The sequence below is a fragment of the Trichosurus vulpecula genome, chromosome 9 (genome assembly GCF_011100635.1).
Source record: "Trichosurus vulpecula isolate mTriVul1 chromosome 9, mTriVul1.pri, whole genome shotgun sequence".
NCBI classification, from domain to species: domain Eukaryota; kingdom Metazoa; phylum Chordata; class Mammalia; order Diprotodontia; family Phalangeridae; genus Trichosurus; species Trichosurus vulpecula.
In genome coordinates, this window is record NC_050581.1 from 125,286,829 (window position 1) to 125,358,917 (window position 72,089).

A 72,089-nucleotide genomic window follows, 5' to 3' on the forward strand; every position below is an offset into this window, starting at 1 on the left:
AGTAAAGCCTTCAGTGAAAAACACCACAAAGTAGGGCTTAATTCTGAAACACTGTGTAGGGTGCTCTTCCCAAACATCCTAGTTAATGACTCATTGAGTCATGGAGGTGTTTTTGGAGTCAATTTCTGAATGCTTGAACGCAGAGCCCAAGGTCATTTAGATTGTATTAAGATGATGGAAAGGCTTTGAGTACTGACTGTTGGGTGACAGACTATCTTTTTCCCAAGATCTAGTTTATTTAAATGCACAGGGGCTAATCACTATGGGATTGGCTACCACACACACACACACACACACACACACACGTGTGTGTATATATATATATATATATATATATATATATATATATATATATATATATATATATATATATATATATATAACTAATGCATGTGTAAGGGGTAGTATGTTCTGTGTTGCCCATGAATAATTATCATGGGTCAGTCTAGATGTGGCTTACAGGGAGGTATGAATAGATATCGTTAGAATTTGTTGTAGCCACTCATCTCCAAGGGAGACTTTGATACCTGCCAAGAAGGGAAGCAGGAGTTTGACACCAGAGGTTGGCCACTCTGCTTTCCTCAGAGAAAGGGGGCCTGCCTAGAATTGCATCTCCCCTCCTCCCTAAATAGTTAGTCTATGGGAATAATTTTCAAATTCAAGCTGAGTTCCTGATCATTATCTCTTAATGGGGAATGGAGTACCCAGAGCTACATAGCCAAGGCTTGACTCCCTTCTGTTTCAACAATTTGGCTAGCAGCTGCTGTGGGGGCAAAAGACCAACCCAAACCCAACAACAAGAATGCTGCCAGCACAGGTTCTTTTGATCTGCTTTACTAAGGGAAGCAGTGTCAGGGGGTTAACAATCTTACTTTAATCCAATACATACATATGTCATCCACTTAGTTCAGGGAAAAAAGCCAGCACCCTGAACTTCAGAGCAAATAGAAACAAATTACAAAGATACATTATAAACAGACTTAATACAATTCATAGTTACCAAGAAAACATCTGGGTTGACGAGCTGGAGGACTCTTAACCACAGCTGCCCAGAGTCTCTGCATCAACACTCCTCCATGAGTGAGCCCCAGCAAATAGCTCTGTTCTCTCTTTTTATATACTCTTTTGCCATCATCAAATGTCATCTGAGCAACCAGAACTTAGGCTCCTACTGTTGGCTCTGGTCTTAGCAACTGCCCTTAGAACCCTGAAGGCTTCTTGCCCACATAGGCTTAGCACCTAGTAGATAGGCGTTTGGGCCTGGGGCTTTGCACCTAGTAAGGCTCAAAGACAATTAATTAATTTATCATTCTAAAACAGTAAAAAAAGTCCCAACTTAATTGATATTATAGCTTCCTATCAAATGTGAGTTTATACAATGAACACCCATAAGCAAACAGCAAATAAATTCATTTATCCAAGCTGCTAACAAATGAATTTAGAGAATATTGGTTGCTGACCTTTGTTCTCAGAGGACCAAAATGGCATCACTATGTTGGGGTCAGGGTGTTAGATTGTGGTTGATCAGACCAATGTGAGCTTGGAAGACTCTGCCACAAGTTGGGCACAAATAGTCCAGCTGAACATCAGGAGTAGAGATATCTCTAAATTTATACATCCCATGTTTCTTTTGAGCTATTGTGATTCTATTCTGTTCATACAGCACAGTGCTTTCTTTGACGCAGGCATGCCACACTGAACAGTCCTATGCCAGTGTCTCCCATATCTTACAATTGATTCCGAAGTTCTTTAGAGAGACCTTCAGAGTGTCCTTAAATCACTTCTTCTGACCACCATATGAGCGCTTGCCTTGTGTGAATTCTCTGTGAAATAGTCTTTGGCATTTGAACAACATGGCCAGCCATCAGAGTTGCACTCTCTGTAATAGAGTTTGAATGCTTGGCAGTTCAGCAGATGAGAATGTACCAGATAATACGCGGAGTGAGTGAGTTCTCCCATTGGGAGTAAGATATTTTAGCTTACCCTAGAGAGAGAGACCCCAGCTGCACTGAAGGGGAAAGTAAGCTGGGGGACAGGGATATGATTGAGGTACTGGCTTTTCTACATGTTGACTTATCCCCAGAGACTTTCTTTCACTTCAGGGACTTGAAGAAAGTTTGGGAACCAGCATCTTCTTTCTTAAAGCTAGAAGCCAGAAGACCAGGATCTCTCTTTTCCCAAGGTCTTGCCCAATGTACCCTTGTCATAGCCATCAAACATTGAGTAATAAATCAATCTTCACCGATGAAAAGACATCTTATGCAAATGGACCTGGATCTGGTGGGTTATACATGAAATGGATAAAAGTACAAAATAACCCTTAACAGAATCATATCTAGGATTTCCTACATAGGCATCTGTTCCAGGGGCCCCCAATTTAGAGGTGCTGACAGCACCTAAACTCTTTCAACAGTGGAAAAAAAACTAAGCTTAGCACCCAATTGGCAAGAAATAAATAGAAATGTACCAGATAGCACCCTCCCTACTTTCCCTGGTTATACCACAGGTAAGTTCCTCTATCTATCTCCACCCTGATTTCCCCTATCCCTATGATGGGTTTCCCAGAAGTGGCTTCATGTCTCTGTAGTTTTTGTCCTCCCATCTCCCACACTATGGGCGGGAGTGAAAAGGGTCTGTCCCCTCCCTCCCACCTACTGAATTTGTTTTGTAAGGCCAATTTGAGGACATATCTCATGCTGGTTTTTTTCCCCAGGTGCATTTTTTGAAGCTTGACCTTAGCTTCTAAAATTATTGATTATAGCTTTGGTCCTTAGTAAAGTCTACCTCCTTGCCACTTTCATATTGGCAGTGGCAGAAAAGGGGGTGGTGGATACAAATAATCATGTATTTATTGGACTATCTATGAACGTTAATTTGAATGTGGATACTAATGATAGATAATCTTTGTCGCATGACAAACAAACGAAAAGCTGTCTTTTTTTGTTTGTATCCCCAGCATTTAACACAGGGCTTGATGCTTAGTGTTTAATAAATTCTTCTTCATCCCTCCCTTTGTAAAATGGAGATAATACTTTTAGGTTCTTTCTCACAAGGTTTGTTATAAAGAAAGCACCTTGTATACCTTAAAATGCCATATAAATATGAGTTGTTATTATTAGTGATTACATAAATTAGAAGTGGCAGGCTGAGTAGCTGATGTGATAGGAGGATGAATGTATTAGGAATGGGGCTTAGACTGTGTATAATGGTCCATGTTCATGAGTTTATGGACAGTGCCATTTGATTTCCTTTTCAAATGCCTCTATAGCAATGGTGTCATATAGAAACGGATCCTTGCAGCCACATATTGACTTAGAAAACTACAAGTGAACATCATCTTTGTTTTATTGTAGTTTTATTTATTTTAGTGTGGTTCAGGCAGCATTTACTTGGGAGTTTTGTGGCCACATGCATTCAGGGATTTTGACACCTCTGCTCTACAGGATTTCTCATAATACAGATAAAAAGTGGGCATCCAATAACAACTTCTTGGCTGTAGATATTAGGAAGTGGACGATCCAGTCCCACTCTCTCCTTTTTCCAGAAGAGGGAGTTGAAATCCTTAAATGAGAAGAGTCTTGCTGAAAGCCACATGGTCAAAAAGTGAAAGAGCTAGGAATAGAAGACAAATTCTGACTCTAAATAGTAGCCTTTTGCCTTCCTAGCGACTAGCATTTATATAGCACTTTTAGATTTAGAGCTGGAAAGGACTTGAGGCCATCGAATCTCATACACGTATTGAAACAATTTATTTTTGAATCCATTTATAATCTGCCCCTCTCACTACCCACCCCTACCTCCACTGAACAAAATAATAATTGAAAGATGAAGTTCCTCTCCAGATGTTCACTAGGTCTATGTCTAGTAAAACAAATGAGTTTTATTTTATTTGAGGCCTGTTTCTAACACACAATGTTTCCCAGCATAAAATCTTATTTGCAAAATTAGACATAAGTTCCCCATGTGGGTTTCCCAGAACCTTGATGATCCCAACAGCTAAGAACAAGAAACCCCAGGAAGGAGGGGGCTTGCCATTAAGGGACTTAGCCTAGCTCAGCTCAGTTTTTCTCCACACACTGGTTTTCAAGGGTGTTTGTATCTAGGGAACTGTTGTCATTTTGGGGGAGATACTTAGAATACCCATCTTTCATGCTATTTCTTCTCACTGCAGATCTATGCTATTAACAGTGTGCTCTGATGCCTCAGGGTACCTTGACTCACATTTACATAGTATGCTAGGCTACAGAAGCATGTCTAAGACAAAAGGGGAGATGCTTTCCAACAGTAACCCTAGGAAGTCTTGGCCATTACGGTCCTAAACAGACCATGTTGAATAAGTAAAATTGGTCTTCTGCCTCCCACATCTCCTTCTGACCCTTCTCCCTTGGCCCTAAGGCAAACGGTAGCCTCATGCTGTCTGCCTGTCCAAAGCATTCCCTAGCAATCATCCCATGAATACTTGCTTTCTTTATAGTTTCCTTTCCCGGCATGGTCAGTCTCCCATCAAAATGTCCATGCCTTACAAAGCTGAAGTACATGTGCACAATGTATCTTGAAGCAATCTAGATTAGGCTTAATTCTCCCAGGGGACATAAGCAAGGCAAAATTGTGGTAGCTCAAAAGAAATGCAAGATGTGCAAATTTATGCCCAAATGATCATAAGGGCTATTTGTGTCCAACGTATGGTATAGCCATCTGAACTTGTATTGGTCTGATCAGCCACAGGTGAACACAGGGTCCAATGACCCTGGCATAATGATGTCATTTTAATCCTCTTCAAGTGTGAAAGACAATAACCAATCAACCACCAACCAAGGGGATAGTCACGTCTGTTAACCTAAAAGCATATCTATCCAGTCGATGGGATGTGAGGGAGATCTCAATCTCTCAATTTGCCTTAGAATTACTCTACTTAACAGTTACCAGTGATAGTGTTTTTCTAGTATCTGTCCCCTGTGGAAGCCAAGAACCATGAAATATTAAGAATTGACTATAGCACCATATATTGTTAATAAAAAATAAAGAAAAGGTGGTATATCTCTCGCATATTTAACCTTTCTTTCCTAAATGGAAAAGTCACTTAAAACTCCCCAAAATATATGAATGTCATGTCATCTTATTGCAAAACAAAGGCAGATTAGGGTCCTTCTTTGTGTAACACAAGGTTGCATTTACCATCTCATGTATCTTGCTGATATATAATCATAGAATTATAAAGACGGAAAGTACTTTGGACGTGATCCAGTTTAAAGCCTTCATTATTAAAAGGAGGAAACTGAATATCAGACACGTGGAATTGTGTTCTGTGAAATGGCAGCCATATGAATGATACTCATTGCTCTAAGGTCGGTGTCATCTGTGTTATCCATGAGTAGGAGATAATACTTCCAAATTAGTTTGTTTTTTTCATCAGGTCACCTTTGATGTATGCCTGCCAGGGTTTACTAACATAATTAAAAAAAGAAAAAACAAAACCAAAATGGTGGCATATAAGGAGAAAGGAGACACAGAGAGATATATGTGTATAGAGAGCCAAGCTTGAAGCCACAAAATAGGGATCCTGGGTAATTACTTGGGTATGTGATCCTGGGAAAATCATTTAATTTCTCAATGCTTTAGGCAATTCTCTAGACTATAAGTTTCTGAGAAAGTGCCACCTTGCATTAGTAGAGAGAATTTCCTCGTCCGGGAGTTCCCATATTGATGAAATCATAGGTCTAATCTCCATCTCTATGTGAGGTGAAAAAATGGATAATGACTAAATCTTTGAATTCCCATAGGGCACTATACCCCACAAAGTACTTTCTCCTAATGACATTTGATCACCAGATTATACAGGCATTCAATCACCATGCCACTCAACTAGAAATGTTAAACTTCCCTGCAGTGATTTCTTAAGCAAATAGCCTGTGCTGAAATCCTGGGATTATTCCTGCCTGCTTTCATGGTCATTTAAACTATCACCATCTGCTTTTTATTTATGATACTTATGGGTGTCCTTTCTACTCTCCCAGCTAATTATTCTCATTACCCTATTTAGGGACTCATTCTCAGGGTATATACCTTCTTTTCCCCTCTTACAAATCCCCCAGTCATTCTCCTCCTCTAAGGTAAAACATGGATGTTAGTGACTGATAGCTGGTGATAAACAGGAATGGATTTATGGACATGAACAATTGTCATGAATATTGTAGAAGGTATTCTTGTCAGCATATACGGTGTCTGATACCTTCAAACCTTGAAATCCTATGAAGATCGTGGGATTTAGAAGTGGAAGGGACCTGAGGGGTCATTTTTTTCTAGCCCTCTCATCTTACAGATAAGGACACTGAGACCCAGAGACTACAAAGTTAACTTATAATAGTTAAAGATTTTTTCCAGCCTGATGATGATCCTTCAAGGGATTTAAGGAAAAGGGGAAAAAATCAACATCAGGAAAATTAATGTTCTTTTCGTTTTATTATCAAGATCACGCCATATTTTATCATTGCCAACAGGCCTGACTGCAAAGACTGATGTGGTGGAAAAGACTGGTTATGGCTTTTAGAGAACGTGAATCCTTGTGAACAACAGTAATCATTCACAGATGCTCATTTTTAGTTCCATAGATATGAAGCATGATGACAGGGAAAGAGATTCAGCGGTAGAGTTGACATTGAATTCTAGAAATGGAAGCATTGGGAAGCTTTCTTTCAAACAACATGAGGTCTTAGATAAAGAGGGTGACTGAAAGAGATATAGGGCATGATCCTTTGATGGATTTTACTGGCATTTGTACCATCTCTGTTGGCATAGATCTCAATCCAGCCATGCCTTTTGAGCAGGGCTCTTTTTTTCACATTCTCTGTTGATTTTCTGTGTGGATCAGTGAAATGCTTGGGCTGCATACCTGTTATTCCTTGCTTTCTCATTTCTGGTCTGATCTTTTATTCTAATCATATATATTCATACATGTACAAAGTCATATATGATGGCTGGGAGAATATCCCTGCTAAATTTTCCTTGCAAAACCTCTGTGAAGTGAGGTGTGTAAATATTACACCCCATTTTACAGATGAGGAAACTGAAGCACCATAAAGTGACTGAGGCTTGGAACGTTTTGGAATTCTGGTTTGGAATCAGGACTGGATTTGTGATTTCACTGATGCAGGGAACTGTGAGTAAGAAACTTCTTGCATTGCAAGACTGCACTTTCTATGCAACTTATAGCCTTAGAGAGTTGCCTAGGGTACTGTGGTTAAATGAGTTGCCCAGGGTCTGTCTTATGGTGACTATGTGTCAGAGGTAGGACATGAATCCAAGTCTTCTTGTCTCCAATGCCTACTCTTTAGTGATGGAACCATGTTCCTCAGTGTGCTAAGCACAGATAATAGAGTTCTGAGCCTTGAATCAGAAGACCTGGATTTGAATCTTGTTTCAGATACTTAATAGTTGTGTGATCCTGGGCACCTCACTTAATGTCTGCTTGCCTCAGTTTACTCAAGTATAAAATGGGGATAATAACAGCACCTACCTCCCAGGGTTGTTATGAGTACTGGATGAGATAACCTCAGTAAAGGTTTTAGCACAGAGCCTGACACATATTAGGTCCTTAATAAATACTTGTTTTCTTCCTTCCTTCCTTCTTCTCATAGCAGGACATTTACTAGTAGAGATGAGAGCCTGGAGTCCTTCTTCTCCATTAGCTCCTTGAGAGCTGGAATTGTCTTTTGCCTTTCTTTGCATCCCCAGCACTTTGTACAGTGCCTGGCACATTGCAGGTGCTCAATTAATGGTTATTGACAGATTGACAATAGCAATACAGATAGCCTTTCCTATATCAGTTCACCTTTGGGGAAGAAATTCACAGCATGGTGAGATTTAACATTCAAAGGGGCCTTGGACATTATCGAGTTCTGTTTCATCATTTTACAGATGAGGAAACTGGAGCCCTAATAGATTAAGTGACTTGCTTAAGGATACATAATAAGTAAATGCCCAAACTCTAATTCCAACCTATCTACCTAGTAATGTTTCTCAGGTGACATCTCCTTATGTTCATTGAAGTCTGGGCTTCAGACCACACTTCAGTTAGCCTATATTAGTCTGCACTGGTTGGCGATACATATTAAAGTGGGTAGGACTAACCAGCAATGCTGTAGAAAGTTAGCTTTTGAATTTTTCTTATCTTCAAATATTTTGGTGATTCCCAATGCCATATTGAAAGAGTGATCAATACTGATTCCAGTAGACAGATGATGATGGAACATGTCTACTTCCTCTTGGTAGGGAGGGTAGGGATTACAGATGTAAAATGTCACATAAATTTATATACAAGGACACCGGTTTGGTTAGCTTTGCTAACTTGATTTTCTTTTTTACAAAGGAAAGTTGAATGGATCCGGGTGGAGAATGGATTATATCAAGAAATGATTATGTGTTAAAAAAGTCATCTAAAACATTGAAAAAACTTGATTGCATAATGACCTCTTCTAGTGGTTTTAGCTTATTAATATTAAACATATGACTGCTTTGAGGATAAGAGATGAATCAGAAATGAACAAGCTTTTAAGTGTTTACCACGTGCAAAATATTGAGCCTGGAATTAGACAACAACAAAATCTCTGTTCTCAAGGAGCTCATGTTCTAACTGAGGGTAACAGCAATATAGGAGGTTTCAGTTGCTGGTCAGACGGAAAAGGCCCTTGGTCCTTAGGGTGAAATGGCAAAGCAGATGGCCATAGAGCATTTCCTTCAAATGAATAGAATTGTTTTCTGAATGTAGCCAAGCAACAATATATTAAACACGATTAAACATTCATATGGTAACTTGAGCAAATCTATTGAAATCTGGCAGCATTCTGATATCCAGTCATGTGTTTCAATATAATGACTAGAGCATAAATGCATTTTCAAAGCTATCTTATTGTGAAAAACACAAATCCCCACATCCACACCACCACTAAGCTTTAAGTTATCATAGATACAACCCTAGGATTCTTTTGGATCTGTGCAAATATAAACAGTCAGACTTCAGACTTCCCCTGCCTATATTTGTGATGGCAAACTTCTGAAACCTTTGGAACAAATGGACCTTCTCTCATCTTCTTTTCCCCTACCCCTTCCTGTGAAAGCTGCTTTTCCCCTTACAATTCTTGTATTTGAATATTTGATTTACAGTTTCAAGGCTCAAGACACAAATGTTGCAGTAGGGAATTAGAAGATATTTAGCCTTGTAAATACCAAATTGATTTTTTTGTGCTGTAACAGTGCCCAGAATTCATTCATTTGGAAACAGATTCACTGAATCTTATAAAGGAACCTTAAAAACCATCTAGCCCAATGTCCTTTGTTTACAGAAGAATTCTCCAGGGATGAAGTGATTTGCCCAAAGCAGAGCCAACACTGGAAACCCAACTTACTTCGGTTCTCCGTTAATACAATACGATATTCTCTCCGCCTCCCCCCAATGATATAAAGTCCCTACTATGCACAAAGAACTGAGCAAGGCACTTGTGATTGAAAGGGAAAACAAAACAGCTAGTGCCACCAAAGAACTGACATTCAAGGAGCTTTTCGCTGTTCAGCTGCATACAATAGTCAAAGAAAACTGGGTCTGCAATAAATCAGCTGGACTTAATCCCTAGCTCTCCCACTTCATAACCCTAGTGACCTTAGGCTGGTCATTTCTTCTCACTAATCCTCAGCTTACTCTGACTAGAACATGTTATAAAAATGTGAACTTTGAGCTGTTCTGTCAGAATTGGGGTGGGGGGGAGATTGCTGAGGATCTCCTGAGACCCCGTAGGTGGTTTTTCACATTTAGAACAACATGATATTTTACAGCTCACTTGAGCAGCTTTTGCACTAAGGTCTGGAAGTTGCTTGGTCTCTTTTAAAACTGTTAGACCTTGGGGTAGCCCCTGTATATACCTCAAAACCAAATGCTTCAAACCTAATTAGATTTCATATAAGAAAAATGATCCGGAACTTGAAGGAAGAACAAGGTTAGAACTTTTGCTCCGGTTGCTTTCCAGTTCTCGGGAATAAGATGCTGTTTGGATTTAGCTAGGTTTTAAATGAGTTGCTTTGTGGTTTTCTTTCCCTTTTTAATCAACTTGCCAACCACAGAGATGAAATCCATAAAACTGCAGATTGGTTGGCATATAAGTTAAACTATAACATGGCCAAAGGTTTCTACTGTATGCCACAAACTGTGCTAAGTATGGAAGAAGATACAGAGAAAAAAGTTTGGTCCCTGACCTAAAGGGACTTACAGTCTTGTAGAGAATGTAAGATAAAGTGTAATAATAATAATGATATTATTATTAATTAGCATTTGCCTAACGTGTTAACGTGTGAAAAACACTTTAAGAATATATCTTATTTTATTCTCACAACAACCTTGGGAAGCAGATTATTATCCCCATTTTAAGGATGAAGAAATTGAGGCAGAGTCAAATGACTTGCCCAAGGTCACATGGTTATTAAGGGAGGAGGTGGGATTTGAAGACCTCTTGGTTCACCTCTGTGTCCCATCCACTGAGATACCTACCTGCCTCTGTATACACAAATAACATAATTCAATATACCATGTTGATAAATGGATGAGAGATATAATTTTCTTTAAGATTCTTAGGAGAGAAAAGACTATTTCCAATGACAAGGATTAAGGATTTTGCTTCATAAATGACAAATCACAAAGCAGTACTACAAGTTGAGTAGAGGCTGCATTGGGGTATATGGGGTACGTGTTCAGAGAGGATTAGCACCTCTCGTGTGAGGGCTTGCAGAGCCCTTTTCAGGGCTGTTCATCCACCTTTGGTATCCACCATTAGCTGAACTCTCACCTGTGTCCCTAAAAAACTGTAGCATGCACAAAGTCCACACCCCAGTAAAACTGTCTCAGCAGATGGGATGAACTAGGTTGATGGTAACCAAGAGTCCTCCAACTCATTGATGAAGTAGCGGGATATCTACTTCAAGTATGTGAAGATTTCACGGTAGAATGGGTGTATCAATGGCCATGAAGGCAGCTAAAGTAGGTGCTCTGGAGCACTTAAGAGTTGGTTAGACATTGAAGATGCCATGGTCATCCATATCCCAGGCTATCACAAGTTGTCCTTACTTCTGCCTTGCCACTGGACTTCAATGCCTCTGGAAGAGAGGGTAAGGCTGATGATTTTGTGCAACTCTGTCTCACTTAAAACCATTTCACACGCAAGCCATCCCTCCATGATGCCATTGGTCCTCTTCACAAACAAACAACAACAATAAGGACTGTGTAGAAGAGGCAAGAATTCACTGGAATCTCAGTGCAACTCTGAGTTCAGTTCCTTCCAGAAGAACTATGCTGTTGTATATGTTTTCTGTAACTGTTTAGGGACTCCCATGAGTAATTTAATTACATGGGGTTTTTTTTTTTGCATTTATAGGCTTTTGTGAATCTTTTGCATTTCTGAATTTTCTGTGGGGCAAAATTAACATGCACATGTTAATTTTCATGTTAATCTTTTAACGTGTACTAAGTGATTATGTAGAAGTTTGGGACTGCACTAGTTAATTTTGAAGAAGTCTGGACACTTGCAAGGTTAGAGGATTATATCAGAGTGCAGTCCAGATGATAATATATAACTTTCTCTTGAGATCTGATCTAGTCCACGTGAGATAAGAATTTTAGGGGATTCTAGGCCACACCTTACATGTGACACCTTCTTAGTGACTATATTTCTATAGATTTTTCTACTACAAGATATTCTACCTTAGTCTGGCTGTGTTTGGCTAACGTTTCCCTTAACCATTTGATACTTGTATGTATATACTACTAAGTAAATCATACTTATATGGCCTAGATCACATAATACACACTTATTTATAGAAGCCCTAATGTTTTATCTTTGAGATGATCCTGGGTTGTAGAAGTCTTTGGCAGTGTTGCTCAGCACCTCTGTCATTTGAAGACCACTTTTGCTAAGTATGGAGACTCATCATCTGAGGACAGTCCACTAAGCAAAAGATTTTTTTCCCCAAATATATTTTTTTTTGCCAAAATGTTTTCCTAAGGTTTGGAAAAGTAATAATCTGTAGCATTGGTAGAAGGAGAAAATCAATAACAAAATCACTGATTGTTGTAGTAATCATATTTTAAAATCTTTGATTTTTTGAAAAAGAATCTGCTTTTTACCAGAGTTGCATCTGTAAACTCAATTTTATAATTCAAATGTTAGCCTCTTTTCTTTCCTTGCCTGACATCTGGTGGCAAAAACATTTGCTTTTCCTCCTCTAAATGCAGTGTGCAGTAGGAAGGAAGAGGATCAGCAAGGGTATGGGCAAAACATAGTTTGTTTAACCTTTTCCTGAATAATAAAGGTTTATCATGATTAGCTGAGATGTGCTAGTAAATGTTTAAATGGCTCTCTTAAAAAAACAAAAAGCACCCATGACACACTTTTATATTTAATCTGCATTATTAACATATTATCCTTCACTTTCTCAGGTCTTAACAATTAAAAAATTAATAATCAACCCCTGATTTGTAGCATTTTATGTTTTCCAAGGTGTAAATGCTAACACTGAAGTGTAACAGTTGGCTCTCAGGCATCAGTTTGAACTGGCTACAGGACACTCCTGAAATGATAGGGTACCTTAGGAGCCACGGAAAGCTTGAGTTTCTGTTCATAATACAGTTGATTGACAAGTCAAATATGAGCTCTAGTGCCCAAAGTGGCCCATTTACATCTGTCATTGAAAAGTTAAATGGCATCTGACACATAGCCAGAACAATACTGCCACCTAGTGGATAGGAACATTTAAAATAGTATAGTGAGAGTTTACAAGCAGTGTCTGACCTGTTTGGCCTGGCTGACCAGATTAATGAACTGAATTAAATTAGCTTGAGTCTAAGACCCTCAAAAAATTTATTTTTACACTGAACAAATGGAAATAAACCATCTGGAATCAAAGTTCTGCTCAGACTCCATCTGGAGAATTACGTTCAGTTCTGGACACTCCATTTGAGGAGGGGCACTGAAAAAAAGGGCAGCAGGTCCAGAGAAGGACACTTTGGGATGCTGTTATTTGACTTTCAAAAACCCTATTAGGTATTATTGTATTTTCTTAATCATTGGTATAAAAGGAAGACAGCTAATCAGAATGACTCCAGGTATACCAATGCCAATTATACAAAGTCTACTTTGAGAGACGGTATCACCAAAGATGGAGAATAAGAATATAATTATCCCAATAAATCCCAATTAAACAGCACTTTACAATTTGAAATTGCTTTCCTCACAACTTCATGAGTTTAGTCAATCAGTCAACAAAATTAATTGCCTACTATGTATTAGGCACTTGGCTAACACTCCCGATACAAAAAAGAGGTAAAAAAAACCCCAGTTTTTGTCCTCAAGGAGCTTATACTCTAATGGGTTTTTCATTCTAATTTAACTTGATAAGTGCTTACCCAGATGAGGAAACTGAGACTCAGAAAATTTAAAAGATTTGCCCAAAGTCACCCAGCTCGATGATAATGTTGGGATTCAAAGCTGGATCTTTTCACTGTAAGTATTTTTCACTACAATGTGGTAATCAGTGATGAGTATGTTTAACAACCAGCTCTCTGAAAAAATAAACGTATACAGGACACACTTTCAGATTTAATATGCATTATTTACCTTTTTTTCTCCATTACTTCCCTTACTGTGGACCATCAACAGAACAATAAATCAAGCCCTAATTTATAGCATTTGCTGATTTCTGAGGTGTAAATGTTCCCACTGCAAATTTAACAGTTTATTCTTATGCACTGCCTTAAGCTACCTACAATCCACTTCTTATTTTGAAGCAAATTTTGAACCCATTCAACTTTATGAAGCATTTGTTTTTATTTAGAAAATATTGACTATGGCCAGTTTGCAAATATGTTACAACAACTCATATCCAAAGACACCAAAGTATCCAATGATCTAGCCTTCTCCTCCCCATTGCCACTATTCTGCCTCCCTGATTTTTCTCCCAGTTCAATGTTTAGACCCAGATAAAGAACTTTAACTGGCTGCATGAATATTTTAATTTGCAGACTCTGCTTTTAATATGCACTTCTGGACTTGAATTAATTAGGTTAAATGAATATAACTCCCCATTAGGGATAGATGATGGAGAGGTCCTTCCTCCCCATCCTTCTATTTCAGAGCAAGCTCAGATATCTGGAGCTCACTTATCCCATAGCCAGGGAGTCTTGGTAAGGACATTTTATAGAAAATATTTTGGTAACTGTTTTTAATATAATTGGCTTCCTTAGTAATCCAATGTGTTTTATTTTATATATTTAAAAAATTATCCTGAGAAGCTTTACCAGAAGCCTCACCAGACAAATCCATGAACAATGGAATATTTTCTATCAGTTTAACTAATGTTAAACCTGTCCCTTTCACAGGGGATGTGTTCTGAGATATTCAAGGAGGGATCCATGGTAGACACAAGCAGGTTGTAACACATTACAAAAAGATGGATTTTTAAGGAGAAGGAGTGTAATGAACATAATTGAGGACATGTGTGCACTCCATTGGTATCCTTGTGAAGTCAAGAGAAAGTGAAGAAAGCTCTTAGGATTTTGCAATGAACCCTAGTGGTGAATTCATAGGAGGACATGGACAAGTGTGAGAGGATCAGCATTTTTCTCACCCACCTTCCCTGACTCCCTCCCCCCAACACAACTTTATGGATCCCAGCTTCCCTGACAGCAGCTTTCTGGCTTAGGGGCTTAAAAGTTCTCATCCATTTGTAGTTGGTGCCTCTCAAGCTTGATGTGTGCCTGACATCACTCAGGGTGCCATGCCCTGATGAAATACCAGACCTATTTCCAGCTGGAGATGATGGGGGCTGCATCCAGAGATGATAAGGACCACTATATCCTTGTTGTATCACCTTGCTATATTTGAACAAAGTAAGTGGAGCAGCTGGGTGGCACAGTGGATAGAGAGCTGGGCTTGAGTCAGGAAGACTCATCTTCCTGAGTTCAGAGTCTCAGACACCTATTAGCTGAGTGACCCTGGGCAAGTCATTTAACCCAGTTTGCCTCAATTTTCTCATCTGTAAAATGAGCTGGAGAAGGAAATGGCAAGCCACTCTAGTATCTCTGCCAAGAAAACCCCAAATGAGGTCACTGAGTCAGACACAACTGAACAACAACAAAACCCTCTTTATGCAATAACTCATTTTGCCTCAGTTTGTCTCAAAATCAAATGTAAACTAATTGGATGCTGGGGTTAGAGACACATCTACAATAGCAAGAGTAGCATGAGAATGGATGGATTGTGATCTGCACCATAGGAGGGAACATCCCAACCATCTTAAGTGTTTGAATATTTATTCCCAATAGAAAACATTTCTGATATTTGGCCTCTTTGTCTCTGTGCCCTACCATTTTTGGTGATCTTTCAATTCTTCTGACAGGGATGTAGTCTTAATTAGGTAATAATGTACCCTCACCAAATGCTAATCTCCCTTTTGACTCCAGAGATGGTATACCTGAGCTTCCTTGGATTAACTAGAACTGACCCAGATAGAACAGAGGTGAATCCATGTTGGGGTGCATGACAAAATTAAAATCTTTTTTTGGAAAGAGGTGGTATGAGCCATTACTTGGAATTCTTAGCTGTGGGGCAAATTCAGTTGAGTGAAGAGGGGGTGGCAAGAGTACAAAAGGAGGTCCAACTGTGGGTTCGATAATTCTGGAAAAGGGGAACCGATACCCCAGAGACTGGCCAGCACAACCATGGTGGTTGAGGAGCAAGGCAGACTCCAGGGGATGGTGATAGAACCATGTGGGTTAGTACCTCAGTGGCATACATGGTAAGGACCTCAAAGTGGGGTACAGAGGGGGCGGTCTTTGTGGGGAAGAATGAACACTGTTAGATGTTGAGGCCCTGGCAAAATATTCTAGTTGCTTTGCACTAGTTACAACTTCACTGAGACAACTGGTGATGCAATGGATAGAGTTCTGGGCCTAGGGTCAGGAAGATGTGAGTTCAAATCTGCCTTCATGTACTTTCTAGATGCTTGACCCTGGGTAAATCACTAAACCTCTGTTCATCTCAGTTTCCTTAACTGTGAAATGGGGATAATAATAGCACCTACCTCATGGGGTTATTGTGAAGATCAAATGAGAGAAGATTCATAAAAGAATTTAGCACAATGCCTTGTGCATAGTAGGCTCTCTATTAGTGCTTATCCCTTTCTCTTCATGGTAGGACATCATATTCTGAGAGAGTAATCAGGAAGCGGTGCTGAGACAAGCCCGGGGTTCCTGGGTAACAAAATACAGGGTCTAAGTAGAAGGTGGAAGAAGGAATTGTTGGCAGCAGTTAAAAGTCGGGAAAGAAAAGCACGGAAAGGAGTAGCAGCCTTAAGATCTATGCTAAGAATTATACTTGTTAGATCACTTTAAATGTTAACCGAGCCAATGCTACCTGAGATCCCTGTCCAAAGAAAGAAGTAAACCACATTAATACTGACATTATTAATATCATTGAACCCAGAAGAAATAAGGAAATTGCAAATAAAGAAACGGGCAGGTGGCTTTCAGATTTCCTCTTGGAAAAGCAAATAAAGGAGAAGGTGTTTTTTTTTTTTAACCAAAGATCCATAGCCAGCAAGAAACATTATTTAATCAGACACTTAGTGGACTCCCACTGGGTTACTCATTTTGAGTGTAAGCAAAAAGACTTCCATAACTGTGCTCCAAAGGCAGCAAAGAACTTAGCAAGGTCCTCTAAACCAAGTCCATGTATGTGATGATATTTAATACATCTGTGAAAAGAGAAGCACAAGGGAGAAAGAATAGAAGGAAACAAGCATTTATCAAGCACATACTGTATGTTAGACACTGTATTGGTCCCTTTTCAAATGTTATCTTATTTTTGATTCTCAGAACCCTGGGAGGAAGGAGGAATTATTATCCACATTTTACTGTTGAAGAAACTGAGGCAGACAGACGTTATGTGTCTTGTCCAGGGTCACAAATGCTATTTGGGGTCAGTGAGAAGATCATTATAGAATAGGAGTATCAGGGAAGGCCAGAGGAGTGACTTTAATCGTGGAACTTTCAGGCACAATAACAGTCCTATGGAGGAAGGAGGTTTTTTTTTTTTTTTTGGAAGGAGTAGGCCTTTTAACCCCCGTCTAAATACACCACATAATAAGCATATCATTGATGTGTGAAGTCAGAACTGGCAAAGTGAGCAGTTTATTTGAAATTGGTCTTTTATTAGTTTGTTTTCTTTTGGAAAGAAAATGAAATTTTCAAAGGACCTTAAGCATTACGCAATATTATTTAATCATCCTGGTGACTTGAGTAAAAGCTATCTAGACCTCGAGTCACAGTGAGAATAATAAGAAAAAAATACATGTCTTTCTTCCTACGAGGAGATATTGACTAGTCATTGATAATCAAATTAACTTATCCACAGGCATTATTAGAAGATTAAGAATACTTTAGGGCAAGAAGAGGGAGTTAAAAGACTTGGGTTTCACTCTATCCTGCCATTTGGTAGCTCCTTAAGTCTCTTCAGCTCTCTGGACTTTACAATTGTAAAATGAAGGGATTAGATGACATGCATTCTTAGGGACCCTTCCAGATCAAACATTGCATGATTTCTGGGAAGTGGTTTATTTCTAGGCCTTAAGTAGAATGTAGAGTAACAGAATGTCTGGAAAGCCATAGGATATATATCACTAGAATGGATACTAGGGATACCTATTTAAAAATAGACATAGTAGGAAAGCGGTCCTAGATGCAGGAATTCTAACTCCATCTCCTACATTTGCTGCATATTGCTCCCATAATGCTTCAGGAAGCATAAGGCACATGTAAACCCAACAATTGACAAATATTATACAACCACTATGCTCTAGACAATGTATTAGGTTCTGGGGACCCAAAGACAAAAATAAGATTGTCTTAATGTAAATTCTTACTATGTTACATATGCTTGATAGAAATGCTTAATATATGGTCATCAAGTGATGGAGAAGTTGGAGGATTCTGTTTTCTCAATCGTTCCGTGATTCAGCCACATTTATCCACTCTAATCTCTGATATACGCAACTGTCTCCCTTAATTCTGCTTCTTTTACTCAGTGTCCAGTTAAGACCTTTATCTTCCATTTAATCCATGACATTTGAAAAGCTCATCCCCACATTCCAAGTGTTATCTTAGCTTCACACAGGATACAATGCAAAAACAGCATGGATGGTCTCATCCCTTTATATCTACTGTCCCCTTCTGGCTAGATGCTAGTACTGCATATAGAGGGTGCTTGCTAAGTTACCAGTTTTCTTTACCTCGTACATATGGTGCTTGCTAGTTATCACTGTTTACTTTATCACGTATATATGTGTGAATATGAAATTATATTGAGTTATTAAATTATAAGCCATTATTACAATTATACATATATTTTAATTTTTCAAAATTCCATGGTTTCCCCTATAAAAGAACTCTGGGGTTATTTGCAACCCAGCCCCCCCCATGTCTTCAAAGACATTTTCATGAGTTGCTGAAAAAAATGAATTACTACCAACATTCTGGGGATGAGTCTCTTTATACTTAGTTGAGCAGGTTTTCTGATGATTAAGAATTCCTCACTTGGCCCGTATCCAGAGCTGTTTCTGATCGATCTTCCAGAAACTATGCTCGTCTGGTATAATCTTTGAGTATGCAGACACTATGATGACTTACTGAATACAAAATTTTTGTATTAAGCACTTATTATGTGCCAGGAAGCCCCTTGAGGGGCTTACATTTAAATAAGAGGCACCAATATATTTAAGGGAATGGTGACCAGGGAGAGGTGTATTGCAGGGATGGTGAGAGTAGTAAGAAAAAACTTGATTGGCATGACCTTTCCAGTACTGGTAGTGTTGATTTGATTACTGGTCCAAGGTTAGAGGTAGAAAGCTGAGGGAATGGTAGGAAGGGGAAGGCATAGTATGAAGTTTTTTTGGAGAGCAGCAGCATGGTGAGTCTGGATCAGGCTAGTTATGGAGAATCCTCACCAGTGGTAAGGCTTCATCAGGCAGATAAGTGGTGAAGTGGATAGAGTGTTGGGCCTGCAGTCAGGAAGATCTGAGTTCAAATGCAGCCTCAGACACTTACTAGCCTTGTGACCCTGAGATAGTTACTTAACTTCTGTCTGCCTTAGTTTCCTCAACTCTAAGATGGGGATAGTAACAGCACTTCAGGCTTATTGTGAGATGGGGTTTTTGTAAAGCACTTAGCCTAGTGCCTGGCACATAGTGTTGTTTAGTCACTTTTCAGTTGTGTCTGACTCTTCGTGACCCCTTTTGGGGTTTTCTTGGCAAAGATACTGAGTGGTTTGCCATTTCCTTCAGCTAATTTTACAGATGATTCGAACTCAGGAAGATTGGTCTTCTTGACTCTGGGCCCAGCACTCTTTCTACTGCACCACCTAGCTGGCCCAGCGCATAGTGCGTGCTATATAACTGCTTATTCCCTTTCATTCTCTTCTCCCTCAACATACTTGTTTTCAATATTTATACATTTTAGTGAAACAGATGTATCATTTTTGTACATATTTTTTGTTAGGCTTAGCTACTCTTCCAAGCATCCAGGAGAATGTAAGCTCCTTAATGACAGTGACTATTTTATTTTTGTCTTTGCATCTCCATGCCCAGCATATAATAGGTACTTAATAAATGCTTGTAGGATGAAGTATTGGTTTCTCTTATGTGTCATTGTTAGTTTCTCACATAACACTTTGGGCAGAGGGGTGGAAGAAAATGCAATATAAACTCCTTGAGGACAAGAAGTGTGGCAATTTTTAGTCTGTTCTTTGAACATAATAGGTGTGTCAGAAACAGTTGCTGAATTGAATTGAGGCAGAGATGACTGAATGATTAGGTATGAACTGTCTTTATCCTACAAATTCTCTCTCTGGGAGTCTAGGTTTAGGTTCTGTTTTTATTTTTCACTTAGCCTCTCAAACTCTTTCTGGAATATTTCTAATAAGGAAAGCCATTTCAAACTCCTAAGTCTTAAACGGTTAAGGAAGCCATAGTATATGAGCTGATGGTTTTTCAGAATCCCTTCTGACTGAAAACCACCATCAAGATAGATTTGGATGGTATTTTAATGTCAGTCACTCAATAAACATTAAGTGCCTGCTTTGTGCCCAGCACTGTGCTAAAGGCTGGGGATGCGAATAAGAAAAAAAGGTGTCTTTGTCTTCAGGCAGTTGCAATCTAATGGGGCAAGACAATATACTAAAAAGCTGAAAGTCTGGTGGTAATGGTGCTGCTGCTGCTGTATGGAGAAGGTACCTGGTTTTGGGCATAGTGGTATCTGGTTTAAGGAGTGCAGCTGGTGGGAAGTGACTTGGCTAGTTTGTGGGGCTTCTTTACATGGTGGCTTTGGGAGCAGTTCTTCACTCTGGTTTCCAACCCTCCAGTCAGGAGGACAGAGACAGAGGGTGCTGAGGGTCTTAAAGAGGTGTGAGCACCAAAACTGATGAAATCTTGCAGGATGATGAGTTTTCTGGTGAAGAGATTTCCTGGGAGCTTGATGAAGGTGGAGTCCAGTCCACCAAGTGCAGCTTTTGATACATAACCCACCTATTTTGTGGAGATATAAAATTTATAAGAGGTAATAATTGTCTAATGAGATTTTCTTCTGAATCTTCCTCATGGCATGGAGCTGACTCTAGGGTTCTTGAAGGTTATGTCAGCAGAATATAGGTTCTGATATATTCTCTCTCTCTTCCTCCCCATCTTCCTCCCCTCCCCCTCTCCCTCTCTCTTCCTTTCCCTCCCTCTCCTTTCTCTCTCTCCATATACATATTTACAAACATGTAGGCATACACACACACACACACACACATATATTATATATACATATATATATATATATATGTACAGCATATATAACATATTCCTTTACAAAGTGCTGTTTCCTCGTAACAACTGTTATAGATCAGGGGTGATTAAGTCTTCTCTGGTAGTTCAGGTTTGAGATCAAAACAAAATAAGATAGTCACAGACCATCTAAGAGTTAATTAAAGACTTACATAGCTGTAGCATGGAAAGGATGCTCAGTTAGTATACAACACTGAGGTACACTCAGCCTCCATACAAAAAGGCATCTGGTCAGCAAGCAGGGTGTGCTGATTCAGATGGCAGTGAGACATCCATCAAGTCTGAGGGGCACTGTTTCCTTCTGGTTTGCTTCTCTTCAAAAACAATTGCTGACTTGAGTTCTAAAACACTGTGATTTTTTAAAAGTCTTTGAAGCACATTGTTATTGTGTGTATTTTCTAATAGATATCTATAAAAGGGAGCCTATTTTTCATTTACTTTGAAGAAAATCAAAGGATATACATAATTTACTCTTTCATTATTAGTCTGGGTACCTCTCAACTATTCATTATTGTTGTGTTTATATAAGCTATCAATAGAATGATGTCTATGTGCTTTATAAAAATCACCTTGGTTGCCATAAGGTCTCCTGGGGTTGATCTGATGATGAGATACTCAGGCATAAGCACACAGAGAGTATTGACTGGATTAACCAACACACCAAATCATTAGGGAGCTAGCCTTTCCCCTTCCCTTAAGGGATTCCTCTAGTATGTCCCATAGACCAGGCCCAAAGCCTGTGTACACAGAAAGGAAAATTCAGAAATGATTTAGATGTTACATCTAGTTGCTTTTCAGAAACTCTGAGTGTGTCATGTTCCATGGTAGGTCTGAACCCCAGGACAAAGCTGTAGTTGTTGGGGAGATCACTCTGACTCCCAGGATTATTAGCTTTAAATATGCCTATAACATGTCATTCCAGTTGAAATTGCCTCTTAAATAATTAACCTTTCCCCTTTCCCATCTCCTCTGTTAGTCTCTCTCTCTCTCTCTCAAGGAAGACAATGAACTCTTTGATCTCAGGGATGAATCTCTAAGGGATTGGTTCTATTTTAATGAAGTATAGCAATATAATATAGCATATATAATACAATATGGTACATATTTTTAAACATTTATTATATGCAGAGCACAGTGCTGTTCCCTCAACGAGATACACAATTGAGGTAAAACCTAGTCCCCGACCTTCAGGAGATTCTAATCTAGAGTGGGCTATAACACCAACACATATAACTATGATACATAATATTACATGAGAAATGCAATGTGGGATATGAGTACTATGAATGTTGCCCATAGGTGGGAGAAGAAATGAGGTAAAACTTCCTGGAGAAAGTAGATTTTGAGTTGGGCTTTATAAGACAGGAATTTACCATTTAGGAAGAAGAAAAGAAAGAAGTATTTGTTAAGAGCCAAGTATGTGCCAGGCACTGAGCTAAATACTTTACAAATATTGTCTCATGTGATTCTCACAGCAACCATAGGTGGTAGGTACCATAATGAAACTGAGGCAGATAGAGGTTAAATTACTTGCCCAGGCACAGTTGGTAGGTCCCTGACACTAGATTTGAACTCAGGTTTTCTTGGCTGTAGGCCTGGTGCTCTATCCATTGCATCACTGTGTCATGTGTAGGGGACAGCCTGAACAATGACAGTATCAAAGAGTGGTACATATTTGGGAGGTAGAGAATAGTCCAGTTTGGCTATGGAATGGAATGCATGGAATCCATGGGGAGGAGTAATATGAGAAAGCTGCATCTATAGGGAGGGGACTTTAAATGCCAGATGGAGGGGTTTGAACATTACTCCTCCATAGCCTACAGAGAGCACCTGAAGATTTTTGAGCAGATGAGCAAAATTAACAGATTTCTTTCTTATTGTACTATGTTATAGAAATGCTTGTTTTATCCCATAAATTAATACTAAAGTTTTTAAAGAAAAAAAGATTATTCCATCCATAGCAATGGATTGGAACAGGTAAAGAATGTACAGAAAGATTTATTATGAATAAATTTCAGTAGTTCAGAATGATTCTAATGAATGGCTTTACTAGGGTTCTGACGACGACGATGGAGAGGAGAATATGGATTCGGGTCGTATTGCTTAAGCAGAGTCAAGATGGATGGAAAAGAGCCAAAGATTATCCTGTGGTTAAAAACATGGGAGATTCAGTGAATCTTTGTGTCATAGACAGATATAGTGAGCTCAGAAGGAAGAGGTATAGGGGAAAGTTCAGGACATTTTGAGTTTGAAGTGTCACTGAAATATAAAAGATTTCCTAAAGACAGTTGGAAATTTGGCATTGGGACTCAGGAGGAAGGTCAGAACTAGAGATACAGTTCTAGGAGACAATTACATAAATTTTCCAAGAGATAGTTCCGGGAGAGAAGAGAAGTGCAAAAATAGATCCTTTGAGGACACATACATTTAGATGTTTAGAGGAGAGAGAAAAAAGGAGAAGAAGATAGTTTTATAGGAGGAGAACCAGGAGGGGGCACCATTATAAAACTTAATGGAAGAGAAAGTATCAACAATGCCAAAAAATACAGAGAGGTCCAGAGGATGAAACTATTAAGGCCTGGATGAAAAATGGGTCAACAGGTTCTAGGAAATAGGCTTTAAATTTTAACAAGATACAATAGGAATGAGTTAGCTCTGTCTCATAGGGAATAAGCATGTAGCAGCAATGCTTGGTAAGTTCTTTTTCTGCTGATGTCGTATATAAGGTAAAAACACTTTATCCCGTGTCCTTGACCAACCGATGAGGCTTTTGTTTTGGTACTGACCTAAGATGGTTACAGCAAGAGACACTGATGAGAAACTAGGATCTGTCCAATCACATTATGGGGCATATAGGCAACATATGGGCCCCAAGGGAAAGTAAGACCAAATGGAGAAGGGCTATTTGATCCTTCTGTAAAGGGGAGGAGAAGTCTTTTGACTGTTGTTGGTTTGGGTAAAAGTTCTATATACTTTTTGATAAATAAAATCATTCCTATTCTTGTTTTGTTATCCACAAGTCCTTGCTTCATTGCTAAAGGTCCTTTTAGGGAAAGATAAAAGCCAAGTTTTGTTATTCCCAGGTTAACCTCTGGAAAGGACTATGAAATAAAGAGGTTTTGTGAGAGATATTCCCAAGGCAGATGTGAGTCCATCATGTCGCGGGGTGGACTTATTTGACACAAAGCTAATTATAGAAATTATAGGATTTCCTTATCTTCCAAATATTCTAGCAAGTGATAAGTATAAAAATATAAAAGGTCCTACAAAATAGGTCAGTAATCAGTAGTTCATCTGTCACTTACTATACTATATGTATAACCTTGGGAAAGTTATTTGACCTCTCTCAGCCTCAATTTCTGCATTTGCATTCTTGTCCCCCATACCCATCATTGAGCTGTCAGTCAACATCAGGCAAGTCGCTGATGTTTTTCTTTAGTTGGTATTCTAGGCTGGTTAGCTTTACGATGATTGACAGCTTAGTTAGTCAGTGACATTGATGGAAAGAGAGAGAATAGTCCTTCCTACATTTTTATAACCCTATAAGTATTTCTAAATCACATTAGTAGAAAAGTTCTGCATATAGCCACATCTCAGTCTGAAATAGGATAGGGCCTCTTGACAACTGATTTGGATATCATAAAATAGTAGGTATTATTAAATGGAATGTGAAAGCCTTGATTATTTATTTATGAATTGTGGCACACAGGCTAAACCTGTTTTTTCTAAAGCTCCAGACTGCATATTCATGTCAGTTATAATTTGTCATGTATTTTGATATCCTTACTATTTATGGAAAATTAAGTCTTCTGGCAAGATGGAGGAGTGAGCAGTCATAAGAAATACTAGGAACCAATACCTTCCATAAGAGAGGAAACAAAAATAAAGCTACAAAATGGAAACAACATATTGGAAGAGATGAAAAAGGGGGTAACCAAAGAGTTTCAAAAGAGGATAGTCTTTCAGAAGAGGAAAAGGGTTAGTTATGGACATCAATGAGTAAGAAAAAAACCCCACAATCTCTAACATGGGGAGGAAATATTATGGATTAAAAGAATCTGAACAGGAAATAACAGAAGGAAAAAAAATAATGAATTGATGTAAACAACAGCCACAGAAAGGAATCTGAGACATTGGTAAGTCATATTATATTAGATAATAAACATTCTAAAGGAAATAAAGAATGAACTGGTTTTAGGAAAAAATATATGAATCCACACATATCCATGTATGTATACATATATGTATCATGGGTAAAAGAGTAACACAGCAAATCATAATGAAATTTAATAGCATAGAAGGATCTACTAATATCAAGTTAATGAGAAATAGAATTGTTCTGCTGGCAGACAGAATGGCAGTGTTGCAGCAAGTAGCAGAAAAAGATGGGCAAGTCACCTTATCTCCCTGTTCTCAGTGTCTTCATCTGTAAAAAGAGGGTGTTGGACTTAGGTCTTACAATTCATGATCAATTGTATAATGTGAGGACAACTCAACTGCAAGAAGATTTGAGGACTTTACAAATAAATAAGACAGAGCTAGAGGCTCTTAGAGATCTTTTAAGAGTCATTAGGCTTGCCACAGATGTGAAAAATGAGTCTGACTATATTTCAGGAACTCTCATAAGACAATTTCTCCAAATAATTGAGATCAAGAGAATCTACCACATGCCAACTGGAATGTCTATCAGAATCCACTCATCTAGATGCATTGTTTTCAAATTCCAGAGATATCTTTGGCAGAGGTGATATTACAGTTATCTAAAGATCTACCTGCTGAGTGATGACTAAATCCATATCATCTGCAGGTCAATTTTTGGGGTTTTAGTCCTATAGTTCAATGACCATCCATTGGCTCCTGAGGAGGAACTTTTGCTACAGCATGGATCTTATTGGTTTTGGAAATAGAAACTAGTCTACGAGTCAGGTGAGGGCAAGCTAGACCAGGGCAAGATTGTATTTCATCGTCTTTATGACATTGATGTCAAATTTTTTATGAGGGAAAGATACTTTATCCAGTTTTCCTGGTGGGATTTTATTCACAGAGTTGAGTTTGAAGACATTTTTTTAAAAAACAGTGAAAGGAGATTTAGTTGGGGTACAAATGATGGTTTTATGAAATGCTACTTCATGTATTCCTGGCATTGTTATCATCATCTGAGTAATGTCATCACCTTATGGCACAAAGTAATTTTAACTAAGGTGGTAAAAGCTATTAGAATACCAGAGACTACTGAGTTTCCATTTAACTTAACTGTGCCAGGACTTAAGGAGGCATTTAAGCCATATCTCATGATTTTAAATCTCAAGAATATGACAGCCACCATCATCGATATGACTATATCTTTTGAGAACCCATTCTCTGCATTTGAAATTGCCAGAGCTGACAAAATACCAATCAATATCCAGCACAAGAAACTTATGGAGTGTACAGAGATACATTGATTGTGGGAGGTCTTGGAGGGTGAGATCCTGACAATGAATATGTGCATTATCCAAGTTAAAACTCTGACCAGGTTACTGACAACTTAGGAGAAAACTCATTGTGTGGTATTCTATTAGTTAGAGCAAGGACTTACACAGATCATCAGCTCTGGGATATTCCCTCAAGAAAATTTTTATTCTTATTGCCTGTATTTATTTATATAATTATGTATTTTAAAATAGATCTTGACTTATGGTTCTGGTCATTAAATAATTTCTTGACATATGCCCTGTGTTTTTAAGTGTGGCTAAATTTATTGTGATATTTGTTATTTTTTTGCATTGTACGTTTAAACATTGACTGATCTAAGGGGAAAAAAAACATTAAGAACACCAAAAGCAAGTCCTTCAAGTATATTATATCTGGGTTTCTGGGGGCAGACCCAAGATGGCAGAGAAGAGAAAGCACTGCTACCAAGTTTTCCCAACATTATCCTCCAAAACAACTTTAAAATAACCCATCAAGGGGGGTGGAGCTAAGATGGCAGCTGAAAAGCAGAGACTAGCATGAGCTCCCCCCCGAGTCCCTCCAAAAACCTATAAAAAATGGCTCTGAACCAATTCTAGAACTGTAGAACCCATAAAAGAGCAGAGGGAAGCAGGGCTCCAGCCCAGGACAGCCTGGATTGTCTCTGAGTGAGGTCTATCCCACATGGAGCTGGGAGCAGAGCAGAGTGGAGCAGAGCCTAGCATGAACGGTGAGGACCAACCAGACCAGGAGCCGGGTGGAGCATGCCCTAGCGCCCTGAATCAGTGCGCTGCAGCCATTACCAGACTTCTCAACCCACAAACACCAAAGACAACAGAGAAGGTTAGTGGGAAAAGCTGCGGGAGTGGAAGGAGTTCGTGGTTCGGCTACCGCCCTGGGGCCAGTGGAGGTGGGGCAGCTACAGAAGTACAGCTGCAGTTGCTTCTGGCCCCAGGCCCACCTGGTGGGAGGAATTAAGTGGTGAATCAGAGCAGGAGTACACAGCCTGCTGAAGATCTAAACCCAGTCCAGGTTGGGGGTTCTTGGGGAAGGAGGAGTGCTGGTTTGGCAGAGCTGGTGCATCCCCCCAAGCATGGAACATAGAATTCTTTAGTCTGCAAGCAGTCATACCCCACTGAAAAACTCAAGGGTCACGTTAGTTGGTTGGGAATATGGCCAGGCAGCAAAAATGCCCCCAGATTCAGCCTCAGACTCTGGAATCCTTCTTTGGTGACAAAGAAGACCAAAACATACAGCCAGAAGAAGTCAACAAAGTCATAGAGCCTACAACAAAAGCCTCCAAGAAAAACGTGAACTGGTCTCAGGCCATGGAAGAGCTCAAAAAGGATTCGGAAAAGCAAGTTAGAGAAGTAGAGGAAAAATTGGGAAGAGAAATGAGAAGGATGTGAGAAAACCATGAAAAACAAGTCAATGACTTGCTAAAGGAGACCCAAAAAATGCTGAAAAATACACTGAAGAAAACAATACCTTAAAAAGTAGACTAACTCAAACAGCAAAAGAGCTCCAAAAAGCCAATGAGGAGAAGAATACCTTGAAAGGCCAAATTAGCCAAATGGAAAAGGAGGTCCAAAAGACCACTGAAGAAAATACTACCTTAAAAATTAGATTGGAGCAAGTGGAAGCTAGTGACTTGATGAGAATTCAAGATATTATAAAACAGAACCAAAGGAATGAAAAAATGGAAGACAATGTAAAATATCTCATTGGAAAAACCACTGACCTGGAAAATAGATCCAGGAGAGATAATTTAAAAATTATTGGACTACCTGAAAGCCATGATCAAAAAAAGATTCTAGATATCATCTTTTAAGAAATTATCAAGGAGAACTGCCCTGATATTCTAGAGCCACAGGGCAAAATAGAAATTGAAAGAATCTATCGATCGCCTCCTCGAATAGACCCCAAAAAGAAATCTCCTAGGAATATTGTGGCCAAATTCCACAGCTTCCAGATCAAGGAGAAAATACTGCAAGCAGCCAGAAAGAAACCATTTGAGTATTGTGGAAACATAATCAGAATAATCCAAGATCTAGCAGCTTCTACATTAAGAGATTGAAGGTCTTGGAATACGATATTCTGGAGGTCAATGGAGCTAGGATTAAAACCAAGAATCACCTACCCAGAAAAACTGAGTATCATACTCCAAGGCAAAATATGGATTTTCAACAAAATAGAGGACTTTCAAGCTTTCTCAGTGAAAAGGTCAGAGCTGAATAGAAAATTTGACTTTCAAACACAAGAATCAAGAGATGCATGAAAAGGTAATCAAGAAAAGAAATTGCAAGCTACTTACTAAAGTTGAACTGTTTTGTTTACATTCTTACATGGAAAGATGATGTGTATGATTCATGAGACCTCATTATTAGAGTAGCTGAAGGGAATATTCATATTATATATATATATATGTTTATGTATATATATGTATATGTGAGTGTGTATGTATGTATGTAGATATATATGTATATATACATACACACACACACACACACACACATATATATATATATATATATATATATAGAGAGAGAGAGAGAGAGAGAGAGAGAGAGAGAGAGAGAGAGAGAGAGTGAGAGAGAGAGAGGTGAAGATGAAGGGAAGATATCGAAAAGAAATAAAATAAAATTAAGGGATGAGAGAGGAATATATTGAGTGAGGGAGATAGGGAGAGATAGAATGGGGTAAATTATCTCGCATAAAAGTGGCAAGAAAAAGCAGTTCTGTAGGAAGGGAAGAGAAGTCAGGTGAGGGGGAATGAGTGAATCTTGCTCTCATCAGATTTGACCTGAGAAGGGAATACCATACATACTCAATTGGGTAGCTTACCCCACAGGAAAAAAGGAGGAAGAAGAAGATTAAAAAAAGGAGGATGATAGAAGGGAGGGCAGATGGGGGTGAGGGTAATCAAAAACAAACACTTTAGAAAGAGGACAGGGTCAAGGGAGAAAATTAAATAAAGGGGGATAGGTTAGGAAGGAGCAAAATATAGTGAGTCTTTCACAACATGAGTATTGTGGAAGGGTTATACATAATGATACGCATGTGGCCTATGTTGAATTGCTTGACTTCTTAGAGAGGGTGGGTGGGAAGAGAAGAGGGGAGAGAATTTGGAACTCAAAGTTTTAAAAACAGATGTTCAAAAACAAAAAAAAAGTTTTTGGCATGCAACTGGAAAATAAGATACACAGGCAATGGGGCATAGAAATTTATCTTGCCCTACAAGAAATAAAGGGAAAAGGCGATGGGAGGGGAGTGGGGTGACAGAAGGGAGGGCTGACTTTGGAACAGGGTCACCAGAATATACACCATCTTGGAGTGAGGCAAGGGTAGAAATGGGGAAAAAATTTGTAATTCAAACTCTTGTGAAAATCAATGCTGAAAACTAAATATATTAAATAAAAATAATAACCCATCAAACTGAATTTTGGAATGGCAGATACACCAAAATGTCAAGGAGAGACATTTTTCAGCCCAAGATAACTTAGAAGGTTAGAAGAAGAGGTCTATGACACTGGGATAGGGGCCAGCCCAGGGCAGATGTGGGTCTTGGAGATGGCAGTAACAGCAGCTTTTGGAGCTCTTGAGCCAGATAGAGATGTAAGAGAATTATGAATATACAATAGACAGCTTGGTAAAAGAGGCACAAAAGTACTGAAGAAAATAACACATTAAAAACCAGAATTGGCCAAATGGCAAAAGAGGTACAAAACATCACTGTTGAAAATAACTCCTTAAAAAGCAGAATTGGTCAAATGGAAAAAGAGGTATGAAAGCTCACTGAAGAAAATAATTCCTTAAAAATTAGAATTGGCCAAGTGGGAAAAAATGACCCCATGAGATATCAAGAAATAACAAGTCAAAGTCAAAAGAACGAAAAAAGGGAAGATAGTGTGAAATATCTCATAGGAAAAACAACTGACCTAGAAAATAGGTTGGAGAGAGATAGTTTAAGAGTTATTTGACTACCTGAAAGCCATGATCAAAGAAAGAGCCTAGACATCATATTTCAAGAAATTATAAAGGAAAACTGTCCTGATGTCCTAGAACCAGACAGTAAAACCAAAATTAAAAGAATCCACTGATCACCTCCTGAAAGTGATCCCCACATGAAAACTCCCAGGAGTATCATAGCCAAATTTCAGAGCTCCCAGTTCAAAGAGAAGGTACATCAAGCAGCCATAAAGAAGAAAATCAATACAATGGAACCATGACAGGATTGCACGAGATTTGGCAAATACTGCATTAAAGAAGCAAATGGTTTGGAATATGATTTTCCAGGAGCTAGGATTACAACCACGAATAAACTGCCCAGCAAAACTGAGTATAATTCTTCAGGGGAGAAAATGGAAACTTAATGAAATAGAGGATTTTCAAGCATTCCTGATGAAAAGACTAGAGCTGAATTGAAAAATTAATTTTTAAATACAAGACTCAAGAGAAACATAAAAAGGTGAACATGAAAGAGAAATCATAAGGGGCTCAGTAAGCTTAAACTGTTTACATTCCCTCATGGAAAGATGATACATGTAATTCCTAAGAATACTATCATTATTAGGGCAGTTAGAAGGATTCTACATAGAAAGTACAAGTGTGAATTGATTATGCTGGAATGATTTAAAAATAATGTATGGGTAAGAAAGAGGAATGCACTGAGAGAAAGGAGAAGGGAGAAGAAGAATGGGGATAATTACCTCACGTAAAAGAAGCACATATGAAAGACCTCTTACAGTGGAGGGGAAAATGGTGGGGAGTAGGCAACACCTGAATCTCACTTTCATCTGAATTGGTTCAGAGGGAAGAATATACACACACATTCAATTGGATAGCAAAATCTATCTTACCTGATAGGAAAGTAGGAAAGGAAGGGGATAAAACAAAAGGGGGGCATTCTAAAAGGGAGGATGGATTAAGAAAGGCAGTGGTCAGAAGCAAAATAGACTTTTGAGGACCAACAGAGTTAAAAGAAGAGGAGAGAGAGAGAGAGAGAGAGAGAGAGAGAGAGAGAGAGAGAGAGAGAGAGAGAGAGAGAGAGAGAGAGAGAGAGAGAGAAAGGATAAGCAGAGGAAAATAGGATGGAAATGCCTAGTTAGTAATCATAACTGTGAATGTGAGTGGAATGATTTCACCCATAAAGTAGAAGCAGATAGCAGAATAGATTAGAAAGCAAAATCCAAGAATATACTGCTTACAAGAAATACACTTTAAATGGACACACACACACACAGACACACACACACAATTAAAATAAAGGGTGGAGCAGAATCTATTATGCTTCAGCTGAAGAAAAAAAGGCAAGGGTAGCAAACATGATATCAAAGCAAAGGTAAAAATAGACATAATTAAAGAGATAGAGAGAAACTATATCTTGCTAAAGGACAGCATAAATAATGAAGCAACTTCAATATTAAACATACATACACCAAATGGCATACCATCCAAAATCTTAAAGAAAAAGATAAATTTATTATAGGAGGAAATAGACAGTAAAACTATATTAGTGGGTCAGGACCTCAACTTTCCCCTCTTAGAACTAGATAATGCTAATCAAAAATAAATAAGAAAGAAGTTAAGGAGATGAATACCATTTTTAGAAAATTAAAAATGGTAGACCTCTGGAGAAAATTGAATGAGAATAAAAAGGAGTATACCCTTTTCCCAGCTGTATAATGACTATGTATTAGGGCATAAAAACCTCATAACCAAATGCAGAAAAGCAAGAATATTAAATGCATCTTTTCCAGATCATAATGAAACAAAAATTGTATTCAATGAAGGGCCATAAAAAGACAGATTAAAAATGAATTAGAATCTAAAGGATGTCTGGTTCAAAGAAAAAAAATCATAGAAACAATCAATAATTTCATTAAAGAGAATGATAACAATGAGACAACATACCACCATTTGTAAGATGCAGTCAAAGCAGTACCACAGGGAAAATTTATATCTCTTAACACATATATTTCAATGAAAGAGAGAAAGAGCAGACCAATGAATTGGGCATACAACTAAAAAAAACACACCTAGAAAATAAACAAATTAAAACCCCCCAGTTAACAAAGCGGAAATCCTAAAAATCAAAGGAGAAATCAATGAAATTGAAAGTTTAAAAATTTAAACTAATAAATAAAACTAAGAGTTGATTTTATGCAAATCAATCAAATAGACAAATCTTTGGTTAATTTTTAAAAAAAGAAAGAAGAAAACTAAATTACCAATATCAGAGATGAAAAGGGTGAAAACACCACCCATGTAGATGAAAATAAAGCAATTATTAGGAGTTACTTTGCCCAGTTATATGCCAGTAAATATTATATGCCCATACATACATAATAATTATAAAATATAAATTATATGCCAGTAGTTCAATTAAACTATGAACTATGCCAGGGGTGGGGAACCTGTGGCCTTGAGGCTACATGTAGCCTTCTAGCTATTTGGGTACAGCCTTTTGACTGAATCCAACTTTTATAGAACAAATCCTTTTTTTGAGAGGATTTGTCCTGGGAAGTTTGGATTCAAAGAGCCATACTTGAGGACCTAGAGGGCCACATGTAGCCTCAAGGCCACAGGTTCCCCAACTCTGAGCTATGCCATGCAGGGTTACCCAAGACAGGTAGTTCTGATGAAAGATGATTCACTGGAGAAGGAAATGGCAGACTATTCCAGTATTTTGCCAAGAAATCCCCATGGACAATATTAAAATGATAAAAGATATATTATCAGAAGATGAGCTTCTGAGTTTGGAAGGTGTCCAATACTACTGTGGCAGAGCAGAGGAAAACTACAAGTAGCTCTAGTGCTAATGAAACAGCTGGGCCACTTTTGAAAGGAAGCTCAGCTGTGGATGAATCTGGTGATGAAGGGAAAGTCCAATACTGCATAAGAACCTAGAAAGCAAGACCTATAAACTAAGGTAAGCTAGATGTAGTCAAAGAAGAGACGGAAAAATTAAACATTGACATCTTGGGTGTCAGTGAACTTAAATGGATGGGAATGGGTGAAGTTAGTTCTGGTGTGCATTACATTTACTACTGTGGGAGAAAATCCCTCACAAGAAATGGAGTAGCTGTCATAGTCAATAAAAAGGTGAGAAAAGCATTACTAGGATATAATTTCAAAAATGATTTGTTTGAATCCAAAGCAAACCACTCAGCATTGAAGTAATACAAATGTTTCAACCACTGATGCTGAAGAAGCCAAAGTTGATCAGTTTTATGAAGACCTACAACATTTAAAAATAACATCAAAAAAGTTGTTACTTTTATCATAGGGGATAGAATGCTAAAGTAGGACATCAATAGGCAGTTTGGCCTTGGAGCACAAAATCAAGCAGGGCAGAGTTTTGTAAGGATAACTCACTGGTCATAGCAAACACTCTTTTTCAACAACCCAAAAGGCATCTCTGAACATGGACATCACCAAAAGGTAAATATTGAGATCAAATTGATCATACTTTGCAGCCAAAGGTGAAGAAGCTCTAGACAGTTAAAACAAGACCTAGAGCTGACTGTGGCTCAGATAATGAGCTTTTTATTGTAAAATTCACACATGTTTAAGAAAGAAGGGAGAAGGAATGGAAGCAATGTCAGATTTTATATTATGGGGCTCAAAAATCACTGCAGGTGGCAACTGCATTCATGAAATAAAAAGATGTTTTCTCCTTGGAAGGAAAGCTATGGCAAATCTGGATAGCATACTAAAAACAGAGACATTGCCTTGCCAAGAAAGGTCCATGTAGTCAAAACTTTACTTTTTCCAGTAGCAATGTATGACTATGACAGCTGGACTATAAGGAAAACTGAGCACCACACAGTTGATGCTTTTGAACTGTGGTGCTGGAAAAGACTTTTGAGAGTGAGTCCCTTGGACAACAAAGATATCAAATATATCAATACTTAAATATTGAAATTAATTCAGACTATTCTTTAGAAGAACAAATACTGAAGCTTAAATACTTTGGCCACATAATGAGAGGACAGGACTCATTGGAAATAACCTTGATGTTGAGAAGGATTGAAGGCAAATGGAGGAGGGAATGACAGAGAATGAGATGGATAGAAAGTGTAATAAAGCAATGAACATGGGCTTGGAGAGACTTTGGAAGATAGTGGAGGATAGAAGGGCCTGGCATATTATGGTCTATGGGGTCATGAAGAGTTGGACATGACAGCAATTGAACAACAACAAATGCCAATAAAACTGACAATGTAAGTGAAATGGATGAATATTTACAAAAAAATAAAGTGCCAAATTAACAGAAGAGGAAAGAGAATACTTAAATAACCCTATCTTAGGAAAAGAAATTGAATAAGCCATAAATCAGCTCCATGAGAAAAAATCCCCAGGACCAGATGGATTTACATTTTACCAACTAGTTAAAGAACAATTAATAGTGAGACAAGCTGTGGCATGTGATTATAATTTAGTATTATTGTGCTATAAGAAATGACAATCTGGAAAGACTTACATGAACTGATGCATAGTGAAGTGAACAAAACCAGGAGAATGTTGTACACGGTAACAGCAATATTGTTTGATGAAGCATAGGAATAAATTGAGTCTTTCTTAACATGAGTAGAATCTATCTTAAACTGAGAACAAGCATCATTTATAATGGAAACAAATTAGAAGCCTTCCTAATAAGATCAGAATGAAGCAAAGTTGTCCTTTATTACCACTATTATTCAATATTGTATTAAAAATGCTAGCTTTAGCAAAGAGAAGAAAAAAAATCAAAGGAATAAAAAACAGACAATGAAGAAAAAATATCAGTCTTTTCAGATGTTATGATGGTATACTTAGGAACCCTAAAGAATCGACTAAATAACCAGTTGAAACAATTAACAACTTTAGCAAAGTTGTTGCAGGATATAAAATATACTCACATTAATCATGAGCATTTCTGTATATTACAAACAAAACCCAGAAGGAAAAGCTAGAAAGAGAAATCTCATTTCAAATAACTGCAGGCAATAAATATTCGGGAGTCTACCTGCCAAGACAAACCCAGAGACTATATGAACACAATTACAAAACATTTTTTCACATGAATAAAGATGACTCTTAACAATTGGAGAAAAATTAATTAATTGTTAATGAGTAGGCTGAATCAATATGATAAAATAACAATTCTATCTAAATTAATTTACTTATTCAGTGCCATACCAGTCCAAGTACCAAAGAATTATTTTATAGAGCTAGAAAAAATAATAAAATTCATCTGGAAGAACAAAATGCCAAGAATATCAAGAGAATCAATGAAAAGAAATGTGAAAGAAGGCAGTCTAGCAATTCCAAATTTCAAACTTTAGTACAAAGCTGTGACCATCAAAACAATCTGGTATTGGCTAAGCAGAATAGATTAAGTACACAATGCATAGTAAGAAATGACCATTGTAGTAATCTACTATTTCATCAATTAAAAGATTCAAGTTTGGGAGCAACAACTCACCTTTTGACAAAATTTGTTGAGAAAACTGGAAGGCATTTTGGAAGAAACTAGGCATAGACCAATATCTTATACTGTATACTAAAATGAGGTCAAAATGGGTGATTGAGATATAAAGGGTAATAGCATAAGAAAATTAGGGGAGTACGGAAAAATTTACATGTTAGTTCTATGGATAAAAGAAAAGTTTATTATGAAACAAAAAGTAGAGAAGATCACAGGAAGTAAAATGGATATAATTTTGATTACATGAAAGTAAAAAGTTTTTGCACAAACAAAACCAATGCATCCAAAATTAGAAGGAAAACAGGAAACTGGGGAAAATTGTTTTACAAGTTTCTCTGATAAAGGACTCATTTCTCAAATATTTAGGGAGCTGAGCCAGATTTATAGAAATAAGAGCCATTATTAAGTTGATAAATAGTCAAAGGATATGAACAACCAGTTTTCAGAAAAGGAAATCAAAACTATTAATAGTTACATGAAAAAAATGGTGTAAATTACCATTGATTACAGCAATGCAAATTAAAACAACTCTGAGTTACCACCTTGCCCCGTTCAAGTTGGCTAATATGACAGAAGGGAAAAATGATAAATACTGGAGGAGATGTGGAAAAAAAGGATAACCAATCCACTTTGGTGGAGTTGTAAGTTGTTCCAACCATTCTGGAGAACAATTTGGAACTGTGCCCAAAGGGTGATATAGGCCTGTATCCCAAAGAAATAAAAGAAAATGTAAAAGGACCTATTTGTACAAAAATATTTATAGCAGCTCTTTTTGTGATGGCAAAGAATTGGAAACTGAGGGGATACCCTGTAATAGTAATTAAGGTGGGACTTTTTGCTGTTCTAAGTTCCTTTAATGATTCTGGCCTTTGTTTGAATGGGGGGGGGATATTTTTGTCTTGGAGTATTTCTCAGCACTGAGACAATTGGGAGTCATTGATTTATTTATGATGTGATACTAGGGATGGGGAACTTTCACACACCCAGCCTGGGTGAGGTCAGAGCTCTCAGGGCTCTGAACAGGATATAATTGAGGAGAACTTGGCATTTGACTTTTGGGGCTCTTACTCACTGGAAGAGTGGCATGTGACTCTGGGCAAGCTGTTGTTAAGAGCCCCCCAGCTTTGAAGAAACCCAGATATTTTGTGTGGGTGCTCTCAGTTACTGGAAGAGTGGTGTGGGACTTTGGGCAAGCTGTTGTAACTGCCCCCCCAGTTTTGCTAACCCAGACCCGTTGGTTCTTTGGTAACTGAATTGTGATTTGGTCTGTTTTTATTGTGTATGTTTATAATTTGTTTATATTTGCTCTGAAGTTCAGGTTGCTGGCTTTTCCTCCTGAACTAAGTGAATGATATTTGGATGTTGGATTAAAGTGGGACTGTTAACCCTTTAAAGTTACTTTCCTTAGTAAAGCAGATCAAAGAACCTGTGCTGGAAGCCCTCTGCGTGCTGGTTGTTGTTGGTTTTACACAGCTACAGTAGCTGCTAGCTGAATTGTTGCTACATACCCATCAACTGGGGAATGGCTGAACAAGTTGTGATCTATAATTGTGATGGAATACTATTGTGCTATAAGAAATGATGAGCAGGATGTTTTCAGAAAAATCTGAGAAGACATATACGAACTGACACAAAGTGAAGTAAGCAGAACCAGGAGAACTTTGTACAAGGTAACAGCAATACTCTGTGATCAACTGTGAAGGACTTAGCTATTCTGATCAATGATCTAAGAATTCCAAAAGACTCATGATGAAAAAAATCCCATCTATGTCTTAAGAGAGAATTGAGGAACTCTGAATGTAGATTGAAGCATACTGTTTTCACTTTATTTATCTTGCCTTTTTTGCTTCCTCCCATAGCTAATATGGACATATAGTTTGCACAACTTAAGATGTATAATTGATATCATGTTGCTTACCTTGTCGGTGAGTGGGAGAAGACTGGGAGAGAATTTGAACTCAAATTTTAAAAAATGAATGTTCAAAATAAAAATAATTAAAAAGGTATTCTATTTCTGTGCATCACCAGGCAATTTGGACTACACAAGACCCATGTGATAGCCCTAAAGTGCAAGTTAATATAAGAATTCAAATTCTGGTTTTGCTGCTGCTGCTGCTACTTGTGTGACTTTTTAAAAATGAGGGAGTTGGTTTAGATGACCATGAAGTCCTTTCCAGTTGTCTCCTGTGATTCTTCTTTCTGACAATGCATGAAAGAGAGGCACCAGATTACAGTGGAAGATTCAAGGCATTAGTATGGCTTCTTTTGAACATGACCAAATTGGCACTTTTGGCCATGGAGAATTTTGGTTTGGAATTTTTCCTGTTTCAGTGATGTGAGGCTTTCTTTGTTGTAGTAGAAACCATCAAAAAAAGTTCCATTTCACAACCAGTTACTAGATTCTCATACCTGCCAAGATGACTTTCCTCTTGCTGAATTAGGTGATCCAACTAAGTTCTCCCATACCATGTCATCTATGACCAGATACCATAAGTGATAGCATGATTCCATCCTTCAATAATAATAATAATAATAACTTGTATTCATATAGTTCTTTAATATTTGCAAATCACTTTAAAATATTATCATTTGATTTTTATGACAAATATAAGATGTAGGTATTATTATCATCCCCATTTTACAGATAAAAGAACTGAGACAGATAGTAGTTAATGACTTGCTCATGGTCACACAGCTAGTAAGTATCTGAGGCAGGATTTAAACTCAGTTCTTTCTTGACTCAAAGTCCAGAATTTGATACATTGTGTTACCTGGCTCCCCTCCCCCATGTCTCTTTATTCCACCCCCCAAAATCCTTGGATGGTACTCATTGAGCTTTAGTTTATCTCTGTTGATTACCTAAAGTACTTTATATAGTTTTATAGGATTTTATAAATATAACCTCTATTTCATTCATCTTGTCCAATACTCTTATGTTGTAGATGAAGAAACTGAGACCTAGAGTAGCAAATCAATCTTCCTGCCTCTTCAAAAGTATTTACTGTGAAGTACAGTGGAAATAGTTCTGGAATTGGAAGCCTGAATTTGAATTGTGGCTCACCTACTTGCTATCAATTTGCCCTTGGGTATAACCTCCCTGGAACTCAGATTTTCTATTTTTACCATGAGAAGATTGGATAAGATGATCTTTGATGTCCTTTCTGGCTCGAAACCTTATATTCCAAGGACCCTTTGTTCCCACAGAAATTGAAACTGGCCGCCCAGTGCCTGTTCCTCTAATTTACTCTATTTGTCTGCATCTGTTTCCTTCTCTTTAAGATGATGGAATTGGACTGGATGATCTCTCAAGTCTATTCCAGTTCTAAAATACAATAATTTAATAAGAGGAAATGAATATCTAGTTTTGCCATTTTATCTGGATCTGAAAAGACATTCTTTTGACCAGTAGATGGCACTCTAGTCATACGAAGTCAAGTTCATTTCAACGTTACCTAGTATACTGAACAAGGCTATAATGCTTGCATTCATCCCTTGTGAATAAGTTCTGCCTCTGTTGATAGAGAATCCCCTGAAGACTGGTGCATTCAGAGGTCGGGGCATAGCATTCACACATTATCCTGAAGTGGAAGGCCTGAATACCTATTGTGTACCCTTATACTGATATTCCAGGCACGTATGGCTTCATTAGGACAGCTAGGTGGCTCATTGGATAGAATTCTGGGCCTGAACTCAGGAAGACTAATCTTCCTACGTGCAAATAAGGCCCGGGACACTTATTAGCTGTGTGACCCTGAGTGAGTCACTTAACCCTATTTGCCTTAGTTTCTCATCCATAAAATGAGCTGGAGAAGGAAATGACAAACTACTCCAATATTTTTTTCCAAGAAAACTCCAAATGGGGTCGCAAAGAGTCAAGCATGACAGAAACAACTCAATAACAACAACAAAAATGGTTTCGTTGTTGTGAGGGTATTCCCTCCGCTGACTCAAACTCTTCGTAGACTATCTTCCTGAGCTGTTACGGATGAAAAATGTCTTGTTTTGAAGCTTTCTGGTGATGAGCTCTCCACGCTTAGCTTGGCTGTTTTTCAGATCCCAGACATATATGGTTCATTGCCACATCCATTCAAAGCCCTTCTAGCTTGGTAGGAATTTTCAGAACTTGTGTTTTGTTCTTGTATCTTTCAAGAATTTACAGTCACCTTTATGTAATGGTAAGGCATTAGATAAGGGACTTTTGTGGAGACCCTAGTCCAGATAAATAAAACAAAAGACATATTTGAGTGCCAAGAGTGTGGAGCTAGACATAATAACAATACTTTGAGACTAATTTCAGTAAGTATGTCGATGCTTTTGTCTTGACTCAAGAGAACCTAGCAAATTTTAAATGCCACAAGTAGAGCCTGCTTTATGGAAAGGAAATCAATGAACTTGTATTTGAGGGACCACTATGTGGGGAGCAATATAGTATTGTGCAAAAGAGCTAGATTTGGAGCGAGAAGACCTGTGTTTATTTCCTGTTCTGCAGCTTATTCTAGTACTTTGGGGAAAGCCTCAGGTTCCCCATCTACACAATGGGAATATGTATACTTGCATGAACTACTCTCATTGAGTTACTGTGAGGAAGACACTTTCTAACTTGTAAAGTGCAGTGAAAGCCTGAGACGTTGCGGTAAAGAGCTAGAGGAAGGAGACCGTGTAATTGGAAGCATTCATCGAACAAAATCAATGTGAAACATTTACAATACACTTACCAATGTTCTAGGGTTTTGTAGAGGATACCAAGAACTATGACATGGTCTCAGGGATGGGCAGAATGACCCAGGATGAGGCATATAAATATTGTGATGTGTTGAGATACAAACATTAATTTCTGGATTTTTTTCATAGTCTTGTAATATAATATAATTATAATGATGCCACATTATTATAATTATATCATGATATATAATTATATTACCATATGTTGTTATATATTATGTAATATTATAATAATATAAGATTATTCAAAAATCCAGGACTTAATCTGCTTATCTCAACACGCATTACAACATCTATGTATCTTCTGTCTTATACCGTTCTTGCCCATTTTCTCCATGTAAATTCCACACAGAGGAACTACCCAAAGAGATATAGGTCTTTGTTTCTTCTAATAACTTGATGTGGAAGCAATGTACCTCTTTGGCTATGTATCTGTTATCTCTCATCTTTCCTAAATCTTGTAATTACATGTTTGTACCTCATTTTTATGAGAAAATATAAAATAAGACAATTTGGTGTCCTTAAGAACAGGTGATGCCAGACTATCTTCATTTTATTTTTGCACGAGTTATTCAATAGAAAGGAAGAATGGCATACTATAAAGCTGACATTAAGAAGACTTTATATTCAAGTCTTGCCTCTGTCACATGCTGGCAGGGTGACACTGAGTGAGTAACTTTACCTCTCATTGCCCTAGGCAACTATCTAAAAGTATAAATAGTTGGAAGTTCCTCACCTGGAAGTTCTTAATACTAGTCAAATCATAATAGGCAAATCACAAATTTACTCCCAATCCATATGTAACTAGTAAAAATGCTTCATTTAGGTTTTAGTAAGGATTAGAAAAAGTCCCTCATACTACTCTTATAAAAAAAAGATGAAGGGAAATGAGCTAAACAATAATACAATTAGTTTCAGAACTAATTGAATGTCTGGATCTAAAGACTGGCCAGTTATTAATTGTTTATTGTCAACTTGGAAGAGGATCTCTAGTAGAGAACCATAGCCCTATATCACAAGAGACTGCCTTTCTTGGCCCTCAATGAGTTCAAGTCATCAGGCCCTAATGAACTATATCCCTTGGTATGAAAAGAACTGGCAGATTGAATTCTTGAACTACTAAAAATTTGTTCATTTCAGAAAATTCTGGTGAACAGGAGAGGTGCCCCTAGACTAGAAACAGTAGAACGTGGTTCTAATTTTCATAAAGGGGAACCAAATGGAATCATCATTCTATCTTCATTTTCATTCCTGGCAAAATTCTACAATGTCTTATCTAAATGATGGCTTGTTAGTATCAAAAAATACCACTGTTGATGACTATGAGCCAGCACGCCTTCAGTCATACCAGAAATGCCAATTTTTCTTTTGAAAACTAACAACTGGGAGCAGCTAGGTGGTGCAGTGAGTAGAGCACTGGCCCTGGAGTCAGGAGGACCTGAGTTCAAATCCAACCACAGACCCGACCCATGTACCAGCTGTGTGACCTTGGGCAAGTCACTTAACCCCAATTACCCTGCCCCCCCAAAAACAACAAAAACAAAAAAAATTAAAAAAAAGAAAATTAACAACTGAATGGAATGTCTCTGTGCTGACTCTCAATAGGCCCTTATACCTCTTACAGGGGCCTGTGGACACCTATTTACTATCGGGTTTAATTTGCCCTCTCTATCCTGATTTCACAAAGGTAGGTTAAGACTTCAAGCTAAGGAGTAAAACAATGTATTTTCCTTCAAATCTCTGATGGTCCTAGGAGTAATGTTCTTAAATGAAAATACATTGCCTCCTGCTTACCAGCTTAGCTCTTGAACTGCTACCAATACATTTCTATTTACACTAAGCAGACACTCACAGTAATGCCATTTTTAGATGTTAAATATAACCATTTATTTAGCTATAAGGCAAAATTAATGATATTACAGGGAGTTATAAGTTAACCAAGTTTGTGAACAATTAAGAATATCACAGTTCTTCCATAAACCTGGGTTATACACTCCCATCAATGCACTTGGTGTCTGTGGGGAAGAGAAACCATATATTTAGAGGAACCTGGCAGAGAAGCACATGAGGGAGAAAAATTCATGGGCTTGAGGTCACTCATAAATCTGAAATGCAGTCTTTGATGCCATTGGTCTATTCAGAAACATTATTAACATACAAAACAGATCCTCTGCCACCCAAAGTTTTCTAAAGCTGGGCAAATGCTCTTCTCTTTTATACTTGTACCAATGTATCAGTCACAAGTTCTTTCAATTATCCTGAAAAAAGCTTTGCAAAAGTATTACCTCTTAATTTGGGAAACAAGTTCTCTTTAAACCAGAGGAATGCAAAGTTCATCAGGCTGGCTATCTTTGGGTTGTACAGACTATTCCAGTCATTCAATCACTAGGATGCTAATTGTCCAATCAAGACAGCTCATAGTAAAAAAACTCAGGTTGACTATGAGTAAGACAAACCAGTCTAGGCAGATCTTCACTCATCAGGATCCACTGAACTCATCAGCAAAACAGTTGCAAAAATTCTTTCCATTTTCTGCTTTCAGAGGAAGCAGAAAAGGGGGTGACAAGCACTTCTGAGAGCCTTCATCTCTTTTAAGCTCTAGGTAGATCAGAAGGACAATAGCAGGAACTTCGGTAGTTAGTCAGAGAGTTAGGAACTAGCATTCAAAGACTTGTAGTTACCATCTGCTTCTGCTGTTGGTCTTTTCAAACTTCTCCATCAAAGCTACTTCCCTCCCCCTGCTTATTTTTCCTGCAAATCCTTTGATCTTCAGCCTCAGCCTTTTATCTCCTATACCTTTAATGACTTAAATCAGAGACTCCTGGTTCTTGGTGACACATCTTTCACTTAAATGAAATAACTCAGTAATTTTCTCTTAAGAAATCTATAGTCCTTTAAAAATCATACCTCAGTCTCCAAAAAATTAAAAGATTTAATTTTTTTAGATTTACCCTTTAGGTCTTGAAACAGCCATATGGAAATGAGCTGTCCAACCATAATGCCCTTCAACTCTTAAATTTTAACATGGTGCTCCCATGTTGTGTCTTACATTTTGTGTATTTCAGGCTTTCCTTGTACTCAAAATTTTCAGTCTTTAATCAATAAAAGAACTTTTTTCTGCTAATTTAAACCATCAAGGTCTTTTACATAAGAAATAGACACCGTCCATTATTTACAAGGTGTTTTACAGTTTTATATTTATGCTACAGTTAATTTTCTGTACAACACTGCTCAAATACCATCTGAAAGCCATTTTTCTTCATATATACATATATTTTAACAGATTTGTGTGAACCCAAAGTTCTTTTCCTACTCCTTTCAGTTATCACCATTTACCTCCATTATAGTGGCAAGAAATTCTATCCTTTACCAGTTAATTTGTCTTAATTTTACACAAAACTATGTTTTCCTGCCATTTTCAGCATGAAATCACTCCATTTGAAAAGGATCTTAAAGGTACAGTACATTTTAAAAGGATTATTAGGGTGGTAAATTAGTAGATGATTTATTAAAGACAGGTACCATACAAAGTGAAATGGAGAGATGAGGAGTAGGTATAAAATGGCTGCAACTTACAACCAATAAGGAACTCCAAGAACAGAAATAAAGGATATCATTAAGGAATTTCATTAAAGGAAGGGAAGATGGGTTTGTTACATAGCAAGAGCAGGGAATGACAAGTAGACAATCAGAGTACTCCGTTGCTACCCTTGTGATGTTAGGAGAAGGCAAGGAAGGCTGTTAGTATATTAGATGGATCCCCTATGTCAGACTTTTGGGAGACCACGGGCAAGGGTCACACAGGAGAAGCAGGTATGAGTGGGTTGTGATCTACGTCATTGGAAGGAATGATTGAATTGATGAAATGACCAAACCATTTTTAGCATTTGTATATTAAGTTAGCAGAAGTCCATATCTATCTATCTATCTATCTATCTATCTATCTATCTATCTGTCTGTCTGTCTGTCTGTCTATCTATTGGTACATCTGGATTTCCAGAAAGCATTTGACTCACACTTCTCATGACCTTCCTGTGACCAAAATGGAGAGATATGAGTTAGATGCTAAATCAGAACCGGTTAAGTGACTAGACTAAAAAATTATAATTAAAAAACAGTAGAATCATTTTCTTCTCAGTCCCATTTCCTTCCATTTTTACAAATCTGTTATTTTAAAAACCTGAGCTTTTGATACAGCTTTCTACGAGGCACATTCATTTCTTGAGGTGCTGCCATTTTTTCTTCTTTGCTGGGGATAATTTATGACTTAATAGTCTAGACTTGGGCAGCTAGATGGCACAGTGGATAGAGAGCCAGGCCTAGAGTCAGGAAGATTCATCTTCCTGAGTTCAAATCTGTTCTCAGACACTTAATAGCTGTGTGATTCTGGGTATGTCATTTAACCCCATTTGCCTCGTTTTCCTCATCTGTAAAATGAACTGGAGAAGGAAATGGCAAACCATTTCATTATCTCTGCCTAGAGAACCTCAATTGGATTCATGAAGAATTTGACACAATTGAAACAGCCAAATAAAAACAACAAGTCTAGACTTAATTATTTTTTTTTAAAAATCCTCCTATTTTTTGCCCTCTTCTCTTTCAGAGTCTTTGGCCATAGAAGCATATGTGTGTTTTTCTTCCCCTGGTCTTTTAGAAATCAGAATTCTAGATTTTGCTTGGTAGAAAAAAAATAGCCCTTAATGCTTCCTCTAGTAAGCCAGTTAGTAAGGACTCATTTATTAGGTACTTAATATGTGCCAGGTACCATACTAAGGATTGGGGATACAATAGAGTAGCTCCTGTGTATATATTAGGATCAAATGAAATTTCTTGATAAATGTAACCAGAAATTTTTTTCGAATAATGTTTTGTTTCTTTCATGTTTACCTTTTATGCCTCTCTTGAGTCCTGTATTTGAAGATCAAAATTTCCATTGAGTTCTGGTCTTTTCATCAAGAAGGTTTGGAAGTCCCCTATTTCATTGAATGTCCATCTCCTTCCCTGAAAGGCTATGCTCCATTTTGCTACATAGTTGATCCTTGATTGCAATCCAGTCTCCTTTGCCTTACAGAATATCATATTCCAAGCCCTCTAATCTTTCAATGTAGAAGGTACAAGGTCCTGAATAATCTTGACTATGATTCTACAATATTTAAATTGTTTCTTTCTGGCTGCTTGCAGTATTTTCTTCTTGACCTGATAATTCTGGAATTTGGCTACAATGTTCCTTGGTGTTGTCAATTTGGGACCTCTTTCAAGAGGACATTGGTGGATTCTTTGGATGACTAATTTATCCTCTATTTCTAGGACCTCAGGGCAATTTTCCTTGATGATTTCTTGAAAGATGCTGTCCAGACTCTTTTCTTGATCAGGGTTTTCAGGTAGACTGATAATTCTTAAATTATCTCTTCTGGATCTATTTTCCAGGTCAGTTGTCTTTACAATGAGGTATTTTATGTTTTTTTTCTATTTTTAATTCTTTGATTTTTTTGACTGTTTCTTGATATCTCATAGAGTCATTAGCTTCCATTTGCCCAACTCCGATTTTTAATGAATTGTTTTCTTTAGTTAGCTTTTACATCTCCTTTTCCATTTTGCCAATTGTATTTTTAAAGGAATTGTTTTCTACAGTCAATTTTTGTCCTTTCTTTTCCAAGTTGTTGACTCTTTCTTGCATCCCTCTCATTTCTTTTCTTAATTTTTCTTCTGCTTCTCTTATTTGCCTTTTAAAATCCTTGTTGAGCTTTTCCAAGAAGGCTTTTTGGCTTGAGACCAGTTCATATTCCCCTTTGAGGTTTTGGATGTGGGTATATTGACAATGTTGTCTTCTTCTGGATTTTTGTTTTGGTCTTCCCTGTCATCATAATAATTCTCTATTTTTCTTTGTTGCTTTTTGCTCATGATGTTTGCCTTTTTCCTGGCTTTTAAAGTTGATCTCAGCTTCTGGGGCAGAGAGGGCACTGTCCTTAGCTTCTTGGGCTGGGGGTCAGGGGCCCATTCACTGGCTTTGTGTGCTGGGACCTCAGGTGCTGGCAGATGGAGGTTATAGATTTCTGGTAGCTTATCTGGTGCTAAGTTGGAGTTGGTGGTGGTGGCTGGTGCGTGCCAAGTCCAGGGGAGGTTTCTGTGCATTTTTCTGGGGCTTCACTGAAGCTCACCAGGTGTGTGTGTGTGTGTGTGTGTGTGTGTGTGTGTGTGTGTGTGGTGGGGTATGGTCTGGCTGCTGGAACACCAGGGCTTCACTGGAGCACAGGTACATTCAGCTGCTGGTGGATGCCTGTGGATGCACATGATGGTTCCCCCAGCTGGAGTCTGCTGGTTCCCCTGGCTCTGCCAAGGCATGCAGAGGGGGCGGGGGGGTGGAGGTAGGGGGATGTTCTAGTGTTGGTACTTGCCTGCTCCACCACTGTGGGGCTCAGGATCTCCTGCTGGTTGGCTGAGGTAGGGTTTGCCACTGGCTTGACAGGACAGATCCTGGACTGTTTCCCTTCTACTACAGCAAAAAGGACCTTTCCTGTTAATCCCCCAAGCCTTCTGATCTAAAAGACTGCTGCACCCAGTCTTTCTGCTGGCTCTGCTGTTTCAGGATTTTTCCTGGGGTGATATTTTCTGGGAGTTTTTTTGAAGTCAATAAGGAAGGGTGAGAGCAACCCACTGTTTACTCCATCATCTTGACTCCTGGAACTCCAGAAATTTTTTTTAATCAAATTGTTCTCTGATTATCAATATCAACACAACACAAAAATACACACTCATAGCTATATTGATAACCATATGCATATCTATATCTATTTCTTTGTAGAAATAGATATAGATATGTTATATGTATACATATATGTATACACACATACAGAGAGAGTGAGAGAGAGCGAACGAGCGAGAGGGAGAGAGAGAGAGAGAGAGAGAGAGAGAGATCGATTTGTGTCTATCTCCAGTTGTCTTATGTAGATATAGATATAACCTTAAATTTCCAAAGGACATTGCCTGTGATGGATGTATTATGTTAAAGTACAAAAAGGCAAGGATAGTGATACCTTCATGCTTCTTTTTGCACAAGCAGCTACTTGAAGAGATTCATGGCACTATAATCCCTGAGGAGACTGCAACGTTCTGGAGCTTATTGTAATCAGGGAACACATTTGGTAAGCACGCATTTCTTTGAATTATGTCTCACAAAAGAGGATCGTTTCAACAGTATATACACAAAAATAAAAACAAATAAGTGCGTTATAATAAAATACAGCTGAATAGCAATGCATTGATTTATACGTATGTGTATAACTATCTAGTAAGTATATATAGAATATACATACATAATCAGTGTATCTGTCTACATATACACATAAAACATTCATACATAATACATATATAGGATGGAGACTGTAGATAAACAATGAAATGGGCCCAGAATCAGAGGGAAACATTGGGTTAGATTCCATTTGGGAAATTGTGCAGCACTGTTATCAATTTTCTCAAGATATTCACTACCATCAAAATTCATCTTTGATCTTTGTGGTGCTATATGACCAACTCATGGAATACCATGGACTTTGGAAAACAAAAAGGGCAAATATTTTAAAAAATGATGTTTGGTAAAGAGATTGTAGAATGTCATCAATGAAGACTTGTGCACTAAAAGGGTTCTAAGAGGTGTCATGAAAGATATTACTGGAAAGGGAGGTGGGCATATCATGTAACAAGGATATAGGGAAATAATTGGACTGCTCAAGTCTAGCAAGAGCTTTCACAAAATATTAAAAGACCATAAATAATATCTCATGCATATTGGGTAGATTATAGAGGATTTACAGAAGGGCATGATCTAGAACAGGGCTGTCCAAAATGCAGCCCACAGTGCGATTTATGCAGCCTGCCTACAAGCATAGAAATTTTCATAAATGCTTTAGTAAATGAAGCCAAGCTACTGCAGAGCTCTCACTAAAACGTCAAATCAAAATATATTGTCTATTGTTTTAATAAAAATCTAAGGTTGGACAGCCCTGATCTAGAATCATACAGGATGGAAAGTCATGGATGGGCCATAGTCTATACCAGCGAAGTGCCTATATTGGATCATTTGCAATTTACAATGCACTTTACAATTTACAGATGAGGAAATTGAGGAAGACAAAGATTAGGTGACTTGCTCAAGGTCATATAGCTAGGAAGCGTCTGAGGACAAATTTTAACTCAGGTCTTCTCTGAGTGTAGGTCCAGTGCTCTATCTACTGAACTAATTAGCTGCCTCTAAATAAAGTGTTTTGTACAATTTAAAGCACTATATAAGTATTAATTATTATTATACTCTATTAATGTTATGTTCATGAAGAATATTTGTTTCTCTGTTAAAGTTTTGTTTCCTATATTTATTAATTACTTACACTCTTTGCATAAGCTTATAGACAACTGAAGTATTATTTCTAAAGTGATTTAAAATTGTTTTCTCCCTAGAATTAATGGGAACCTCTTTCATTATTCTTGAGTATATCTTATCTTTTGTCCTCCACACTCTCTAGGTTTATAGTTACATATGGAATTTTTTTTCACCCTGTCCCACCGAGTTTCCATTTTAAGGCTCTTTGATCAGGTCAACGAGTGTCCTGCCAAATGTAATCTTCCTGGTCTTTATGAGATGTTCTTCATCTCCTGCCAGGAGTCCATCTTGTGATATTATTAACTTCATCCAGATGAACAAATCTTTCCTTTGACACCATGTAGGAGCCAACTATTCATTTCATATATTATATTTTTCTTTCAAAAGTTATCTCCTTCAGTGGAAAGAAGTGATTAAAATGTGACCTGTCCTCAAAGCCACTCATTTTACTTCCCTTCCTTCACTTTTGTTTTAGAGCCACATTACTAGTTGATTCTTCAAGATCACTCATTAATGCTTATATCAACATAACACAATAAAACAACAATATTGTATTAACAGTGAGGAAAATAACACCTGAGGGGACAAGTGGTCAAGGTTACCTATTTAGGAAGTGGCAGCTTACCCCCAGGGGTGGGGGGAGGGTGGAATAGAGGGCAGACTATTAAATCTTGAATATAAGACAGAAATGAGGGTCAGTGTGCAAAGGAATACTGGATTTGCAATCAGAATACTGTATCTGGATCATGGGTTTGCTACTTAGTCTCTATGTGATCTTGGGTAAATTAATGAAATTTTCTTGGCCTTGGTTTGTTCCTCTTTAAGACTGGAATAGCTGTTCTTTAGACTCTTTTCAAGTTCTAAATCCCATGAGTGGATTTAGAACCTCCTAGTTAGCCATATTGGTGTTACACAAATCACTTCTGTGCCTCTCAGTAGGGAGTCCCCAATCACTCTTCCAGCGGTTGGTACTAGGATTCTTGCAGATTGAATTAAGTTTCATGATTTCTTCATCATTTTATGGAGGCCAGAGTTCTATTGCTGCTGGACTTACCCTCTGTGGGAAGAGGCTTAAATTTTCCAGATAGATGTGGTAGTATTTCTGATCCTTGTCATGTTCTTCTACTCACCTACCTTTAGACATTAATTTAGATTCTCCTTAGCTTCCTAAGAAACTTTTACTTAGTGGCTAATTTTCTGGTTTGCACCATCCACCTCCATAAAGGTAAATATGGTCACAGATAAGGCATTATGTAAAAGTGTTAATTTTTCAATTAATAAACATTTATTTTTATCTTTCAACCTCTCAATTTAAAAGAAAAACAAAACCCTCATAATAAATATGCATAGTAAAACAAAGCAAATTCCTCCAAAGACACTAAACTGTAGTATACCCAAAAGAAGTCAAAGAAAGAGGGAAAATACCCATATATACAAGAACAGTTATAGTGGCTCTTTTTAGAAGCATCCAAGAACTGGAAACAAAAAATTTCCCATCAGTTGAAGAATAGCTAAACAAACTATGTTATATTATTGTAATGGAGTATTATTTTATTGTAAGAAATTATGAAAAGGATTGGTGTCCAAATGGGTTTCACCTCATATAAAAGAAGTACACTTCCAATTTGACTTCTTTGGTGTGGTGATTAATCCTGCCTGTGTTCTAAAAGAGCTAACCACTCTCTCCTTCTTTCCAAAGGTTTTTAGCTGTGGACAGCTCCCTGTGGTTTCTGTTAGGATTCCCAGTTTGGACCCTACTCTGCTTATACCTGGGTAGTGGCAGATACTAGATCAAGGGAGACTTACCTAAGTTTTCACACCTTCTCCTTTACTAAGGCTCAGCCATACACACACACACACACACACACACACACACACACACACACACATACATATACATACATGCATATATAGCAAATATAACTTCTGATCACATCGAGAAAAATTCTGTGTTAAAGAGCAATACCCTCTTTATCTATGTATGCAACATAATCCCTCATGTAGAAGTAACTTAAAATTTCAACAAATAAAATGTATATATGATAATGTGATTTTATCATGTAGACAATACAGGTTACATCTGAAAATGGCAGAAAATTTCTTCATTTAAGCAAGGTGACTGATGCAAATGTAACTTCACTGTCCAGCTTATACCTCTGTTCCCTATCTGGACTTTAGGGAATCAAATGCCTAGAGTCTTTGTGTTATATAAATACGAGTTTGAAGAGATCTTGTTGTTCATCCTTTGTTCTTGAAGGGGACCAATGACATCAGAAAGGTGATGTCTTGACTGCAAGTGAGTTGGATTTAAGTGAGGCAGGCTTGTGCAAAATCTTCAGCCTCACTCTTTCCTCCAGAGTCATCTGAGTCCAGTGGCAAGACATAGGTGAGGATAAGAGGAGATGGCCCTGGATGCAGTGGGAGACCTTGGCCTTTGTAACTTAAGATCTTTCCCAGGTCTCTGTTTGTCTGAGGCAACACCCACCTGGTGTTTTAAGGGTAGGTAAGAATTGGGTCAAAGGATGGCCTAGTTTGCCTACTCAAAAGAGTCAGTTTAGGAGGAGAAGACCCTCAGGGTTTCTGGCCAAAACAGAAACAGTTGATATTTACACTTGGGCTGGGAACTGTTATTGGCTAATCCATGAGAACCAGAGTGATTTGAGTTTAGAGGCTTAGTTAAAGTAGCTCCATTCCAAAAGATCTTAGATATTATTTAATAGAGGTCCTCCCTGAATCATGAATCTCCTGGCACAAAGGACTCACACACCTTGGGCTCTTCTTACTTGTCTGGTTTACTACCTGGACCCTGCTATTCCCCCAATCTAGGAAGTGTAGCATTTGGCACTCCTTAGAGGGTAACTACCACCTCACCTTGCAATATAATACTCAGAATCACAGCACTTTAAAGCCTAAAACAGTTTTATTTACACAGTAAAAGATATATAAAGGACTTCCATTTGAGTCCACTAAATGTTGTTGGACCCTCCAGCATTTCACTCCACCATAGTGAAGTATATTGTCTCTCTAGCCTATGGTACCTGCCTGGGTGGAACTGCAACAAAACAATGAAGAAAGTCTAGGATTTTCTGCTTCACCTCATCATTATCCTTTAAGGCCTATTTATGAAATATATTACTCTTTTGCTGGCAGCCCTCCTTCAGCTACTGCTTCCTAACAAAACTCCATCTATCAGCCATTGTAGTTTTATCCCTGCCCAGCTACTGTCATGGAACTTCTAACACCTAATATCATTTAAATCTTCCCAGTTTCCCTTCAGCAAATGCTGGTCATTATATTCTTTCCAGGAGATCAACTCTTGAGCTTCTAGCTTATGGAAAGATTCTGATCTTTTACAGATCTTTCAAGTCTGGTTAGATTGTTCCCAACTTTTAATTATTTCATTTCAATTTCATATCTATCTATCTATCTATCTATCTATCTATCTATACACACACACTGGTCTACCATAGTTCTCCTCTCCATACCAAAGGTCTTCTCAGGTGACCGCAAAATACATACTTCTTAGGCTCTTTAAATACATCTTTTGTGTTCATTCTAGGTAAGCTGATGGTGAATCGGTCCTTCTTCCCTTTTCTATCATTTAAAACTTTGGAATTGTACTTCTTATTTATACCAGTTCCTCCCCTTAATGAATGAAAACACATCTATTAAAAGCTTACTGTGAGCTAAGCCCTGTTTTAACGGCTGAGGATACAAACAAAAAAATTAAAAACAAAAGTCCCTCCCTGAAAGAGTTCACATTTTAATAGAGGAATACAAATAAGGAAGTATTGGCCAAAGGGGAGTATTTTGGTTTGGAAAGCTACAGGGATGATGATGGAAGGCTTACTGAAGCCTTAGGAGAGCACAATGACTCACCTTTTCTTTTTTTTCCTTTTTTTTAGAGGGGGCATGGCAGGGCAACTGGGGTGAAGTCACAATGCTAGTACAGCTAGAAACCAGATTTGAACTCAGGTCCTCCTGACTCCAGGGCTGGCGCTCTGCTCACTGCACCACCTAGCTGCCCCAATGACACACCTTTTCTAGAAAAAACAACAGGGTTGATTTTATTATGGTTACAGAACTGAAAAAGAGTGGGATTGGGGTATCCACAGAGAGTCTAGAGAATGAAGTGAACTATGACTGGAGCTGGGCCTAGGTAAAGTGGGCCACTGAGGCAATGACTACTCAGGAGAGCGAGGTGTTGAGATTTAATCCATTTGTCTTTCTATTTACTGCCTTTTCCCAGAATAGCCGAACCCGACTATTTAAATTACCTTGGGATTCTTCCAGACAAATCTCCAGAATAAAAAGAGGAGGACTGAATCTGGTAGCTGCTCCTTGTGCTTGTACTGGGAGAAGGGCAGCAGTGACTTAAGGCCAAAGATTTGTGTCCTCACTGCATATTTTTGTTTTGTTGAAGCCTAATTACAAATAGGACTCATGTGGGATCTATTTGAGTTCGCTTTCTTTTTCATTTTGACACTTGGCACAGTAACTAAATTTGCATAATTGAAAATTTCTCAAGGATTTAGAGTCACAGCTTTTATAGGTTTCCCAAATTTTCTGAAAGTAGTCAGATTGTAGCAGTTTCTTTAATTTCTATGACAATGATGTGCTGCCTACACAGACAAATGGTGTGTTAAAAAGGATTGATCTCAGTTATGTAACACTGTACAGTAGGTCTAAAATAACACCATACTGCCGAGGGGGTTAGAATTCAATATGATTCCAAATTTTAGCAGCTTAAATGGTAAAGCTGAGCAAAGTAAGCCTTCACCTGGGATATTCAGTCAGTTAGCAGGTCCTGATAATTCTGTCTCTTCAATATCTTTTATATTCTTTACCTTCCTCCCTATTACTATTGTCACCACCTAGTATACACTTTCTTGTCTCCACTCACACAATTACCAGTTCTTCCCTGGACTATTTCAATAGACTCCTAAACTGTGTCTTGGCCCCAAGCTGCTCTTTCCTCTAATCTATCTCTTAAAGTTCAGGATGGATCATGCCACTCTCTCCTTCCTCCTCACATCACTTTGTGATATTTTTGGACTCTCTTTTACCTTTAGGATCAACTATAACTTTCTCTATATGGCATTTAAAACTCTTTACAACCTGGTCCCATCCTTCCTTCAGGTCTTATTGTACTAAATCACATTGTCCTCTATAATCTAGCCACAGTGACCTTTTTGCTATTCCTCACAATTGACATTATGCTGTCCATCTCTCTGCATTTTCACTGGCTGTCTCCTATGCCCTGAATGTTGCCTCTTCTCACCTCTGTTGTAATCACTGGCTTCTTTCAAGACACAGTTAAAGTGCCACTTTCTATGTGAGTTTTTCTTATTATCCCAGCTTCTAGCACCTTCCCTTCCAAGATGACCTTGTATATGTGTTGTATATACCTATATATGCGCATGTTTTCTGCTCAGTTAGGATGAAATTTCCTAGATAGTAGAATTTTTCCCTTTTGTCTTTCTGTTTCTGTACCCCAAATATCTCACTCCTCATCCCTTGTACTGTACTGTCTTGAAATGATTCCTCTGTAGATAATAAATTTAGTTTTATGTAATCTTCTCCTTTCCCACTCCATCTTCTGCCTCTTTCTGGTGCCATGACATTCTCGACTATCCTCTTCAGTACCAGCTGCACTTTCATTCACATCCTCTGTTTGATTATGATGGACGCTGGATACTTCTTGTTCCCAGTAGCCATGTTTAGATTCTCAAGCTCCCATAATCATTGAATAACCCCAATCCTTTAAAGTTCATTTAATCCAAATATATTGCCCAAGCGAGATTCTGAGAGCTGTGATCTATGAAGCCCCAGGAAACTTTCCTTCCTCGATGAGTTCATGCCTGGCTCATAGTCTTTTCTATAACTCAACTCTTGCCCTCATGTGAGGGAATTTCAACATACATACTGATATTCCCTCAAACATCCTAATTTACCAGTTCTTCAATCTACTCATTTCCCGCGGCCCACTCCTCTACTCCACCTCAGCTACAGATAAAGATGGTCATACTTTGCCATCAACCACAAGTGTCTTACTGCCATGTTCATGAACACTGAAATTCCTTTACTTCATCATAATATCTTATCCTTCTGTCTTTCATTCTGCCTTATGAATCACAATTCTGTTATTTGTCCTGATTGCAAGCTCCAAATCCTTTCATCTCTTAGTCCTTATCCAGGTTATCACTCAAACATGATACACATATGCATATATAATACTTAATGCTTCAGCAAACTACATATTCAATTATATATGGCCAATTATCTGTATAGACATACATATACATGTGTTTGTATTTATGTGTATGGAATATTTCAGTAGTCTACAAGCATTTATCCCATTCCATTTCTCAAAGATGACCTATATTTCCAAGACTGTAGATGCTTTAAAATGTTTGTTAAATATTGAATGATCTGGTCATTTGACGATGTTAACATAGCAAGTAGTAATTGGTTGAATATTTCACTTGTTTTGGCTTCATAAAAAGTATAACCTTAGATGACAGAATAAGCTTTTATTAGAATGACAGAATCTTAGAGCTGGAAGAAATCTCATGAGGTCAGTTTCTGAAAGTTTTTAATTTGTGCAAAATAATTAATGAATATTTCCCCCACCAGATGACTTTATTTATATCCACAGCAGCAGAATGGTACCAAGAACTATTCCAGTCATAGTCATCCATGTATACGGCTTCATAATCTGAGTTCACTTACTTGCCTGGGTCTCTGCCAGCTATGCTACCCTGCAGATAGACTACAATTATCATTTGACCAGTAGCTAGAAGTCAAGTATATTGGAAGTACAACTATTAGCAGATTTAAGTGTTCAGAAAGGCAATATAAAGTAGTAGTAGTGGGTAAAGCACTAGCATGGGAGTCAAGAAGACCTAGTTTCAAGTCTATTCCATACTACATGTCACATATAAGGTGTGACCATGGGCAAATCACTTAACCTCTCAGTGTCCTAGTAAACTCTCTAAAACTATAATTTGAAGAGAAGTTGCCAAATCTACATTAGAAGAGAACTTTATCACCAGTAAGTTCACTATGCCAGTGAAATTCCGACCGAAACAAAAAAAATGAGGGTTTTTTTAAGGATGTCAAAGACATGGCCATGTTTGTAGGTAACAGGAAGTCAGGCAGTAGATATAGTTTGAAGATTTGTGATGGAGTAGGAATGACAAAATGTCAATATGCTGGCAAAATCTGGATGGAATGGGATCACTTGAGCATGTTAATATGTTTATCTTGCTGGAAGAACAACCATTTCTTCATGGAAAACAAGTATAAAGTAGAATATAGTGGGAGAAGACAATGGAATGATGTGAGAGGAAAATGAGGGAAGAAGGACCTTTTGGTGAAGACACTCAATTTCTTTTGGTAATATATGAAGCAAGGGGCAGCTAGGTGGCGCAGTGAGTAGAGCACTGGCCCTGGAGTCAGGAGGACCTGAGTTCAAATCCGGCCTCAGACACTTGACACATGTACTAGCTGTGTGACCTTGGGCAAGTCACTTAACCCCAATTGCCCTGCCAAAAAACAAGAAAAAAAACAAAATAAAAAAAGAAAGAAATTTAAAAAAAAATATATGAAGCAAGCTCCTCAGCTAAGAGGATGGGGGTTTATAAGGGTTTATAAGATGCTAGTGGAAGGATGAAAAAGTTTATAATAATCACCATAGTGAGTGGCATGTTGAATTGATTAGGGAGGCATAAAAAGATTGCATTGTTTCAGTGAGGGCGTAGTTAAGATCATGGAATATACATTTATAGTGAACTCAATTATCAATAGTTTGGGATATTTTTGTAGCTCCATTCAGCAGCATGTGAAATGGAGGAAAGGCGGAGTGGGGCTTGGCAAAGCGTGATAAGCATTAGGATAGGGAAGCAAGAAATGAGAATGTAGAAGATAGTATGGAGTTAAACTGGTTCATCAAAGGGTTGAGAAAAGGAAGAGATGAGGGTGTAGCCTATATGTCTACACATATAAACATATCTATATGTTTATTTGCGTTTATCTGTATATAATTGGCTTTAAATTTGTGTATGTATATAATTGGCTAAAGTATTAAGTATTATGTACACATATGTATATACATATACTTATTTTATAGCTTTATATAACCAATTACACAGATACATATATATATACATGCATGTATTAGTATGTATGTATTTATCTATCTGAGACATCTTAGTAGTTTACAAGCATTTAGCTGTTCCATTTCGTACACACACACACACACACATGCATGCAGGCACATGTGCACTGGCTCTCTGTGCATGTGTGTATGTATTAAGAGAGTCAGAAGGTATAACAGTAAGTCAATAATAACAATATAGATGATAATTCCCAAAATTCCTATGTAGTTCTATATCACAAAGTATATGGGACTCTCCTCATAGAAGGTAGAAGAAGTAAACCATTTATTCAGACACCAGAAGACCATATCCCACAAGCCATTTGTCTTATCTATCAAAGCAGTAAAACATTTCATACATAGTATCACAACATGGAGGCTCGCCATCCCAAAACCTCTTTGAACCCCTACTGGGGTCTTCCCAAAGACAAACTCACTGTACAGCTAAGTCAGCCTGTTCAGTTCTAACAATCACAAGGGTGGCCATTAGCAGCCATAACATCTCTCTCTCTCTCTCTCTCTCTCTCTCTCTCTCTCTCTCTCTCTCTCTCTCTCTCAGCATTTTCTGTGACCTAACTTCCTTTTCCTGTCAGGAAGCTCCTCCCACCACATATATCTTAGGCTTCCTGTGATGTAAGCAGGTCACATGGCCTATTAATGGGTGGGAAAGATCTTCAAATCTAATTGCTACTGCAGAAGGTTTCAGACATAGTCAAGAATGAATGTTATTACAAAAATGAAATTTTGGAAAATCAAGAAATGACTGGTTATTGACATAGGAATCATCAGAATCAATTGTTTGACTATTGATTATTTGGAGTTAAGATAAGAATGAACATTAAGTTAGAAGAAAGTCTAAAGATGAGGAAACACTGGGAAGAAATGCAAAAGTTTCAAGATGAGCCATTTAAACCATCAAAGCCTAAATGTGAGAACTAAAAAAAGGCCAAGATATTGACCTTGATTGTTGCTGTTCCTACCAATAATTTAATTGATACAAAGCAGTAGCCACAAGGAGGAGGCCAAAGGAGACCAGAAAATAGCTTTATCCAACAATCACTTGCTATTCTTGCCGAGGAGAGAGAGTTGGGAGGCAAAGGCAGCACTGGTTTAGAAGACAAATTCATTTGTGAAAATACTATGGAGGAGAATGGTGTAAGCACACTTTATTAAATAGTGGGAAATGGTAGAAGTGAGAGCAATTCTAAATGAAGCTTGGCATAAAACCCAAATGAATGGAATACCTCATCCTGAAAACATAACAAATGAGCTACATCATCTTGAAAGCATTCACAGTAGAAACTGGAAGTAGGACAACAAATAGATATAAAATAGAACAAATTTGCCAACATTTGTATAATGATTTATTTTCATCTGGTACACAGAAAAGCACCACTTTTGTATTCTAACATCATAATCCTCAAAGTCCTGAGTGAAAAAGTATAAATTACGTGATTTATTAAAATGATGAAGTTGAGAAGAGTAGCTATACCGGAACATTTATGTATTCTTGAAAGTAGGATCTTTTTGCATAATGTTAGGCCATGGATGATACCCAAAAAGTGGGAAACATCATGAACTATTTTAATATCCCAAAAAGGTGGTTGAGAGAAAATCAACTAGTGATCCAAACATTTATTTTCTCATAGTTACAAAATCTTTATGAGAATGCTCTATATGTAATTAAAGGTATCCTTGATGAAAATAATAGGAAGTAACTTAATTACATTCACATTAATGTCCTTTCCCTCCAATAAAATGTAATCTCTTTGAGGGAAGGGATCACTTTTTTTTGTTCTTAGTATTCTCATTATAAGAAAAGAGGAGAATAGGCTGAATTCCCTTTTAGAAACTGTGAAATTCTTTATTGACACCAAGCTTTTTAAGCGAAGATTCAACTTTCGAACACTAACATATTGTCCAAGTTGCTATATGGCAGTGAGATGTGGGAATCCCCCTGCCTTTGAAGAACTAAAGATAAGCATCACACAGAGGGAAATAGAAATGCATTGTATGTGTGAGGAGGCTGCAACATATAAACAAGGAGAAAATCTGAAGAAGAATGGGCTCCTGTAAAGGACATCATCAAAGATGATATGATAGGAAGAAAAGACGAGCTGGTCATGTAGAAAAAATGAGGGAAGACAGATAGGAAGCCAGTGTTCTACTAACACTTTCTTGATGTTGGGGAAAATTAGGAAAGCCGGAATATTGGATGGACCACCCTGTGGCAAACATTTTGGAGAACATGGCTAAGTCACACCTGATGGGTAGACATAAATGGGTTATAGTTGGCATCATCGGATGCAATTCCCAAATCAGTGAGATCATAGACCAATTTAAGTACTTGACTTGAGTATTCATCTCACTTAGCCTTACACATAGTAGGTGCTTAATAAATGATATCTGAATGGAATTGATTCTTTACAATAGATGACCTCTTTAGAGTCATACAATTGACTGAAAGGTGCAAAGGATACAAGATACCATTGCGGTGGTTTGCTGATTATAAAACCAAACCAAATCATAAGATCATTTGGCTCAATAGAGCCTAAAGGATTCTTTTCCAACAACATGAATGTTATACATAAGTTAAGATCTTCTAAAATTTCTTAACAAATACAACCTTGGAGATGACATTTTTCAGTGATCTTATTATTAACACTAAGTAAAGCAAATTGTCATTATTATCATCACTGGAATTTCTATAGCATTTTAAAGTTTGCAAAGTAATTTAAATAAATTATCTAATTTTATCTTAAATAGGGAGGTATCATGGGGGAGGTGTTACACAAAGTTCAAATGATAGAAAACTTGCTCTAATAGCGAGGGCCTCTTGATGCTCTTTTTGGGGGCCATAGTCCTGATTGCATTTCATGCTAGAATATTGAAAGACTTTTTCAATGGAATTTATGGTTATTTAAAGAGATAGACCTAATATTCTATAAAGGACAAACTAAATGGATGAAATATTCCTATCATCCAAATTATACTATGAAGTTGGATGGACACCCCATTCGTTCAGTTGGTATAACAGTGCATATATTTTGGACAGATGCTGGATATGGACAATTCGGGCTCAGAATTCAGTAGGAGCAAGAGATAAAATAAATAGCATTTGGGAAATTCTGCAAGGCTTTTTATAATCCCAGGCTGCTCACTAGTGTAAAGCCCCATCTTTGCAACACAAATGTTCTCCCAGAATTGCTCTATGCTTGTGATTCTTGCAGTATTACAATCTCTGAGGAATTAAAGTAATGATTGACCCAAAAGGCCTTAGAGAAATGTGGCATAGACTCAAGTAAACTTCAACATATTTCCAATGATACAATTGCTCCATTGTCACTATCTAAAAATAAAAAAAAAACTAAACCAACAACCACATGATAAATGGCCCTAACATATTGGATGAATTTAAGCTGGTAGATTAAGAGAAAATTAACAGTAATCATAAAAGTTAGAGAGCATGGTTAAGTTGTGTTCTGCATCATTGGTGAGAGTCCCCCATTGAAGAGATCAGACAACTCTAACTTCATTGGTATAGAGAAATTCCACTGAGGAAACTTCCAATGTAAATCTAATGCTTTGCTACATTGAGCCTCTAGAATATTGAGAGGTTATGGGACTTGCTCAGGCAGTATGTGTCAAAGGAGGGTCTTTGACTCCAAGTGTTCTTGACTTTTGAGCTGTCTCTTTGTCTACTGCTTCATGCCACTTCTTACTTTCCCCCTCCTTGATCCTATTTCCCTTCAAGTAGCATATTTTTCTTGTAGTTCTGGCTTCTGATAACAGGCAAAACAAATCCACTCAACATGACTCTCTTTCAAGTAACTGAAGAAAGTTATCCTGCCCTTGCTAGCTTATTTTTTTATGAATCACATCACACCAGTGTCATCTCTGAGCTTGTTCGCAGGCAATGAAAACTTCAGGCTGTTCTTTTTTTTCCTTTTTTGCATGAGGACTGTATAGTCCTATCTCTCTCAGGTTTCATTTTTGTAACTGATTTCTTTCAACCTGAGTGTTAGAACTTGTACTTTTTCTTATTGAACTTTACCTTATCAAATCAAGTCCAATCAATTCAACTGCTGTATTTTAAGAATCCCTTTTTATTCTGTCTACCAGTATATTATCCAGCTTTACTATATTCATGTGTTTGATAAAACTAGCATCCAGATCTTCATGCAAACTATTAATAGAAGTATAGAACAGGGCAGGTTTAAAGATAGAGTCATTTGCCCTGAGAAGCCAGGTCATCTTATCTTTGTTTTTTCTTCTTCTTGGCCCCAACATGAACTAAAAATGGCTTTTCGGCTTAGGTTCACTGTGAACAGATGACAGATTGAACACTGTCAGAGATATGAAGTCACTACCACTTTGGGGCCAAAATAGATTTTGTCAGAAATAGTACATTGTTTCTTATATTGTATGAATAAATGCACTCCAGCAAAGTTGGCTACAAGCAACATTTCATAGCTCCAATCTCATTTTACTGTTGGGCTTTAATTTAAAATGTGTCATAAGTTCTAGTGGGCACCCCAATATGGGTCCTTACCCAGTCTGTTTCTCCTAATGGCAATAGCCCTATTCCTTTTTCCCCTTTCCATCCATGGCATCTTACACAGAGTGTGGCATTCAAGAAGTCTTTACACTGCTGTGATCTTTTAGTGCTACTTGAAGTGTATGCTAGGCTTCCACTTCATGTGCCATCACTGATGCTCTGTTTTCTTTTGTGATACTTTGTACATCGCTTGGATACCATTGGCTGAAACTATTTATTTATTGGAATGTTGAAAATGTATTGATCATTTGCCATGGTTGAAATATACTTTGGTATTAAATTGAAATTATAGTATACTTTTTTTGGGGACATTTTTTAAGAAGGCTCAATTACAGAATAATAGAGTTGGAGAATTGGAATTGGTCCAGCTCATATATGAAAGAAGCCCTCATTATATCATACCTGACATATGGTGGTCCCAATTTGCTTGAAGACTTCTAATGACAAGAAACCTACTACTGCTCCATTTTGGGATATCTCTAATTTTACAAAGTTTCCCCCAACCACAAGACTAAGTTGTTTTCTTTTCAACTTCTACCTAATGTTAGTGACTCTTCCCTCTTGGATCAAATAGATCAAGTCAAATCCCTCTTCCACAGGACAGCACTTCAAATACAAAGCCACCATTCCTTCCCCTAAGTCTGAGTCTTCTCTTCTTGAGGCTACCCAGATTCAGGTCCTTCAGCTTATCCTTCTAAGATGTGGACTTAAAACCATTCAACATTCTGGTTGCTCTTGTTTGAATGATCTCTAGATTATCAATGTTCTTCTTAAACTATGGTGCCTAGAGCTGCCCACAATACACCAGATGTGGCCTGAGCGGGGCAGTGTACAGAGAGACTATTATGTCCTTATTCCTGGGAGTTATGCAACTAACACGAATCATTTTTTGGCAGACACACCACATTGAGTTTGTAGTCCACTAAAATCCTCAGATCTTTTTCAGATCTGGAATATACCAGATTACAGATAGTTGAAACAACATTGTGGCTAGATGTAGTCATGTACCTAATGAAATATTATACTAATTAATTCAGTTCTCCTGGACCCATATGGTAACTTAGCTCTTGATTTTGAACAAAATTCCTCTCTACCTTTTGACTTTAGCATCTCATTAACTCTAGATCTAAATCTAGATGGTGTGGTAAGATGAGCATTTGGGGATGGCTACTTTGTTCCTCCACTGGTCTTACTTAACTAGTAGGGTAATAGCTTCATAGAGGCCTCTGGTATTTTTGCTCAGTGAGGAGGCTGCAGATGAAATCAGGTTTAAAACAGTAGATTTAATTATGCCCCCCATTCAATTACACATCAGGAAACAGAGTCTGAGCAGTGAAGCTACTCTCCTAAGATCACACAGCTAATTAGTGAAGAACCTGTAGTAACACCCATGTTATCTGATTAATATGATGCTTTTCCCAGTACACTATTCTGGTTTCACATACAGAAATCCTCTTCCTAATATATTCAGGGAAAGTAACAAGGTTCTGTCATTTACTGGGTCTGTTATCACTTTCTCATAAATTCCTTTTGGGGGTTGAAAAATAAAAACTCTTTGTTTACTAAAAATTGTCATGTTATTTCAATAAAACTTTGAAAATTTTAGCTAAATGGTTTCCTTGTTTACGTTTAAATTTGATACCTTATGCCTAATCCCCAAATCTGAGCTGCCTGATTCCTTGAAGACACAAGAGGGGTGGGAAGTGTGACCGGCACACTCACTACCCACTATTAAAAGGAGAAATTCATGCTGCCTGAGGTAACCTATCTTTTTACTTACAACTACTCCCATTTCATTTAATATACTCCATAGAGATATATTCTCCCAAATGAAACAGGGGCCATATCAGGGAGGTCTGGATTCTAGATAAACTCATTATTTAGGGATGGAGTAGTGTGGGGGTATACTGTAAAGTCCATATGGTTGTGTGTTGATCAGGATTGAATACAAAGAACTGAATGTATGAAATGTATTGGGTTGATACAAAGAAAGAGGCTTGTTCAGTTTATCAATTGATGAGTAAAGTGGTGAGGGAAACATGCTCTATGATGTCATTGCCCAGTTATGCCTTGGAAGGTAGAGTGGGGCACTTGGGGAAAATGAGTCTGGGTTACAGGGCTAATGTTAGAGGAAATACAGGAAGGCAATGAAAGTAGACAAGAAGATTTAGGAATGGACAGAATAAAATTGTTCTTGTATACATTATAGGTGAAAGATGAGAGGGAAATGCTAGGCTTTATAATTGCAAATACGCAAAGACTAAGAGCATGCTATAATGCCAAAAGAAATAGATTTGAAATGACAGAACCTTGATGTAAATTCCATCTTTGCTGTTTACTAAGAAAGAAGAAAACAGCATTTCTTAAGCACCTGCTATATACCAGATACTATGCTAAGTGCTTTACAAAGACTATCTCATTTGATTTTCATCATAACTAGAGTAGGTAAATGCTATCGTTACATTTTACAGATGAGGAAACTGGGGCAGACAAAAGTTAAATGACTTGCCTAGGGTCACACAATTAGTAAATATCTGAGGTCAAATTTGAACTTGGGTCTTTCTGATTCCAGACCTTGTGCTCTGGTCATTGTGCCACATAGCTGGGTAAATCACTTAAATTTTCTAGCCTTGTTATTAACCTATTCCTCTACTTCATGGGGCAATATAACAACACCCCAATGTAATTTCAAGCATGAAGAACTAATGTGCCATTTTAAGGGCATCAAACTACCTTGGCTTTTAGTATGGACTTAAGGTTATGAAAAGATCATAGGATTTAGAAATCAAAGGGGCTTTAGATATTGTCTTGTTCATCCCCCTCGTTTGGCAGCCAATACTGAATGATGACTGATATTTGGGACTTTTGCAACAAGTTTGAGTGTTGGTACTCCAACTAGCCTATAGGTTTGATCATCTGTGGTTCTTTTCCAGGCAAACCAGACATGATGCCAAGCCAAATGAAAATTAGGATCAGAGTTGATCTGAGTGTATGAATGTTTCATTCCAACTACGGCACATTTTTTGCTTTTCTTGTGGAAATGTTATGGTAGATGTCAAGCATGTTGCAGATAAATTTCCTTTGGAAATGCAGCATTCAATCAATCAGCAAGCATTTATTTGGTTAGGGACTGTGTTGGGTGCTTACATCTCTCTCTCACTCTCTCCATATATATATGTATATGTATATGTGTATGTATATATATATGTATACACACACACATATATACAATGAATGAAATAATCCTTACTTGTAGGGAATTTACATTCTAATGGAGAAAACAAGAAGGATGCAAATGAGCATAAATGGAATAAATGTAAATACATATAAACACAAGAATATATATATTAGTTTTAGGGGATTTTTAGGGGATCAGGAAAGGTATTACATAAAAGGTGGGCAGCTTGGTGGTGCAGTGAATAGAGAGTTGGGCCAGGAGTCAGGAAGATTCATCTTTGTGAGTTCAAATCTGGCCTCAAATACTTACTAGCTATGTGACTCCAAACAAGTCATTTGTTTGCCCCAGTTTCCTCATCTATAAAATGAGCTGTAGATGGAAATGGCAAAACACTCCAGTATCTCTTCCAAGAAAACCCCAAATGGTTTCACAAAGAGTTGGACATGACTGAAACAACTGAATGTATAGAAAACAGTGATTGTCCTGTCTTAAAGTCAGGGATTCTGAGAAGCAGAGGTGAGGAACGAGAAGATTTCACACATGCAAGGCAACTAGAATAAAGTCATGGAGACAAGAAATGGAGTGTTGTGTAAAGAAAAGAGAACATTCATCAAAATCATTATAGATACCCCTTCTCTATTCTTTTTCCATTACCTTCTATCCTTCCCACCTTTTTCCTTACTCCTCTTCCCCCAGGTTCTCACTTATAACAAACAGCTTTTTTTCTTACACTAATACACCACAGCGATTAAGACCATCATTTTTGAACAATGCTGGTACCTGGGCTTTGGATGAGTCCATATGCTCAAAGATATATGCCAATCTGTATCAAGATCCCTCAAATTATAAACATAATTCTTATGATGGGACTTGAATTAATGCACAAGGTAGCCATGTGTCTATTATTGATTTCATGAAATAATTGTAATTTACATATTTTGTTAGAAGAGGAATCAATTCAACTCACTTCCAAAGGGCATGTTATTTTTAGGTATTTTACAGTTGTTATTTTAGCTCATGAAGCCTTAGCACATTGGACAGTTACTCTGCTTTTGAATTGCCTTACTCCTAGGGATCAAAGAGTCTGATACCTGCATGAATGAATGCATGACTGATATTTTGCCTTACTATCATTATCCTTAGAAGTAAAATTGGTGATAATCATGAAAATCATAGTTGGCTGTTCAAGGTTTTTTCTTTGGTATCTACCACTCTGTGGATCCAGGAGGAGTTAAAGAATATGGCAATGGTGGCTTTGGAAGCTCTCCAGCTGAAAAGCCAGCCTCTAGGTAGGCTGGTTGTGGGAAGAGACTTCATGTGGCCAGGTAAAAATCTCCCATGCACCGGTGAGTCACCTGAGTGTACAAATTGAACCAACTCTCTTTGTCTAGCTTGGTCTCTTTTCTGTTGCTTAGTACCAAGCTGTTGCAGCCTAATTGTTTTCAACTTGCCTTCCCAAAGATGCCTTTATTTGACCTCATTGTGAATTTCTGGTTTTGACATTGCTTTTGCTTCTGACAGTGCCATCCACTTCTGGTCCTTTTCCTCTCAGTGCCTTGCTTGCCCAGTACTTGATATCGTCTTTCTGCACCAAGTTTCTGAATTTCACCAGTACTCAAGTAATGCCTCTACTCCTTTCCCTATTACCTGGGCAGAGGGTCCCACTAGTATCACATCCTCACCAGACATCAGTCTAGTTCATATTCAAGGTGAGGCCAGGCGAGAGCAGCATATTATTTTGGAATCTAATTTTTTCCTAAATGGAAAATATGGGATGTTAAGTAAAATATTCTGCTCCATGTTAACTAGTATCTGATTCTGGCAGTGATGTCATGGTGGCATTCTTCTTTACAGGGCTGTTACCCAAAAGCAAGACAAATAGTGTTTTCATTTAACATTGTCATCTTCAATGTTCAAATAAAATAAATATTCAAATTTCAATTCAAAATATTCAAAATTCAATTCAAAAAATTCAAATAAAATAAATAAATTTAAAATTAATCATTTAACTTTCAAGAAAGATCATAACCTCTGAAAGCAGAACACATATGCAATAGGATTTAATTGTAATATTTATATTTTAAATTGTAATATTTAATTGTAAATGTTTAATAGCAGGGGGTAATAGATAATGTCTAATGATGAAGGTATGTCTGAGGGACTGAGAACGATATTTAGGTCATGGGAATTGGTTATGAGGAGGTCATTTTAATGATAGTAGTTTTGATGGACTTGTGAAGATGGAAGCTAGCCCCAAAAGAATTGGTCACAAAAAAACTAGAGAAGCCATGTGAATACATAATAATGTTGCATGACTTATTTTCTATGGATATGCAGGCATCTGAGGCAGTAGATGTAGAATGAGAAGCAAGACAGGGGGAGTTTGGCACATTGGATCACTGCCAATGGCTGAATAAAGTAGAGGAGGACTCAGAGGAGATGCAAATGTATTGATGCAAATCATAGATTCTTAGGTTTGGGAGGGTCCTTGGAGGACATCTAGACCAAGACATACATCTCATTAAGACTGCCCTCTTCAGCATATAGACAAGTGATCATCTAGTCTCTACTTGAAGACTTCTAGTGAAGGATTAACCTTCTATATCCCAACTCGTTCCGGATTGGGACTACTCTTATTTTTAGGAAAATTCTCCTTATATCAAGATGAAATCTGTTCCTCTCAAACTTCCACAAATTTTTCTGCCCTATGGAGTTGAGTTGAAGAGATTATTCTTCTATATAACAGCCTGCTTTAAGTCTTCCCTTTACTGGCATAAACATCTCTAGTTTTGTGAGTTGATCTTTGAACATTCTCTAGTCCTTTCAATATTCTGGTAACTCTTCTATAAGTGCTTCAGTTTTTCTGTGCCTTTCCTAAAATGTGATGCCCCAAACTAAAAAGAGTATTTCAGCTGTGTTCTGATTAGGGCAAAGAACAGTGCTACTGTTAACTCCTTCATTCTGGACACTTTTTAAACAAATCCTAGGATAGAGGTTAGCATTTGCTTTTCTGGCTGGCAATTATAATATGCCCTTATGGGTAGAAGGAAGGGAGCTTTGGGAAGCAATGTGGTCCAGTGGAAGAAATGATGCATTTGAAATCAGATGATCTAGGTTAAAATTATTCCTCTGCCACTTATTATCAGTGTGACCTTGGGCAAATAACTGCACTTCCCTGGGCCTCAGGTCCATCATTTGAAAAATGAAGAGGTTGGACCAGATAACTTTTAAGATCTCTTATAGCCAGGGGTGTCATGAGGCCCAAATGAAATAATGGATGTAAAGTCCACTGCAAACTTTAAAGTACCATGTAAGTGTCAGTTATTATTATCCTACATTTATTAGGCCTCTATTTTGGTGATGACTTCATTCCTTGAGCCTACAACTGCATTTCTGCTGAGTTCAAGTAATATCTATAAAGCAATATAGCGTAGGCTGGTAAAAGTTTAACAACCAGGCTTTTTAAAAAGATATGCAATACACTTTTAAGTTTAATATACATTGTTGACACTTAAAAATCTGGATAGTCAACTAAACAATAAACCAAACTCTGATTTGTAAGGATTGTTATTTTCTGAGATGTAAATACTCACACTGAAAATTTAACAAGTGCCTGTGCAAGCCAGTTAGAGCTGGCTCCAGCACCCTCCTCATATCTCTAAATTGATAATCCTTGTTACTTATTTGTCTATGCTCGTAATCAAACTGTTTTCTATAGGATTTTAGGATTATTGAGTTGTGTCCTTTGGTTGGCTGACAAAAAGCCCAGTATCCCTATATCATGAGCTATACTTTGGAGTGGCAACGTAACTTCAAGTGTGGGCCCTTTACTGTTCTATCATTTATGTGTCAGTCATGTTATGTGTCAGTTGCCATTGGCCTCTTGCAACAAGTTACTGATTTTTACCAGTATTGGACAGCTCTATCACTCTTTTTCCAATTTCCTAGGCAGAGGAGGTTTCAGTTAGCACAATGAACCATATTATATCATGGTCCTCAACAGACCACAGTACAGTAGACAGTCAAGGGTGCTTACAAGCTTGTTATATAGCCCCTAATCATATCACTGGGGGCAGCTAGGTGGTATAGTAGATAGAACACTGGACCTGGAGTCCGAAAGAACGGAGTTCAAATATGGTCTCAGACACTCATTAGCTGTGTGACCCTGGGCAAGTCACTTAATCTTGTTTGCCTCAGTTCCTTATCTGTAAAATGAGCTGGAGAAGGAAATGGCAAACCACTTTGCCAAGAAAACTTCAGATGAGGTCATGAAGAGTTGGACATAATTAAAATGACTCTACAATGACAACAATCCAATCACTGAATGAGCTCTGCCAATTCTTAGCCTTGGATCACTCCTGTCATCTGCTGCCTTCTCTCTTACTCACATGCTGCTGAATGAAGGTGGAGGAAATCATTCTGACCTGGTCCACTACAAAGTTAAGTTACACAACCTCAACTGAGCCCTCACTGTAGGCAGGCAATCTTTTCATACCCTCCTTATCAGCTCACCATCCCACTATCCACAAGAGCTCTTCCAAACCTTTTCATTCCTCCTCAAACTTCCCTACCCTCTCAGCTGACAGCCTTGACCGATGTTTTACAGAAAAAATGAGGCCACTCACCAAGAGCTCCCTCTCATCCCCTCTTCTTCGTCTCATATCACTCAGATACCTTTTGCCACTATCTCCTCCTTCATCCCTGTCTTATGCAAAGGAGTGACCCTACTCCTTGACATGGCAAACTCCTCTACCTGCACAAGGGTTCTCACTCTATACTTATTCATCCAGAAGATTACTCCCTCTTTAATCACCACTCCATCATTTACCTTTATTTTCTCCTTCTGTATGACCTGCAAATACCCTCGTGTCTCTCCTATCTTTGAAAAACCCTCACTTGATCTTTCCATCCTCACTATCATCCTAATCTCTCCTGTCCTTTTTGACAAAACCCCTTGAGAAAGCCATCTGTAAGATGCCTCCACATTTTCTCCTCCCACTCTCTTCTTAATTGCCTACAATCCAGCTTTCAATTTTATCTTTCCATCAAAATTGCTCTCTCCAAAATTACAAAGATTTCCTAGTGGCCAGATCCAATGACCTCATTCTTCTCAATCTCTCTGCAGCCTTTGATACTGTTGATCACCCTCTTCTCCTTGATCTTCTCTTCTCTCTAGGTTTGCAGGATGCCACTCCCTCTGTGTTCTTTTCCTACCTCTCTTATCCCACTTTATCAATCTCCTTTACTGTATCTTCATCCAAGTCATGTCTCTAGCCATTGGTGTCTCATAGGGCTCCATCCTAAGTCCTCTTCTCTTCTCTTTAATATTTCACTTGGTGAACTCCTCAGTTCACAGAGATTCAGTTACCATCTCTATGCTGATGATTCTCAGAGCTAATGCAGCCCTAACTTCTCTGCTGACCTCCAATCTTGAATTTCCAACTGTCTTTCAGATATCTCCAACTGGATGCCCAGTATAAATCTTGAAGTAAACATATCTAAAACTGGACTCATTATCTTTCCACCTAACCCTTCCCCCTTCCGAACTTCTGTATTACTGTTGAGGGCACTGCCTTCTTTCTGCTCCCCCAGACTCACAACGTATGCATCATCCTTGACTCTTTACTATCTTTTATTCCCCATATCCAATCTACTGTCAAGGTCTCTCAATTTCACCTTTGCAACATCTATCAAATACACCCCCTTCTCTCCTCTGATACTGCTACCTACCACCCTAGTGCAGGCCCTCATCACTTCATGCCTGGACTATTGAAATTACCTCCTGGTTGGTTTGCTTGCCACAAATTCCTCCCCACTTCAGTCCACTCTCCATTCAGTCATCAATGCTTTTCCTAAAGTGTAGATGCAGTTATGTCACTTTCCCACTCAATAAACCACAGTGGTTCCATTTCACCTTCTGATGAAATACAAAATCACAAAACCCTCTATTTGGTCTTTAAAGCCCTTAATAACCTAGCCTCCCATTTTCTTTTAGTCTTCTATGCCTTATGCCCCTCCTTGTACCTGTCCATCTAGTGACATTGGTCTCTTTGCTATTCCAGGAACAAGGCACTCTCTTGACTCCTAGTATTTTCTTTGTTTGTCTCCCATGCCTGAGAAGTTCTCCCTCCTTATCTCTACCTGCTAGCTCCCCTGGGTTTCTTTAAGTCTCAGCTAAAATCTTACCTTCTACAGGAGGCCTTTCCGAAGCCCTCTTAATTCTAGTGATGCCCCCTTCCCTTGTTAATTATTTCCTATTTATCCTTTATATAACTTATTTGGACATATTTATTTGCTTATCTCCCCCACTTGTTTGTCAACTATTTTAGGGAAAGACTGTCTTTTGTCTTTCTCTGTCTCCTCAGTGTTTAGCACAGTGCTTGGCATATAGTAGGTGCTTAATAAATGCTTATGGACTAACTAGAGGCAAGAGTAGTACACTAATTGTGTGAGAGGGGATGCAAATGGGTGCTACATTTGTATTATCCACCAAATCTGCCATCACAGAACTGATTGTCTTATGGGGATGTTCTAGAACATAAGCACAGAGAAAAACAATACAAGGAACATTGAGGAGGGAGAATACAATAAGAACTGACATTGGGGATTTAAGGAAGATGGCATTCCAGGAGACAGTACCTGAACTGATCCTCATAGGAAGTTAACAGTTCTTACTTACAGGGATGAGGAAGAAACAGAATGGGCAGCCTTGGATTTCCCCTCATTGCTAGTCTCTTGGTAAAGGCTAAATACCACATGTGGGAATATGCAAAGGGGATTCTAGTTCACATATGGATTGGACTAGAGAGTCATTGAGGTCCTTCCAACCCTGAAATTCTATGAAGCTAAGAATGTAAATGATTTTACAAAGTGAGTCTGTGGCAGAGACAGGACTAGAAGTCAGGTTTTAAGATCTCTATTGCAGTGTATCTTCTCCCCAAATACCCCAATTTACTCAACCCCCTAACTCTTTTTTTCAGCTAATCTCTCAAATGCTCCAACCAGCTAGCTCAAGTCTATTGTTGGAGTAAAACTCAGTACAGTTCTGATGCTAAGCATGAACCTTAAGTCTCATAATACACAAGGGTAAAAAATCATAGTTATTAGAGAAGAGTTATAGTTGAAATGAGGAAATGCAGTATAAGGCTATAATAGATTATGTGGCCCAGAGATACTTCAGAGCTTAAAGCTAAAAGAGATCTATAAGTTCATGCTCAATATACATAATACAGATTTATAGTGAGCTTTGTACCTTTTAGTTTGTAT